At 41.1% G+C, this 72,089-nt stretch overlaps 2 protein-coding genes and 4 long non-coding RNA genes across 9 annotated transcripts; 5 read left to right on the forward strand and 1 right to left on the reverse strand.

Moving 5' to 3' along the window:
* Nucleotides 1-5,317: 5,317 nt before the first annotated feature.
* On the reverse strand, nt 5,318-6,319 carry LOC125907455 (uncharacterized). 2 transcript variants are annotated; one of them, XR_007452663.1, is made up of 3 exons: nt 5,884-6,319; nt 5,715-5,812; nt 5,318-5,628 (listed from the first exon to the last, which is right to left on the reverse strand). It is a non-coding gene; the product is annotated as an uncharacterized LOC125907455 (long non-coding RNA). The 2 variants fall into 2 exon arrangements; XR_007452662.1 differs by having other exon boundaries at nt 5,715-5,818; nt 5,884-6,318.
* Nucleotides 6,320-23,782: 17,463 nt separating this feature from the next.
* Nucleotides 23,783-31,748, forward strand: LOC125907456 (uncharacterized). Of its 2 annotated transcripts, XR_007452665.1 has the most exons (3): nt 23,783-24,093; nt 31,440-31,530; nt 31,596-31,748. It is a non-coding gene; the product is annotated as an uncharacterized LOC125907456 (long non-coding RNA). The 2 variants fall into 2 exon arrangements; XR_007452664.1 differs by lacking the exon at nt 23,783-24,093 and having other exon boundaries at nt 31,342-31,530.
* On the forward strand, nt 28,482-29,043 carry LOC125907454 (uncharacterized). Its single transcript, XM_049609796.1, has 2 exons — nt 28,482-28,760; nt 28,821-29,043. The coding sequence occupies exons 1-2, from the start codon at nt 28,653-28,655 to the stop codon at nt 29,019-29,021; spliced, it is 309 nt and encodes a 102-aa protein (XP_049465753.1). The 5' UTR covers nt 28,482-28,652; the 3' UTR covers nt 29,022-29,043.
* A 1,981-nt stretch (nt 31,749-33,729) lies between the features above and the next one.
* On the forward strand, nt 33,730-42,435 carry LOC120957107 (uncharacterized). Its single transcript, XR_007452667.1, has 3 exons — nt 33,730-36,057; nt 36,125-36,504; nt 36,590-42,435. It is a non-coding gene; the product is annotated as an uncharacterized LOC120957107 (long non-coding RNA).
* A 12,911-nt stretch (nt 42,436-55,346) lies between these two features.
* LOC120957249 (uncharacterized) lies at nt 55,347-56,021 on the forward strand. 2 transcript variants are annotated; one of them, XR_005751914.2, is made up of 3 exons: nt 55,347-55,605; nt 55,713-55,803; nt 55,869-56,021. It is a non-coding gene; the product is annotated as an uncharacterized LOC120957249 (long non-coding RNA). The 2 variants fall into 2 exon arrangements; XR_007452666.1 differs by lacking the exon at nt 55,347-55,605 and having other exon boundaries at nt 55,615-55,803.
* A 2,185-nt stretch (nt 56,022-58,206) lies between these two features.
* On the forward strand, nt 58,207-59,365 carry LOC120958315 (trypsin alpha-like). The gene is made up of 3 exons (XM_040381030.2): nt 58,207-58,526; nt 58,594-58,973; nt 59,059-59,365. Exons 1-3 carry the CDS (start codon nt 58,263-58,265, stop codon nt 59,249-59,251), a joined length of 837 nt encoding a protein of 278 aa, XP_040236964.2. The 5' UTR covers nt 58,207-58,262; the 3' UTR covers nt 59,252-59,365.
* The last annotated feature ends 12,724 nt before the right edge of the window (nt 59,366-72,089 follow it).

The raw sequence follows: 72,089 nt of genomic DNA on the forward strand, positions 1-72,089 counted from the left end.
ATGCCACGGTGCCAGGGATTATTTTTCTTTGTGTTTTATTTTCAAGCAAGCGTCATCGGTGAAATAAAAAACGAAGATTTGTTTCGTTTCAGCACATGTATATATTTTTAAATCCTTTGTATTGATGAATTACACAAAATTTTACACAATTTACTGATAAATCATAATCACTTCACTCAACATTCATTCTTCAATTAACGAATCTAACTTGTGCAGCAGCAATGAGATGATTGACGGCGTCAGTCTTTGACACTTTGACAAGAGCCACCTTGTACCGGTGTCATGCATTAAAAAGCTATGAAGTTCCACCAAGTTCGTTACACGTTCTTAACAAGCCTTAAAGTTCTATCATGAACGATCACGGTGTCCCGATAGCATATAGCACCTTTACACGCTATATTCGTCCCATCAGCTAAGCAAATCTCCGGTTGTCTGGACGAATATTTGATTTTCAAAAAAAAAAAAAAATCATTGTTTATTATATGTAACGTCGCGCCAGAATCCAGATACCACAAGTTTCCTTCACATGCTGATGTGACACATCTCCTTTTTAGGGTGAACTTCTTTAACTAAGTTGGCTCTGGCACCTCTCCGGTTGTTTTTCATACAAAAATCTTTTCGAACGTCAGCCATCAGTGGACAATCTCGAATAAAATGTCCCTCTTCTTGACAAAAATGACAAACGCCACGTTTCTTCATCTTTGGCAAAGCCTTGATGCTGGTTCCAATCTTCAACGCCTTTTCATCACTCGGGCCACTTTGAAAATCGTAACATTCTTGCCTGCGACGCCACTCGTCGCGCAATTTATTCTTTACAAAATCCACCGTGATTTGATCCTTCGGGTAGATTTCGATGACGTTGATGAGTGTTCCGTAGGACATAGGAAGTCTTGAAAGCATTACAGCCACAAACTGTCGAGGCTTTAAGCCCTCATCTGCCACTTCCAAACGATTGTGCATCGCCGTCAACTGCTTAAGATGCTCTGGAAGATTGCCGTCTTCTGGCAGCTTCAAAGAACACATCTTTCGCATTATCGTCATCATCGTATTCATAGATTCTACTTCGTGAATTCCCATGAGAGTGTCCCACATTTCCTTCGCGGTAGTTTTCCGGCAAATGTAGACCAATTGATCGTTTTCCACGGCCAAACCGATCATATGACGCGCCTCTCCGTCTCTTTCAGACCAGGCCGCCATCTCTTTTTCCTCCGTTGGCTTCGGTTCTTTCACGGTTTTAATCAGCTTCTCCTTGGTCAGCTTCAGCTCCATTTTGAACTTCCATATTACAAAATTCTGGTCGTTAAGTTTCTCAATCTTGTCGTTCGCCATTTTTTCTTGCGACAGGGTTCAACCTTTTTCGACCAACCAAGCACTTATGAAACTCCAGAAAAAAATGAAACGATGAACTCCACTGATTCTAATTCAATTTAATACGCGTTACACTGGGCCCATACCCTTTTGAAAGTATGTGTAGTGTTTAACGTTTATTGAATCAGAATGAACATTTAATAAGATATAACAAGCCTACTATGCAACTCTGATATGTTGCTTATTCCAATAAAACAAAGATGCCTCAAAAACTGTGTAAAATATTTATATGAAACTTAGTTTTGCAGCTGTTTTCGTACAAATAGCAAGAATCACATCCATAATATTGATTTCTTACATAATTAGACCGTAAAAAACTTATAAATTTGGGATATAAAAATATTGACTAAAAAACTGTATTAAGACTGCCGTCTACCCAAGCCAGGAAGAGTGTGCTTGATTCGAAATCGATTTTTCACTCATGAGTTTTCACTTTTGGTAAATCTATACACAGTGGAGCGCCGTTTATCCGGGTACCTTTTATCCGGCTTACCGTTTATCCGTGCTGTTGAGAAATGACAGTTCAGTACAAAAGTGACATTGCGTTATGAGGAGGATATTTGAAAAAGCGGTTATAAGAGCACTTTGTCATAACAAAAACACTGTAATGCATGGCAAATTTTAAATATTCTCTTTGGAAAGACATGAAGTTAGTGAAAACTGGGTTATTTTTATCAAAAAATAAGAAAAATTTCCAAAACATAACCAGGAATTGGTGATAAAATATATCATTTGACTCATTATCCGTGTTATTCGCTTTGCACACACCTTATGGTGGTATGAGAATAGGTTTTAAGACTTAAAAATCGTTCAGATGTTACACTAAACTTAATTTAATAATGATTTTCTAACTCCCATACAAAGAGCAGGATTGTTGTTGTTACACCACTTTGACACATGGTGTATGGTGCCTGGCGGTTTACATTCGATGATCGGATCCTGAGGGGATACGGGCACGATATAACTATCCCAAGTAAAAAAGCAATAATGGAATATTTTAGTTTTTTTCGTAATAACTCAGTTTCTTGGGCCAGCTAGTTACTTAGAAGAAACTCATATCTGTTGCTTATTTTTGTAAAGAAAAACAATACAAAGTGTTAACATTATCCCATAAAATATCTAAAATGTCCTGTTTTCACTAATTTCATAACTATGGCCACTATAGGAACATCCCTATTTTGCGTAACTATAATGGCACTATGGCAAAAAAAAACTCATTAAATGTGAAAATATGGTCAAAAGGCAATGAATTTGAGTAAATCAATAAAATTTCATCAAGGCATTGTTAAAACGATAAAAATTGCGCTGTTATGTGGTCATATAAAGCGTTAACAAAAATATGAGTTTCGTTATGAAATCCTAAGGATTTAGGAAAACGTTAACAAACAAACAAATTTCACAAAATATGGGGTGTTTCGATCGCTGTAATGGAATGGCTCAATTTACACCTGTTTCCATCTACGTTCGAATCTCGTGCCATTTGCATCGAATCGCAAACCACCTGCTTTGAATCGCATGCCACTACGATCGAATGCGTGCAACCATGGTTGAATCGCGTGCCAGTACGGTTGAATCGCGTTTCACTATGGTCAAATCATATCCCACCGGTCACCAGCACTCAGATATCAGCTGAGATTGAAGCTGGCTTTGAAGCTGAGTTGGCGAAATTATTCAACCGATCCGTCGGGTCCCGAAGCCGAAGCAAACCCGAAGCCGAAGCAAAACCCGAACGGGGTTCGGTACGACCCTTCGTTAAAATAGCCCCCTCCCCCTTTTTTGCCAGGATTTCTTTCCAAAATGATACAGTGCGGACCATTATATCAACATGATTCGATTTATTGGATATCGAACCAACATAGAATACAGAAAAAAAACACACACAACACATGCACAATAATCACTGCACTTAATTCTAAATTAACGCACATAATTTAAAAAACACTTTTTACACTCGCACAAAGAAAAATTAAAATCAGCACAGCACTTTCTGCTCCACATCGCTGTCGCGCCTAGTTCTTCTCGCTGCACTGTACGGGCCACCATCTCCAACACCACCCCAAGCGAAATTTTTCGGGGATAATGAACACAAACTCATGCCATCTATTTCTATTCATCAGCTCTACTCTCTCACACGCATCGATGAACTTTTACACATCTTTTTGTTCATTGTGCTATATTTGAAGGGTTTAAAACTGATTAACGATTCATGTTCATGAACTAGTAGTGGTCAAATGGTAATGGTGTAATGTTTGCACCATGGTCGACATGAGTTCAATTCCATTTTTATTGTTCGTTAACAATTCGTTAACGAATTATCCCCGAAAAGACCAGCGAAAACCAGCGTGGTCGGGAGCTTGGGACGACACTGCCACAGGTTTTGTTGTCTCCGTTCGCCGTGAAACACACATGAAATGGAAGAAAAATGATATGAATTAGAAGGGGGGATGTTGGTTGATAATTTTAATCACTTTTACTTACCTTAAATTAGAATGATCTCCATTTTTACCCAACAGTCAAAAGCCGAAGAGTTTATATTGACCTTTCACTTTTTCTATCTGTCTCTCGCTCTAATTTGAGCGATTTTCCCCTGATGAGTGTCCCCGAGCCTCCTCGTGTGGTTGTTGTTGTTGGAAGTTGAAGCCGAAACCCCCTCGTGCGCTGCCAAAATCAGCGAAGAACGAAATCGAGTGGCTCAAGCGAAAAAAGAAAAAAAAATGATGAACGAGTGTGCTGTGACAATAACACACACGCACGCACAAGGCGACACCCGAAATCTGGTGCGATACCGGCTTTCAGTGGAGCAAGTACACACATGCACACATTTGACCATACCAGCGCTCTGTTCTAGTGCAGGTAGTTTTCTGCAGTCCACGGTGATACTACACACAGCCACGCACTTGGCGATACACGCTGTGTGGTGCGGTGCGGTGGACGTTCAGAATTCAGTGGTGCAAATACACACATGCACACACTTGGCGACACACGCTCTGCTGTGCGGTGAGGTTTGTGTTCTGTGTCCAGTGGTGCAAATATACACACACACGTACTTGGCTACACACGCAGTACGGCGCGGTTGGCTTGGCAGAAGCGCATACACACATTCACGCAGTAGGCTTTACTTTCAGTCCAGTGAGGTTGGTGCTCGTGTGGTGTTTCAGCGCTTGGCGGATAAACCCCGTAAAAAATGGAGTTTTGTTTAATTTGAGGTAAGTAAAAGTGATTAAAATTATCAACCAACATCTCCCCTTCTAATTAATATCATTTTTCTTCCATTTCATGTGTGTTTCACGGCGAACGGAGACATCAAAAACCTGTGGCTGTGTCGTAGTGTTATAGCAGTGGCCCCTACAGTGCAGCGAGAAAAACCAGGAGCAACAGCGATGAGGAGCAGAAAGTGCTGTGCTGAATTTGTTTTTTTTTCACTGTGCGAGTGTAAAAAGTGTTTTTTTTTATTATGTGCGTTAATGTAGAATTAAGTGCAGTGATTATTGTGCAAGTGTTGTGTTTTTTATATGTTGGTTCGATATTCAATAAATCGAATAATGTTGATATAATGGTTCGCACTGTATTATTTCGGAAAGAAATCCTGGCAAAAAAGGGGGAGGGGTCTAATTAAACGAAGGTTCGTGCAGACCCCCGTTCGGGTTTTGCTTCGGCTTCGGGTTTGCTTCGGCTTCGGGACCCGACGGATCACTTGAATAATTTCGCCAACCCAGTCCGCAAAAGCCGAAGTTTTGTATGGGATCGTGTCGTACACATATGGCCCCACTTACGTACCCACTTGCAGTAGAAGTGTAAATGTGGTTTCACGCACACATAGACACCTTCCACCCGAACGATCGCGTTCACACATACTATAACGCTCTGATTTCTTCTACACCTCACGCATACCAATGTGTTTGCTCCACCCCCTTTTCGGATTGCTTATAGAAATGATGAGGCACACATGTTTACTTTTGCTGTATGCACACATTCGCATGCGGTTTATTCCACACTTTTTCTCTCCCTTCCAACACGTGCTTTGGCATACTCGCACTGTGGAGACGGCAGAACGGTCGCCCCCTTCCAAATTTACCGTTCTTCCTCCTCTCGATCTTTTTTCTTCTTACCGCGTACGGGGTACCATCAGAGCTGCGCGCTGGCTTTAGTTTTTTCTCCTCTCGTTCTTCCTTTCTCCTACCGCTCCCGGGGGCTGCGCGCGTTTCGACAGGTTCTTAGCGCAATCCAGTGCGTTGTTTTGTGGCTGAGTTGTGCTGAACGCTGTCAATAAAAATGAACCAATAATTAATGCATGTAGTACGTATTACTTTGGATAGTTTTACGTATATGATGAGAGCAACACTTACCTTAATATTTTAAAACTGGAAAACAATTTCTTTCCGTCACCTACTATAAAGATTGTTGATGATGCCAACAGGTAGGCGTTGATGAATGGCGCATGCACCTGTAACTTTGAAGACGATAAGCATTAGTTAAATTAGTACATTGAAGCACATATGAGATCAAGAAACTTACCTCAACAATTTGCTAGGATAAATCATTCCACAATGGAAGAAGAAGCAACACTGCGCAAAACGTAAACAAGGAAAGTAGGGGACACAAGAAATCGCACATCACTCCCGCACATCCTTCCACAACGAAAGTTCTGGGCAGACTGAGGATGCCTAACTCCCAGATGAGTGCGATAGCAGAAAAAATCATGGTAGATCGAGAGAGATGGGTAGACTCGATGTAGCGCAATCCAACGGTAGATGCATGTGTGTGTGACCAACGAAAGACTTCGGACCCCGCTCCTCGCGTTTTTCATCCATCGTTGTTCGTCACACGCACACACCTCTACACGCGCAGCGGTTTGCTGTCCAAAATCTAGAGAGAGAAGACAGGGCATCTCGCTTTGGCACACAGAAAAATCTCTGAAAAACTTCGGCTCTGCTACTTGGGAACTCAAGTTCTTTTTCAAGCGCGTATTCAAGCGATCTCTGAGTGCTGGTGCCCGGTGGGCGGTGGGCAACAACCACACGAGGGAGCTCGTGGATACTCACGAATGGAAAATCACTCAAATTAGAGCGAGAGACAGATAGAAAAAACGAAAGGTCAATATAAAATCTTCGGCTTTTGACTGTTGGGTGGGGATGGCTCGAACCTTTCTTCGTGCAAAAAGCCGAAATTAGTTCGGGTTTCGAATGGGAAAGAAGCAACCCACCGGTCACCAGCACTCAGAGATCCGCTGAGATTGAAGCTGACTTTGAAGCTGAGTTGGCGAAATTATTCAAGCGATCCGTCGGGTCCCGAAGCCGAAGCAAACCCGAAGCCGAAGCAAAACCCGAACGGGGTTCGGCACGACCCTTCGTTAAAATAGCCCCCTCCCCCTTTTTGCCAGGATTTCTTTCCGAAATGATACAGTGCGAACCATTATATCAACATGATTCGATTTATTGAATATTTTATATAACATAAATACAAAAAAAACACAACACATGCACAATAACCACTGCACTTAATTCTAACGCACATAATTTAACAAACACTTTTTACACTCGCACAGAGAAAAATTAGCACAACACTTTCTGCTCCTCATCGCTGTCGCGCCTAGTTCTCGCTGCACTGTACGGCCCACCATCTCCAACACCACGACACAGCCACAGGTTTTGTTGTCTCCGTTCGCCGTGAAACACACATGAAATGGAAGAAAAATTATATTAATTAGAAGGGGGATGTTGGTTGATAATTTTAATCACTTTTACTTACCTCAAATTTAACAAATCTTAATTTTTCATGGGGTTTATTCGCTGACAACCAAGCGCTGAAACACCACACAAGCACCAACCTCACTGGACTGAAAGTAAAGCCTACTGCGTGAATGTGTGTATGCGCTTCTGCCAAGCCAACCGCGCCGTACTGCGTGTGTAGCCAAGTGCGTGTGTGTGTATATTTGCACCACTGGACACAGAACACAAATCTCATCGCACAGCAGAGCGTGTGTCGCCAAGTGTATGCATGTGTGTATTTGCACCACTGAATTCTGAATGTCCACCGCACCGCACCACACAGCGTGTATCGCCAAGTGCGTGGCTGTGTGTAGTATCACCGTGGACTGCAGAAAACTACCTGCACTAGAACAGAGCGCTGGTGTGGCCAAATGTGTGCATGTGTGTACTTGCTCCACTGAAAGCCGGTATCGCACCAGATTTCGGGTGTCGCCTTGTGCGTGTGTGTGTGTTATTGTCACAGCACACTCGTTCGTCATTTTTTTTCGTTTTTTCGCTTGAGCCACTCGATTTCGTTCTTCGCTGATTTTGGCAGCGCACGAAGGGGTTTCGGTTTCAACTTCCAACAACAACAACCACACGAGGGAGCTCGTGGATACTCACGAAGGGAAAATCACTCAAATTAGAGCGAGAGACAGATAGAAAAAACGAAAGGTCAATATAAAATCTTCGGCTTTTGACTGTTGGGAAAACAACACACGCACACACACTGTGCAGTTTGATTTTGGGGCGTTCCTTTTTTTTGCGTTCGCCTTGGGGGGGCAAGGGCTAGGTGGGGTGGACGGCGGGTTAAGCCTGGAGCCGCTTGTGCTTTGTGGAATCCTCTTTGCTGCCTGTTTGCCTGTGAACTGATGGAGAGTTGTTTTTGTATATGGATTAAAGGGTACTTACCGCCGGGTCTTGATCCAGCGTTTGTGATGGGAGAAATGTTTGAAACCAGCCGGTCAAACAATTTAACCATTTATTACATCGCGCTTGGCGAGATCATTAATGAAATAAGAATGGATCTTTTCCATCGTTTGATTTTTGTCTAGTATCACAGGCGCTAGCTTCCGCGCAATGAACAGATACCCTCTTACTGCTGAACATTTCAAATATGTGTGTTCGAAGAAAGCAACAGGTTTTTGATAAATATCTTTGAAACTATTCATCGTATCCAAAAACGATCTTCGAGAGCTAGATTAAGCAACTCAAAATATACTTCGAAAAAGTTTTTCGTATTTTTGTTTTTTTTTTTTCATTACGGGTTCAGAAACTTTTTTTTTAAATCGATAATATAATCAATCTTAGCGGCTGCGGCTTTTTAGCGCCGTTCCTATGAAAATATTATCTATAGAAACTTTCACGTGTATTTTAATGAAATATTTGAAAAGTGGTGTGCCTCGTAGTACTGTCGTCAACTTGTCCGACTTAACAACATGCCCGTCATGGGTTCAATCCCCAAAAATAGACCGTGCCGCCATACGTAGGATTGACTATCCTGCTATGGTGGGAAATCAATTAGTCACTGAAAGCCAAGCCCAAAAGTGGTACAGGCAGGCCTTAACCGACAACGGTTGTTGAGCCAAAGAAGAAGAAGAAGATTGGAAAATTGGGGAAAAATTTAGAAAATGGTGAAAACAATAACATAGTAAGCAAATGTTGCAAAGAACAGACAGTTTTTCATAATCATGAGCATGAATCCCACCGCGCGAAAAAATAGCACACCCTTCCCTCAGCAGCGTTGGTATTGGACTGATAAAACCATGGGGAATTGTTCGGGTCCCTCAACTGAACGAGAAAACCCCGCTGCTTCCCATCTTCATCCATACATTCGATCCGCACACACACACATCTACACGCGCTGTTTTCGCAGCTGTAGAACTTGATTCAGAATGCATATTTTCTCGCTCTGGCACAGAGTAAAAGGTTCGAGCGACTTCGGCTTTGTTTGGTGGGTTGGCCCAACCAACCAAACCGAGCTCTTTCGAAGCAAATCCTTCGTGATGAGCGAGAAAGCATGTCACGCATCTCACGTGTTGCCATGCGAACAGCTGCGCGTGTAGATGTGTGAGTGCGCGGAGAAAAATTGATGGATGACGAATGGAGGAAGGGGAGGAACTTCACTCTGTCGAAGCATCTGAAGGGGGCCGAACGCTCTCTTCACATTTTGCGAAGAATCAGTTTAACTCAAACGCTTGGCAAAGAGGATATACTACTTTGAGGCACTAAATATTTCAGGTAATGGAGACGTGGTCTATTAGTATTAGTATAAATTATTTCCCATACCCCATTTATGAATTAATTTAAAGGAATAAACATTAATCTGAGTAAAATTTCAAAAGTCACTTTTAGCAAAAAACTTTTTCCAAATGTGTTTTGAAATTCTGAATCGATCTTGTAAAGATGGTTTTTTCATACAATGCGTACTTTTTAAGATATTTGGAAAAGTACGGTTCATAGGGTGCGCGGATGATATACTAGCAATGCTATTACAATGAAATGCTATTCCGCTCTATAAAATTTTCAGCTGAGCGATTTTGTCTGTTTACGTTAGAACCGCTCCATTATTATTGCGCCTTTTACGTCCTCACGCGCGAATTCACAAATAGTTAAAGTGTTAGGCCCGCTTGTGATGAACAGTAGATTCACCTACTACCATGTTTCAATTCTCTGATTAAATCGCACGTAATAAATAAATCGAATATCTCTCCTTCCAATTTCAATTAAAAACACATAACCACTGCACATAAGGTAGGAAGATAGATGAGAGGAGGAGGAGGAGGAGGGGCTATAAACACGTACGTAAATAAAAGGGGGCAGGGCGCGCGTGTGAGCGAGAACGCGGCAGCATACGAGAGATTTTTTTCTTTCTCTTTTGTAGCATTTCGGCTAAACACCCGAGCCTAACTTCGGTAGGAACTGCCCAACAGTCAAAAGCCGAAGATTTTATATTGACCTTTCACTTTTTCTATCTGTCTCTCGCTCTAATTTGAGCGATTTTCCCCTGATGAGTGTCCCCGAGCCTCCTCGTGTGGTTGTTGTTGTTGGAAGTTGAAGCCGAAACCCCCTCGTGCGCTGCCAAAATCAGCGAAGAACGAAATCGAGTGGCTCAAGCGAAAAAAGAAAAAAAAAATGATGAACGAGTGTGCTGTGACAATAACACACACGCACGCACAAGGCGACACCCGAAATCTGGTGCGATACCGGCTTTCAGTGGAGCAAGTACACACATGCACACATTTGACCATACCAGCGCTCTGTTCTAGTGCAGGTAGTTTTCTGCAGTCCACGGTGATACTACACACAGCCACGCACTTGGCGATACACGCTGTGTGGTGCGGTGCGGTGGACGTTCAGAATTCAGTGGTGCAAATACACACATGCACACACTTGGCGACACACGCTCTGCTGTGCGGTGAGGTTTGTGTTCTGTGTCCAGTGGTGCAAATATACACACACACGCACTTGGCTACACACGCAGTACGGCGCGGTTGGCTTGGCAGAAGCGCATACACACATTCACGCAGTAGGCTTTACTTTCAGTCCAGTGAGGTTGGTGCTCGTGTGGTGTTTCAGCGCTTGGCGGATAAACCCCGTAAAAAATGGAGTTTTGTTTAATTTGAGGTAAGTAAAAGTGATTAAAATTATCAACCAACATCCCCCCTTCTAATTAATATCATTTTTCTTCCATTTCATGTGTGTTTCACGGCGAACGGAGACATCAAAAACCTGTGGCTGTGTCGTAGTGTTATAGCAGTGGCCCGTACAGTGCAGCGAGAAAAACCAGGAGCAACAGCGATGAGGAGCAGAAAGTGCTGTGCTGAATTTGTTTTTTTTTTTCACTGTGCGAGTGTAAAAAGTGTTTTTTTTTTAATTATGTGCGTTGATTTATAATTAAGTGCAGTGATTATTGTGCAAGTGTTGGGTTTTTTTTTGTATTGTTGGTTCGATATTCAATAAATCGATTTACGATAGTTTAATGGTGTGCACTGTATCATTTCGGAAAGAAATCCTGGCAAAAAAGGGGGAGGGGGCTAATTAAACGAAGGTTCGTGCAGACCCCCGTTCGGGTTTTGCTTCGGCTTCGGGTTTTGCTTCGGCTTCGGGTTTGCTTCGGCTTCGGGACCCGACGGATCGGTTGAATAATTTCGCCAACTCAGCTTCAAAGCCAGCTTCAATCTCAGCGGATCTCTGAGTGCTGGTGACCGGTGGGTGCCTATCAAAGTTGATACACCTTCGGTAGAGAACTTCTATCGAAGCTGTATCGAAGCAAATTTACTTCGAAAGGGCACGGTTTGGTTGGTTGGGGGGATGCCACTTCGATCGAATCGTGTGCCGCTACCATTGGATTTCTGAAAGCAAGAGCATAGTAAACTGTTTGTTTACGTTTGAAAGCTGTTTCCTTCTTCGCCGACTGCATTTCGTTTTTAAAATACTGTTATGGGATCTGCATGCTAAGGTTAGCGTAGTGTAACGCATGCTTTAGTTTATAGCAAACCCGAAGTTAGGGAGTGCCCGCGAGAGGCACTCAGTTAGGCTTTATAAGTAGTGGCAATGTGGTAACGAAGCTCTCTCTTTTGTTAACACTGTCCAATACTTTGCGGCACTTACACTTTCACTTCACCACGTTGCACTGATTATTGTGTTATACGTAAACGGCTACCGGCACACAGTACTTTATTAACTATCCAAGCGAACAGCTCCTGGCAGGATCGCCATGTTTTGTGGGTTTACAGGGGTTACAAGTACTTTTTATTATCACCACTTAAGATAACAGGATGGGTGTGTGTGTGTGTCGAACCGATCGCTTCGGTGTCGAGCAAAAGAGAGAGCATCGTTACCACATTGCCACTACTTATAAAGCCTAACTGAGTGCCTCTCGCGGGCACTCCCTAACTTCGGGTTTGCTATAAACTAAAGCATGCGTTACACTACGCTAACCTTAGCATGCAGATCCCATAACAATACTAATAAAAAGGAATTCTCTGATTATAGGTAAATCACGAATATTGGTTCAAACCATGGTCCCTTGTTGATGGTAAAATCCTTGTTTTGAACTAATATTCGGTGTTCGTTGTTGATGGTAAAATCCATGGTTTCAACCAATATTCATCGGGTTTACCTATAATCAGGGAAAAATTCCCTTTTATTAGTATTTTAAACCTGTTTCCATCTACGCTTGAATCTCGTGCCATTTCTATCGAATTGCAAACCGCCTGCTTTGAATTGCATGCCACTACGATTGAATGCGTGCAACCATGGTTGAATCGCGTGCCAGTACGGTTGAATCGCGTTCCACTATGGTCGAATCATATGCCACTACGATCGAATCGTGTGCCGCTACCATTGGATTTCTGAAAGCAAGAGCATAGTAAACTGTTTGTTTACGTTTGAAAGCTGTTTCTTTCTTCACCGACGGCATTTCGTTTTTAAAATACTAATATAAGGGAATTATTCCCTGATTATAGGTAAACCCGACGAATATTGGTTGAAACTATTTTACCATCAACAACGAACACCGAATATTTGTTTGAAAACAAGGATTTTACCATCAACAAGGGACCATGGTTTACATAAATCAATGTTCGTGATTTACCTATAATCAGAGAATTCCTTTTTATTAGTATTTTACTAGCTAAATGCCGTCGGTGAAGAAAGAAACAGTTTTAAAACGTAAACAAACAGTTTACTATGCTCTTGCTTTCAGAAATCCAATGGTAGCGGCACACGATTCGATCGTAGTGGCATATGATTTGTGGATAATTAGTGTCAGCGCAGAACATTTTCGAACGCGTGAGTGTCGTTCAACCGTAGTAGTGGAGTGGGTGTGCGTGAGTGACTATCCTAGCGCCATACTTGGCACCCAAAGCTGCGCGCGTATTAGTTCAGGTGTCGACAACTTCCAGGGGTACGGAACTCATTGCTGTGCGTTTTATTAAAAATTGTGTTAAGAAGTACCTAAAGAACAATTATTGGGAGCAAAATGCCAGCAGCAGATAAACGAGTGAAAATGTTTAATTTAAAGAGGGTAGAAATTATGAACACTTTGCAAGATTTCGAAGAGTTTACGAAATCCTTTGATGCTACCATCGATGCATATCAGATACCAAGTCGGTTGGAACAGTTAGAAGAGTTGGTTGGTGAGTTCACGGAATTACGTAAAGCATTCAACGAAACGGTAGATGATTCGGAAGCGTTCGATATCATGCAAAAAGATCGGCGTGAATTTAACAAACGGTCTCACGAAGTAAGGGCATTTTTATTAAAAAATAGTTCCCATTATGGGGCGTCGAGTGGGTTGAACACTACACAGGTTAACACAACTATTAGTGCAGGAACTCAAAATCATCTGCGCCTTCCTAAGGTTGACCTTCCAAGCTTTGATGGTGAAATAACAAAATGGCTTACGTTCAAAGACAGATTTTCATCTATGGTGCATGACTCGACAGAAATGCCTGAAGTGTTAAAATTGCAATATTTATTATCGGCGCTTAAGGGTGATGCTGCGCATCAATTTGAACACATGCAAATAACGGCCGATAACTATTACGTGACATGGGAAGCGTTGCTAAAACGTTATGATAATTCCAAGGTGTTAAAAAGGGAATATTTCAAGGCATTCTATTCTCTAGAAAAAATGAAAACCGACTCGACGGAAGAATTGGCACGTATCGTGAACGAAGCAAGTAGATTAGTCAGAGGGTTAGAACGTTTGAACGAGCCTGTCGACAAGTGGGACACTCCGTTAACAAGTTTATTGTTTTACAAATTGGACAGTAAAACTTTAGTGGCGTGGGAGCAGTACTCGGTGGATTTCAAAACAGATGAATACAAAAATCTAGTGGAATTTTTGGAACAGCGAGTGAATATTTTAAAGAGCTCTGCGCAAAATATTTGCAATCAATATTCGGCTAATTCGATCATGGTGACCGGCAGGCAGGCGAGAAGAGATGGTAGGAATGTGGCATTACCAGTACAGCAAACGAACAATACATTTAAAGGGTATCTCAAGTGTCCATTGTGCAACGAACAGCATCCTTTGCATGTGTGTGAGAGATTCCAAAGAGCGTCATTGATAAATCGAGAGGAGATAGTAAGAAAACATGGCTTATGTTTTAATTGCTTGCGAAAGGGACACTCAGCACGTGAGTGTAGATCGACGTATGTGTGCCAGCAGTGTAAAAGAAAGCACCATTCGAAACTGTGTAAGATAGGAAGATTATCTGAAGTGGAAGTGGTTCCGTCAACGTCAAGATTAACTGCTACGGCTCAAGCAAATTGTTCGAAGAAAACAGTTATATTGTCTACCGCGCAAATTATAATTCTAGATGTTAACGATCAGCCATACAAGGTGAGAGCATTACTCGATAACGGTTCTCAATTAAATTTCATCACGGAGAGAGTGGCACAAGAACTCAGATTGAAGAGAGCCCGCGTGAGTGAACAGATAGCTGGTGTGGGTGCCCGTCCGGCAAAATGAGTGTATTTTTTGAGTGATTTGAGTACCGTCCCCCGTTAGCAGTTACTCTTAGAGGAATGAGTTACACCCTAGAACGAGCCTTCCCCCTCACCCCACCCGGAACGCACGGTGCGCTCTGCAGTTCTCAATGTGTTGTGTTCTTTCCAATCATGCTACCAACACATCCAAAGATATTTGTTTCTTTCGTTTCTCGTTTTCTTTCATTCATTGCCACGATCGCAAATACGCACTTATTCTAACAACAAACACAAACACGGTCATTTTTGGTTACATTAAATACTTTATTGAAACATAAATTACACTTTCACAACACATTTAGAATCCTTCATACTCACGAATGGCGTCATACTGTAAAGTACCGGGTCGAGCCAGGCTGCGGGAAACTTGTCGACAATCTGCGTTGCCTCTGTTCAGCAAATTCTTACCTGTCGATGCACGCACTGCATGTGCGTCTGTACACACTGTTCACTTCACACTTTATCAAAACACACCAGCGCACGAAATGCGCACCAACGCACAAACACTGCGCGCGGGACTTAGAACGAAACGCGCACAACCATCTCCGGCAAAGCGTCGCGCTGTACTGGTTGTTTTGTACGCGTAGGAGGGGGGACATACGGAGCGATGGTTCGATGCTGTAGTGTAAGCGAGACAACACGATGTGACGAGCAGCTCGAAGTTGTTGAGCTCGCTGAAAGAAGACACACACATTCACAGACGGCTCGTCAAAGCACGGTATTTGTATTGGTGTTAGTGAAGCGCGCGTGTAAAACAGAATGCGAACTCTCATCGCAGCGCGTTTCTCCTTGCTTCCTCAAGCTTCCTCATACCCCGCGGCCTGAATAACTCAACATTTGGGGTCTCATTGTTTGCGTGGTGGAGCTATTATGAGAGTTGCAGGATCAGTTGTGGGTATCATTCGATCACTCACCACTGAGTACACAACATGCTTAGAATTTTTAATTTTGCCAAAAATTGCTACCGATTTACCATCCGAGACAATGGACGTACGAGGTTGGAAGTTACCAAAAGATGTTCGATTAGCGGACCCTACATTCTATGAAAGGGGCTCAAAAGATATGTTGATCGGGGCAGACACCTTTGTTGAAATGATAAAGGCAAAAAAGATAAAGCTTGATCATGAGTTACCAACACTACTTGAAACAGAATTAGGTTGGATTGTGAGTGGTGCATATAAGCATAATAATTTAAATCAATCAATGGCTTGCACAATTGTTAGTCAAGGGGGAGAAAACGACATAGCTTCTTTGATGAACACATTTTTTAATATCGAAGAAGTTCAAGATCAGAATTTGTGGAACGTTGAGGAACGAGAATGCGAAGATCATTTTCTAGCAACAACAAGGCGTGATGAGAATGGAAGATACGTGGTGCGATTACCACTCAAGGCGGAGAGGGAATTGGGAGAGTCCAAGGAAGTAGCCTTACGGCGGCTGATTGGACTTGAGAGAAGATTTGAGAGGGAACCGAAGGTGAAGGAAGCATATGAAGCGTTTATGCATGAATATATCACTTTGGGGCACATGAATGTCAGAGAAAATGAAAATAGTAGTGACGGTTACTATATGCCGCACCACGCTGTTTTCAAGCAAGATAGCACCACGACAAAGTGTCGTGTAGTTTTTGATGGATCGTGCAAAACGTCAAATGGTCGATCTCTCAATGATATATTAAAAGTAGGTCCAACAATACAGCAAGACACTACGGATATTTTATTAAAATGGCGACGTAGAGCCATAGCAGTGGTCGGTGATGTTGAAAAAATGTACCGACAAGTGTGGGTTCATGAGGAGGATCGAAAGTTCCAACGAATACTTTGGAGATCACATTCAAGCGAAAAAATAAAAACATATGAGCTTAATACAATAACGTACGGAACGGCATCAGCGCCATTTCTTGCGATACGAACCCTAAATCAGGTGCTAGAAGACAATAAGAAAAAATACCCACTAGCAGCATCGCGTATAAATGACTTTTACGTGGATGATTTTATTTCTGGTGTGGATTCAGAGAATGAAGCAAAACAATTGTGCGAAGAAACCAAGGCAGCGTTAGCAATGGGTGGGTTTCCTTTACGAAAATGGGCTTCTAATTGTCCCCATATATTACCATCTGAAACCGAAATTGATAATGTATAAAGGGTAATTGAATTGAAGTCAAGAGAGGGTGCAGTATCAACATTAGGACTTGTGTGTAATCCGATCTTAGACACTCTAGGTGTAAAAATTAGTAAACCAGAAACTTGTGAGATATATACAAAAAGATCGATTATAAGAACAATCGCAAAAATCTATGATCCATTGGGGATTGTGGATACAGTTAAAGCAAAAGCAAAACAATTCATGCAACGAGTTTGGTCATTAAAAAGAGAAAATGGTGACTCATACGGGTGGGATGAAGAAATTCCACAGCAAATGAGACAAGAGTGGGAATTGTTTGAGAGGCAGTTAACACATTTACAAGAAGTACAAGTACCGAGCTGCGTAACGATAGTAGGAGCACGTAATATTCAAATACACGGATTTTGTGATGCTTCTGAAGAGGGTTATGGAGCTTGCGTATATGTGAGAAGCACGAATGGAGAGGAAATAGTTTCGCGATTATTTGTATCGAAATCAAAGGTCACTCCATTAGCTACAAAACACACAATAGCTAGATTAGAACTATGCGCAGCTCATTTATTAGAAAAGCTATTGGTGAAACTCAAAAGGGCCACAGGAGATCAATACGAAACATTTTGTTAGACAGACTCTAGCACAGTAATTTATTGGTTGAAATCGTCTCCAAGTCGTTGGAAAACATTCGTGGTGAATAGAGTATCACAAATACAAAATGCAACAAAAGAATTTGAATGGAGGCATGTGCCTGGGATTCATAATCCAGCAGATGCGGTTTCGAGAGGTAGAAATCCTACCCCTAATCCTTCAAGAGGTTGTTGAGGATAAGCTTTGGTGGCATGGACCAGATTGGCTAGTCCAAGACCCAGAACATTGGCCTAAAAATATAGAGTCAGGAAACATTTGTGAGACAGCGAAAGAAGAAAAACAAACGAAAACTACATTAACATGTATGGTGAAAGAGGAAAGTTTTATAAACAAACTATGCGATAGAGTAGGCTCATTCACAAAACTAAAAAGGATTGTCGCATATTGTCATCGTTTCTTCGATCGTAAGCGAATCAATCGCAAATCTTATTTTGAGTTGAGGGAACTAAAACGTGCTGAAAAGACAATCATTCGATTGGTTCAAAATGAAGTCTATGCAACTGAATACGAGTGTATCAAACAAGGGCAACAAGTAGTGCGAAAATCACCATTGAGAGCAATTAGACCAATACTGGACAAAGATAATGTCATGAGAGTAGGAGGTCGGTTGTCAAACGCCGACATAAAAGACGAACAAAAACATCCTGTTATTATTCCAGGAAAGCACAGGATTGCAGAGTTGATTGCCGACAAGTACCATAAGATACTTCGTCATGCTGGGGCTCAACTGATGATAAACACTATGCAGTTAAGGTTTTGGATAGTGGTAGCGCGCAATGTAGCGAAACGTACAGTTTTCAACTGTGTGAAATGTACTCGTTGTAGACCAAAACTGATTCAGCAGCCAATGGCTGATCTTCCAGAGCAGAGGGTGAGACAAGCTAGACCGTTCTCAATTAGTGGTGTGGACTACGCAGGACCGATAATGGTAAAGGGCACACACCGACGGGCGGTGCCCACAAAAGGCTATATTTCAATATTTGTTTGTTTCGTAACAAAAGCAGTTCATATCGAACTTGTATCAAATCTATCCTCTTCTGCATTTTTAGCTGCACTGCGTCGATTCGTTGCGAGGAGAGGGCATGTTACGGAATTGCATTCGGATAACGGCACAAACTTCCGAGGTGCGAACAATAAGTTGCGCGAACTGTATAAATTACTAAATTCTGATACACACCAAGACGAGGTTGTAGGATGGTGCGCCGAACGAGACATGAAGTGGAAGTTTACACCCCAGCTGCACCACATTTTGGAGGTCTGTGGGAGGCCGCGGTGAAATCTATGAAATTTCATTTAAAGCGCGTGTTAGGTACAGGGCATTTAACGTTTGAAGATTTATCAACCTTATTAGCCGAAATAGAAGCATGTCTAAATTCTCGACCAATTACGGCAATATCAGAAGATCCAAATGATATGGAAGCACTTACCCCAGGGCATTTTTTGGTAGGGAATCAATTACAAACGGTCGCGGAGGTAGATATCGCAGATGTATCAACAAACAGATTAAACCATTGGAGACTGATACAAAAACACATGCAACACATTTGGAATCGTTGGCATCGCGAATATTTAAGTACATTGCAGAAGCGAGCAAAGTGGAACAAAAATGCTATATCGATTGAGCCAGGAAGATTAGTAATCCTACAAGAAGACAATGTTGCAGTATGTAAATGGCCGATGGCAAGAGTAGTGGATTTACACCCAGGAAAGGATGATGTTACACGTAGTAACGTTGAAATGCGCAAATGGCAAGGAAATTCGTAGGCCAATTCATAGAATAGCTCCTTTACCTATAGAATCGTAAATTGAAATCAATTATTGGAATTATGTGGAATTAAGATGAGGAATTTTAAGAAATCAAATAGGAATATGAAAAAGAATTCAATCATTACTGAATATTAAAAAACATTCGTTTTTGGTGACCGGGAATGTTGGCGCCTAAATGGCTGCAAATTTATAGATTGTAAGATTATAGGAAAAAGGGTACATAGGATTATGTTAGTATTAGTGTTAGCAGGACTGTCAGGGTTATGACGAAAATATAAAAGGATTAGTAGCAATCAGACAGTCGACTCGGCAACATGCTTTTGGAAACCACAAAAATATCACAGTAGTTTATGAGCTATCGTTCAGTTACTAAATTATCGTATGGAGCGCATTTTAGAGCCATACCACCACTGTTGGTACTACACCACTATAGATACGTTTACCCTATAGGGTCAATATATATATCAGATCTGGTATGGGATTTGGATCAAATTCACGATCGGTATGGATCAAGTTCAGTTAAAGGACCACTAAGGGGTTAGGATCAGTTCCAGGATCAGGTTCTTGACTAATTATATCGCCTATACGGGAATGGAATCAGTTCCAGCACCAGAATAAGTTTAAAATTTCAGATTCAACATGGGTTCGGGATTAATGCATCGCTTCTTAATGCTGTCAATTCAAGTATCGAACTATCCATACGTAAACATAACAACTATGTGTAAACGCGGCCTCATGAACATTGTATATATACACTCTGATTTCAATAAAACTGTGCATGCTAGCTGTTCTCGGTGTCACTTCATTTGATCACATATCACAACAGGTTATGGGCTCAGTCACCATGGAAAAAGTTATTCTTGGAATTCCGCGGTATAGCGGTGAAGGAAACTTCGACAATTGGTGTTTCCGTGTAAAAATGGGGATGGATGCAGAAAGTGTGTTACATACACTGACTGATGATGTTCCTGAAGACGAAAAGAAAAAGGAATTATTCGATGTTGCGGATCGAAAAGCAAAATGCCTGTTAGTGGGGTTTCTAGCTGATCAATGCTTAGAAACAGTGCGTGATGCAAACACTGCGAAGCAAATGTGGACGTGTTTAAATGAAGTGTATGCAAAGAAATCTGTGGTTAATCAGACAATTTTGCGAAAACAGCTTGGGCGACTCAGGATGCATGAAGGAAACTCCATGCGCGCGCATCTTCATGAATTTGAAGATTTGGTACGGCAGCTCCGAACAGCAGGTGCGAATTTGATAGAAGCGGATATCGTTTCGCAGCTCTTTCTCAGCTTGCCGGACTCGTATGATCCATTGATCACAGCCTTGGAAAATCTTCCTGAAAAAGATTTAAGCGTTGATTTTGTGAAGCAACGTTTGTTGGCCGAAGAATGTAAAAGAAGTGAACGTCTTGTGAATAGTGACAGTGGGGCTTCGGCGGCGTTCGTCGGACGAAAGGAACAAAAACGATTTTCTGGAAAGTTTCACAAGTGCGGTAAAATAGGCCATGTGAAAAAGGACTGTAGGGTCTCGAATGCGCGAGGAAATGAACGAAAAAGTGACGTAAAAAATGATGCGTGTTTCATGATTGGGACAATCAGTGATAATGAGATAACCACATGGATTGTGGATTCGGGTGTTTCGGAGCACATTACGAACAATAAAGAAATTTTCATCGAGCTTAACAAAATGGAATTTCCCATGAATATTGCAGTGGCAAAAGAAGGTGCGTGCATTACAGCTACTCACCGGGGAAACATTTCGCGCTTGAAAAATGTGCACAGTAAAATTTCTGGTGCAATTAATTTAGAAAATGTATTATAGGGGAAAGCGGGGCAAAATGGGCATGTTAAGCAGTTTACTGAATATTCCTTTGAATATGCCACAAAACACAATTTTTCTTTCATTATTGTATGCCTCCACCATTTATCTATGGATTAAAATTGCCACATAGAATGAAAACAACTTAAAAACAATAAAATAATGTAAAATAAAAGTTGATGTTTTACGAGAAGCTATTTTGACACACGGGGTAAAATGGGCACAGCCCTGGGGCAAAATGGGCATATGTAAACAAACTGTGAAACGTCAAAACACTGGGGCAATATGGGCCACAACAACTGCGCTTAGGTAATGGTCTATGCTTTTGCGCACGTTTCATGAAATGTATTTTTCGTTCTTTCTTTTGATTTGCTGGTCAGAAAAGCCCTTAAAATTCTTCCAAAAATATGTTATCAAAATTATAACAGTTTTTACACGTTTAAATCTACAAAATCGAATGTTTTGAAGCTGTGCCTGTTATCATTATTGAGGCGACAAATACAACACCATAGCCTCACCAAGCGCCGTATGTCAAAAGCATTTGCCCATTTTGCCCCAAGCGTAACTGCCCATTTTGCCCCACGTGAAGCATTTTTGTATTTTTTGTTATATTAGTAAAAATACGAATTCAATCGCCTTGATTGCTTCAGACAAATTGTAAAGAAATATCATATCTTTAAAAATATATCATTAAAAACTTCAACGCATCCCTGTGACACACGTTTAAGCTTATTTTCGAAGTGGCAAAAATTACATCAATATGCTGCTAAACCTTATTTTGCATTTTTCTTAGTTATTTGTTATGTAAGGGTTATGAAACTTACATGGTGTTCATAGAACACTCTAATGAATACATTTTGAGCATTGGAAAGTATCTTTGTATTCAAATAATGCTTAAATAGAGGGTGCCCATTTTGCCCCACATGCCCATTTTGCCCCGCTTTCCCCTACATTCCGGAAGCAAGAGTAAACTTGTTATCGGTGCGAAAAATGGAAAACGCAGGTTTTAAGGTCGTTTTTATGAAAGGGGAAATAAAAGTGTTCAGAAACTCCGAATTAGTTTTGGCCGGTGAAAATTGTGGAAATCTATATAAAGTAGAGCTGTATCAAGAAAAATCGAATCGTGCTTTGTTCAGTGGTAAAATTCCGGAAGAATACGATTTGTGGCATCGTCGGTATGGACACCTCAATTCGAAAAATTTGCAAGTGCTTATGAAAAATAATATGGTGTTGGGGCTACCGATCAGTGCTGTTCCACGAAAAGAAGACAAAGTGTGTGAAGCGTGTATCACAGCAAAACAAACAAGAGAATCTTTTTCTATGCGGAGTGGACAACAATCGTCAAGAATCCTGGAACTCGTGCACTCGGACGTGTGTGGTCCGATGCAGAACAATGAGGTTAACGGTGAACGATATTTTGTTTCGTTCATCGACGATTGCAGCAAATTCACTGTGGTGTACCTGATGAGAACAAAGGCGGAGGTTTACCAGAAATTCCGTGAGTATGAGGCCATGGTGTGTGCAAAGTTTGGTGTGCGCGTTTCCAAACTTCGATGCGACAACGGTGGCGAATACAAAAGTCGTGAATTTCAATTGTATTGCAAACAAAGAGGCATACAAATGGAATGGACAAACCCGTACACGCCTGAACAAAACGGTACAAGTGAGAGGATGAATAGGACTCTCGCGGAAAAAGCGCGCTCTATGTTGGAAGACAAAAGCCTTGACAAAAAGTTGTGGGGTGTGGCAGTTCAAACTGCAGCTTATTTAGTAAATCGAAGCCCTGCTGCTGCTATTGGAAAAACTCCTTATGAGTTGTGGAATAAGCAGAAACCCAACGTTGCAACCTATAGGTTTTTGGATCGGACGCTTTTGTGCATATACCGAAACAATTTCGTGGAAAGTTTGATGCAAAGTCATGGAAGGGAATATTTGTTGGATATTCCGCAAATGGTTATCGAATTTGGAATCCTCAGAAAAACTGTATTAGTTGCTCGCGTGATGTGATCTTTGTGGAGAATTCTAGTGGGCGCTATCCTGACGAAAGTGAAGTGGTTATTCCAAAAGAAGTTGATCCCGTTGTTGTGTAAGATGATGAACAAGAAGAAGAGTTAGAAGCAGATTCTCTTGAAACTAGTTTCAACAGTGCTGATGAGACATTAGTGAACAACAATGAAGAATCTTTTGATGAAGAAGAGGTTTCTCGTCGTGAAATAAAACCTCCCAAGTGGCATGCAGATTTCGATATGAGTTATGCTGGTTATGCTTTCAATGCGCTGAGCTTCGTCAACAACATCCCAAGCTCGATTTCCGAGCTGAAGAAAAGAGATGACTGGGGAAAATGGCAATCCGCCATGGACAGCGAGATGCAAGCGATGCAGAAAAACGACAGCTGGACACTGGTAAAGCCACCTAAAGGTAGGAAAATTATACCCGCTTGGCAAAGAGTAACTCATTTTGATGCCTCTCGCTACCCCTGGCCTTAGTTTTAAAGGAATCATGCGACACACTCGTACTCCACTACCCCATCCCATGGAAAAACGCTCCCACCATCGAGGTGTTGACCAAAATTTCGCTGTGTGCATGAGACACACACTCGCAATCCTCCAGCCCTCCACAGCTGAACGCTCCCACCGTTGTGAAGTTGCGAGAATTTTTGCTCTGAGCGTGAGACCCTGAAGCGCAAGAGATGACACTATGTGTAAAGACGATCATAATTCGATATGGTCAAAAAGCGTCGATTATCGTTTTATTTATCTGGTAATGATGTTTTCACTTCATCAAAATTTTAAACATTAACAACTAGGCTGAGAACAATAGTTGAAATGTAAATCAGAATAAATTAAATTCATTTGATGTAAAATAAATTCCATTATACTCTATTTTGACCATATGATCAACACTTATACATAGTGCCATTTATTTTGTGTTCTTCACTCTCGCGCTGTGTTGTGATCGTTCGAAACTCATTGCCAGAACGAATGCAAATTTCATTTTGGAAGGATTGGTGCTGGAAGATGCAACGAAAATAATTAAATGTTAATAGAAAAGAGGTTAAGTAAATCGTGAAAGATGTCAACGCAGGCGTAACTGCAGTTTGTTTTGTTACATGATCTACGGGTAAGTGCATGCATAAGAAGAAGAATCTTGCAAATGATGTTTGTGTTCTAACAATCGTACTGCTTTTAATGTTTGTTTATTCTTCTATTATTTTCCATCACACCTAGCTATTTCATTGCCAAAGCTCCTGATAACAGATCAAAGCAGATGGATCGGGCATACAGAGTTGCCATTTAACATTAAATATCTTCTTGATCGGTAAGTTTTAAACAGTACTAGTTTTGTTCACCATTCTAATGCTCGATTAATCTTTCATTCCTCAGGCAAACACATCAAACTATTGTAACGCAGTAAATGTGGACTATTCTCTTCTAGTGATGAAAGCGAACTAAACCTTTATTGAACATTTATATGACTACTATGATGAAGAATCAATCATGCATGCTTGGATTCCTTCACTCCTCCTCAAGCTGCAACGATTGAAGTCCCAACTTCTTACGGCAAGTTTCCAACTTCACTTTTGACAATGGCTTTGTCAACGCGTCAGCAATCATACGTTCGGAAGGGCAGTATTGAACCTGTATAACGTTGTTATTCACCAGGTCCCGGATAAAATTGTACCGGGTGTCGATGTGCTTAGTCCTTCTACATCCCCCTTCGGCTCGCAACATCGCCAGGCAGCTCTGGTTATCTTCACGGATAACGATTGGTCCAGTTGTCTTCTCACCTACATCTTTCATAAGTTTTTGCAACCAGAGCAGCTCTCGTCAGGCCTCCGCTAAAGCGACATATTCCGCTTCGGTCGAGGAAAGGGTCACGCACTGCTGCTTCCGAGCTGACCACGAAATCGGTCCACCTAAATGAAAAATGAATCCCGAGTTCGATTTTCGATCTTGATGGTCGCCCGCCCAATCGGCAGCAACGTATGCTTCAAGCTGCCCATCTTCACCAAGTTTCAATTTCAGATCTGCTGTTGAATTCAGATATCGCAATATTCTCTTGGCTTCCGTCCAATCAGCTTGGCAAGGATTGCTCACCTTGCGCCCGAGGATGGATGCACTGATGGCAATGTCGGGCCGCGTGTTGACCGAAACGTACAGCAAAGCACCCACCAAGCTTTGGAAATCGTCGTTTCGAGGCATTGGTTTCTCCTCCTTTTGCTGTATTTTCGGGTAACCGGGGTCCATTGGGATACGGGATGGTCTTGCATCTTCTTGTCCGAATCTTTTAGCAATCCTACGAATGTACGAGGCTTGATCTAACAAATATTCCCCATTCTGTCCTCGTTCAATTCGTATACCCAGATAATTCCTTACATCGCCCAGGGTGGTTATCTTAAAATGTCGTTTCAAAGTGGTTTCGATGTCTTCATACTCTCTGTCCTCAGAGCAAGCAACAAGCATGTCATCCACATACAACAGTATGAATGACCATCGATCACGCTTGTTCTTCACAAACAGACAAGGATCTGCTTCTGAAGAATGGAACCCCAAACTCCGAAGCACTTTGGTTATAGTTTGGTTCCATACTCTTCCTGCTTGCTTCAAACCATATAGACTCTTTTTCAGCAGACACACGTCATTTTTTGAACCAATTTCAAATCCAGTCGGTTGTTTCATATAGATCGTCTCTGCCAGGTCTCCATACAAGTATGCCGACTTAACGTCCACATGTTTCACAATCAACTTTCTTCTAGCAGCGATTGATAACAAAGTGCGAAAAGTGGTCTGCTTCGCCACGGGGGCAAAAACTTCGTCATAGTCCGCACCATACACTTGGCTGAAACCTTTTGCAACAAGTCTTGCCTTGTATTGGACTATTTTGCCGTCGCCGTCCATCTTTCTTTTAAAAACCCACTTACTGCCCACAGCTTTGCGGTCTTTGGGCAAAGAAGCGATTTCCCATGTGGCATTTTCGTGCAAGGACTTGATCTCCTCCTCCATTGCACGCTTCCACAAGTCTCGATCTGGGCAACTCATGGCTTCTTCAAATGTACGGGGCTCGCAGTACTCCTGGGTGATTAAAATTCTTTCATTTGAGGATATTCTTACCATTCCAGTTGTTTCTCGGAAACGTTCAGGTGGTACACCCTTTGTGCTACGGGATGATCGTCGAACCGTCAGCTCCTCAGCTGCCCTTTCGAGAGTGTATCCATCATCACCGTCATCTTCGTGCATAGAATCGCACATACTGGAATCCGTATCCGTTAGCTCCTCCTCAATTAGAGTTTCATCGGTGCTGTCTTCTTCTTCAGATTCTAGACGATAACCGACATCGTCATCGAAATCAGAATCGTCATCGAAAGGCAAATCATCGTCGAATTCGTACTCAACAATTTGAGGATTCGTCTTTTTCGAACGATTAATCGAGGCATGTTCGAAATCTTCCATTTCGATAAACTTCGCATCACGGCTAAGGGTTATCTTATTGGAGGTAGGATCTACAAAACGAAACGCTTTATGATTGTCAGCATATCCTACAAACATAAGCTTCTTCCCCTTTGGATCGAGTTTACTGCGCTTCTCAGCTGGCACATGAACAATAGCTGAGCAACCAAAGATGTGCAGATTACTGTAGTCCGGTTGCTTCCCATACCATAATTCAAACGGCGTCTTCTCGATAGACCTCGATGACGAAATGTTTTGGAGATATACTGCTGCATTGATTGCTTCGGCCCAAAAACGATACCCTAGTTTCGCATCAATCAACATGCAGCGAGCCATTTCTACCAACGTCCGATTTTTTCGTTCAGCAACTCCATTTTGTTGCGGGGAGTAACCTGCTGTAAACTGCGGAACGATTCCTTTGGCCCGATAGAATTGACCCAAACGTTTGCTTTTGTACTCACCGCCTTGGTCTGAGCGGATGACAATTGGATTCCTTCCAAAACGATTATGGACCATAGTGACATACTCTTCGATCACTTCAGCTGCTTCAGATTTTCGTTTCAAAAAATACACCGTTGTATAGCGACTAAAATCATCGATCATTGTTAAGAAGTAGCGTGATCCACCTGACGTCACTGTATTCATGGGACCACAGATGTCCGTGTGTACCAGGTCCAAAACTCTCGTTGATTGTCGTTCCGTAATCGGCGGGAAGGGTTTTCGAGCAATCTTCCCTTGAACACAACACTCACAGGTCTGGAAAATGTCGCATTTCTTGATAGAAATTCCCTTCGCCAAGCCTTCACGTGCAACTCGCTGAATTGCGTTAGGGTCCCGGTGCCCTAGCTTGCGATGCCATGAATGAATGCAGTCTTTCGTGTGATGAACAACCTTCATGCTTCGTTCCATGCTGCTTTTCAACTGGTACAGTCCATCTTTTTCTATAGAAACCGTTGCTAGGATACCTTCGCATTCCACTATACAACCTCGGGTTTCATCAAACGTTACCTTCGCTCCTTTGTTGACGAGTTTTCCAACAGAAATCAAATTCGACTCTAATTCCGGGACATAATACACGTCGTTCAGAGTAATCTTCCGTCGATCTCCATTTTCGTCATAGTAGTACAAATGACCGGAACCAACACCCTTGACAACCGTCTCATTGCCATCGGCTAGAGTGATGCTCACACCTGTGCTTTGTTTGAGCTCATCAAAGAATGCTCGATCGCAACACATATGTGAGGTGGCTCCAGAGTCAATTATCCAAGACTTCGATTGCTCTCGTTTCTTGGATACCACGCCTACTGTAAACGAAAATTCAGAAGATTTTGCTACTTTACCCTTAGGCTTGGGCTTCAAAGACTCTCTTTGTCCACCGGAAGAAGAACAATTTTCATTTTTCCTCGAATAATCACGCATCGTAGTAGATGTAGGCGTATTATTCGATCCCATCGGACAATCACGTTTCATATGCCCGGGTTTTCGACATCGATGACACGTAATCTTCTTCTCAGGACCAACGCGTAAGATGGATTCGCTTTGATGGGATTTCTCCATCCTTTTCTGCGCTTCATCTAACAGCTTACTTTTCACCAATTCCATGGTCAGGTCGTCGTCCGAACGAGTTTCCAACGTCGTTGTGAGATGATCGTAGGATTCTGGCATACTTTTCAGAACCATGGCCACTTTCAAGCTCGAATCCACCCAAGTAGCCTTAAGAAACTCTATTTGATTATTAACAGTTTCTTAAAGCCGTTAAAAATCAAATAGAGTTTCTTAAGGGAATATGACATTTGCTTGCGTTACAGCATAACGACATGTTCCGTTACCTTGTTATTTTTGACTCAGACCAATATAACTGACAGTGTTATTCAAATTTTGTCAACACTATGTAGTTTCTATGTAGTTTAAGCAGAGTTTAAAAACCATTTTATTTTTAATATTTATTTAATTAAGCACTCTGATTTTAATTGCAAAACATTTCATTATTTTAATCACATGTTTAATATTTGATTTCAGTTTATCTTTATTTGATATGACAATTAAAAAGAAAATAGAATAAATATTTTGTTTAATTTTGATGGAGATTTTCGACGTATTAACACATCGCATACCATTTTCCAAACTAAAAATATATTATATTTAAAATCATTAAATTATTTGATTTAATTAATTTGCTCTTGATGAAGATACTTTTTGAGACATACTGTATGTGCTGCGCCGCCATTCATAATGTCAAAAAGTTCGTCAAGCTTCGTGTGTGATGAAAGGCGACAAGAAAAGCAAGCAGCCGCAAATTTTACAGCTTGTAATTTGTGTATTATCAAGCTTGTACAACAGGTTAGTGTATCTTTATCACCATTATCATCGCATTAACTATATTTTTAATATTTCTCGCAGCATTTAAACTCGGTGGTAGAGTTCCGCCCGCTCCATCAAATACAGAGAATGACGCCGTCCAATATTGTTCCTGCCTCGCGGTCGTGCACTACCGTCAGCACTGCACTAGCCGCAACAAAACATGCGCCCCTTGTCCCACATTTCCATAATCTCGACGGTGGTCAACAGCTGTACGACGGCCGCCTACAGCCACCGGGATAGCCTCCCGGTTAACCTGCGGCGCAAGAGCACGCAAGCGTTTGGTGGCGGCGGCTGTGAAATGATGGTGCACCTCGGTAAATATGGTGCACGAGAAGAATTCTTCCCGCTAAAGGCATCCTTTTGGGCACTGAAATCGTACGACGCCTACGGAGACAGTAACAACAACAACAATCCGGACAGGAGACGGATCTCAGTCGGTTGTATGAAAACAGCAAGGTGCACTAGATCGTGAAACACTGGCCGTCCAGTACGACACAGGCCTTATCAGCAGATGGCATGGAACTGCCGCGTACAATGAGGCCGCACCGTGACGCCCCGCGCTGTAGCCCTCGTTTACGCACCGAAGTTAAGCAGTTCCATCGGGATGTCTTCACCGCGCCGGATCATTTGCGGGACGATAGCGACAAATGTCCCGCCGTAGGATCCAACCAATATGGTGGATAATTAATATTAAAAATACAAATTACATTAATTTAATTCATAAAAAAATGAAAACGATAGCTCAACGAAGAAATAGACACACGATGACTAAAACGGAAAGAAACCTATTGCCATCCTTGTCGATTTTTTCGTTAATTTTGATCCTTTTCGTTAAAAATACCGGTTAAATTTTAAATTTTAACGAAACATTGACGAAGCCAGGAGAGCGTTACGCAGTGTTTTAAGCCCTGGAATTACTGCTGTATGGAAAGCTAAAAGTAATACTTTTAGGCATACTTTTAACGGTTTCTTAACAAGATTGTGCTACTTGGGCAGTTCCTGGCCCGCGTTCATCAGACTTGAGAAAAGTTCATCCATTCGAAACAAATGCGCCTCCATGTCACCGCTCTCGTCGTACTCCGCCTTGCAGAGTTTCTTCAGGAGCGATACCTTGGTAGACATCGTCGTTTTTTGATGATGTTTCTGGAGTGCATCCCACGTACCTTTGGCCGTCTTGCAGTCACGGATCAAAGGGTGCTGGCAGTCATCCACAAGAAGAGCGATCGTAGCCCGGGCTTTAGCGTCACCTTCCTTCCAGGTTTCGGTCAATGGTTCAGGGGCGGCCGTTGACACGAACTTCCACAGGTTTTCCCGGACTAGCAACATTTCGACTTTGAATCGCCATGTTTCATATCCACCGCTACGGAGCTTCTCGATACAAAACTTTCCGCCATCCATTTCAAATATTACTTGCTTCTAAAATAGTTTGTCTGGGCCCATAACCTGTTGTAACGCAGTAAATGTGGACTATTCTCTTCTAGTGATGAAAGCGAACTAAACCTTTATTGAACATTTATATGACTACTATGATGAAGAATCAATCATGCATGCTTGGATTCCTTCACAAACACCAAGTGTTTCTCTTCCAACAGCACGCGCCATTGGTGGAGCAAGCAGCCAACGATTTTATCGCCAGTACGCGCCATCAAGAATTGATATTTTGCCAAACAGTACTGTGAATAAAAAACTGCACACTTACTGTCGGAATTTCCTGGAATTTTTTGATCGGTCCACGCTCGCGGGAATGGTGGGTCCATTGAGGAGAAGGAAAGAAAGGGTGGGAGCGAGGATTAACCAAAAACGCGGCATTGAGAATGAGGGGAGGTGCGCTCAGCGCTCACGCTGGGACACTCACGATGCTTGAAACCCGCTTGGCAAAGAGTAACTCATTTTGATGCCTCTCGCTACCCCTGGCCTTAGTTTTAAAGGAATCATGCGACACACTCGTACTCCACTACCCCATCCCATGGAAAAACGCTCCCACCATCGAGGTGTTGACCAAAATTTCGCTGTGTGCATGAGACACACACTCGCAATCCTCCAGCCCTCCACAGCTGAACGCTCCCACCGTTGCGAAGATAGAAATTTTGCTCTGAGCGTGAGACCCTGAAGCGCAAGAGATGACACTATGTGTAAAGACGATCATAATTCGATATGGTCAAAAAGCGTCGATTATCGTTTTATTTATCTGGTAATGATGTTTTCACTTCATCAAAATTTTAAACATTAACAACTAGGCTGAGAACAATAGTTGAAATGTAAATCAGAATAAATTAAATTCATTTGATGTAAAATAAATTCCATTATACTCTATTTTGACCATATGATCAACACTTATACATAGTGCCATTTATTTTGTGTTCTTCACTCTCGCGCTGTGTTGTGATCGTTCGAAACTCATTGCCAGAACGAATGCAAATTTCATTTTGGAAGGATTGGTGCTGGAAGATGCAACGAAAATAATTAAATGTTAATAGAAAAGTGGTTAAGTAAATCGTGAAAGATGTCAACGCAGGCGTAACTGCAGTTTGTTTTGTTACATGATCTACGGGTAAGTGCATGCATAAGAAGAAGAATCTTGCAAATGATGTTTGTGTTCTAACAATCGTACTGCTTTTAATGTTTGTTTATTCTTCTATTATTTTCCATCACACCTAGCTATTTCATTGCCAAAGCTCCTGATAACAGATCAAAGCAGATGGATCGGGCTTACAGAGTCGCCATTTAACTTAAAATATCTTCGTGATCGGTAAGTTTTAAATAGTCCTAGTTTTGTTCACCATTCTAATGCTCGATTTATCTTTCATTCCTTAGGAAAACGCATCAAACAGCAAGTGTTTTTCTTCCAACAGCACGCGCCATCGGTGGAGCAAGCAGCCAACGTTTTGATCGCCAGTACGCGCCATCAAGAATTGAAATATTCCCGAATAGCTCTGTGAATAAAAAACTGCACACTTACTGTCGGAATTTCCTGGAATTTTTTTATCAGTCTACGCTCGCGGGAATGGTGGGTCCGTTGAGGAGAAGGAAAGAAAGGGTGGGAGCGAGGATTAACCAAAAACGCGGCATTGAGAATGAGGGGAGGTGCGCTCAGCGCTCACGCTGGGACACTCACGATGCTTGAAATAAAATGTTAACAAGCATCGATTTCAAGCATGCATGTCGCGCGACATTTTGCCAAGCGCCCTCTTGGCAGAAATCGCCTGTACACTCTGCCTCTCGCTACCCCCGCTCTACACTTGCGAGCAATCATGCGACACACTCGCACACTTCCATACGTCTCCACCCCTGAACGCTCCCATCGTTGAGGTGTTAAGCAAAAATCGGCTCTGAGCTTGAGAGACACACTTGCACTCCACCAACCCCCCATGACCGATTGCTCCCGTCATTGTGATGATGGGTTATTGTTACATCTGTGTGTGAGATCCTCGCTCTCACTCCGCCATGCCTTACCAACCTACTTCATGCCGCAATGCTTCCACATTTGCGGTGTTGGTAAAATTTTCAATTTGATGAGAGAGCGAAAGAAACTATGGGCGAATCATAGTTCTATTTGTCAAAACAGAAATAAAACAGATAAGCATAATTTAATGATATTTAATACAACACACAATAATTTACAACTAGTTTAAGAGTAATAATGATTCTTTAAATGTGTGTTGTGTTTTATATCTTTTTTTCCTGGCAATTGAAAGTTGTACATAAAACTATTCTAAAAATTTGGACAAGTATTGAAGCTGTCCCATAGTGATAAAAGTTGTTTTCTTCATCTGCGGTTCGCCTCCCTCGTTTGACAGATATCAGTGTTGACAAAAATTGGCTTGGTTTGGTTCGGTGAAATTCTGAAGTGATTTATGCTGTTTAACTAATATTATTTCAATAAAGTACAGTTTAATTTGCTTGTGCTTACCGAGCATATAAGTGCAGTTAACCAATATTTATTTAATTGACTTATAGTGTCAGTGTGCGCAAGCGTAAAGGCGTTAAATTGATTTAAATTAGCAGGTAAGTTGTGTAAAGTGTGATGATTGCTGGTGTTTTTTCTTTTTGAGTTTATAAACTGTATATTGTTATAGGATCCAGATATCCAGTTCGTAACGGCTCGAAGCAACGGGCAATTGTGGATCAGAAAGGAGGAAAGAAAGGGTGAGAGGGGAGAATAGTGAGCGAAAGCACTCACAGCCGGTGAGTGCGTAGCTTAAATGGATAGCGGTAGCTTAAACGATCAAGCCTCTCGTGAGCGGGCACTCAGCGTGGCTTAAACTTTTGAATGCCAATAAGCTTTGTTTAAGCTACGAGTTTAAGCCTACATGTCGCGCGATTTCTGTCAGAAGGGCGGGAATAAAATGTTAACTAGCATCGATTTCAAGCATGCATGTCGCGCGACATTTTGCCAAGCGGGAAGATTGGTTGCTAGGGGTTTCACCCAGAAGCCAGGTATAGATTATACTGAAACCTATTCACCTGTTGCCAAGTTAGATACATTACGTATGGTTCTGGCATTAGCAAACGAAAAACGAATGCATATCCATCAGATGGATGTTAAAACTGCTTTTTTAAATGGTGATTTATCCGAGGAAATTTATATGATGCAGCCTGAAGGCTATGAGAAGGATAAAGGATTGGTTTGTCGATTGAATCGTTCAATCTATGGATTGAAACAGGCTTCTCGTGCGTGGAATGAAAAATTTCATAATTTCTTAACAAGCATAGGGTTTGTGCGTAGTGCTAGTGACATGTGTCTCTACACACAAAAGAAAGGAACCATAAAAATAATACTCGTTTTGTATGTTGACGACATTTTGCTTGTGAGTGATTCATTAGATGCACTTAAAGAAATAAAACAAAAATGTTCAAAGAAATTCGAAATGAAAGATGATAGGGAAGTCAGCACGTTTTTAGGTATTGTATTGTATTGTATTGTACAATAGAAAGAGATATTGGTGCAGGACTAATGAGTATAGTTCAGCAGGAATACTTCGAAAAATTATTAAAACGATTTAATATGACCGAGTGTAAACCAATATCCACGCCTATCGAAAACAGATTGAAATTAAGTAAAGGAAAGGAAAGTGAGAGAACATCTAAACCATATCGTGAACTGATCGGATGTCTCATGTATGCGTCAGTTACGACAAGGCCCGATTTTTCAGCGGCAGTAAATTTCTTTAGCCAATTTCAATCATGTCCTAACGAGGAACATTTGATTCATTTAAAACGCATTTTAAGGTACATAAAAGGTAGTTTGGATGTTAGGATGGTATATAGGGCTGACAGGAATGAACCGATTTTGCAAATTTATTGTGATGCGGATTGGGCAAACAACGTATCCGATCGTCGTTCAATTTCTGGGTACATTGTGAAACTTTTCGGAAATACTGTAGGTTGGTTGACAAGAAAACAGCAAAGTGTTTCATTATCATCAACAGAAGCAGAGTTGAACGCTTTGTGCACTGGAGCATGTCACACCATCTGGGTGTTGCGCGTATTAGAAGATTTATGGTTGTCCATAACATATCCGGTACCCCTTTATGAGGACAATCAATCGACTATGAAAGTAGCGGAAGATTCTAAAGACATAAAGCGGCTCAAGCATGTAGATACAAAATATCATTTTGTTATGGAACTTGTACAACAAAAACGGATTGAAATCATATACATGCCATCATCGATGCAACAAGCCGATATCATGACAAAGGGTCTATCGCCAAACCTCTTCAAAGGTTTCTGTAATAAGTTAGGATTGGAGAGGGAGTAAATCAATCAGATTGTTTGAATTATATTTTGGTATTTGGTTAGGATAGTTAGGATCCTAGAATTGTGTGGGGGTGTTAAGGTATCAATTCAAGTATCGAACTATCCATACGTAAACACAACAACTATGTGTAAACGCGGCCTCATGAACTTTGTATATATACACTCTGATTTCAATAAAACTGTGTAGTCGCATGCTAGCTGTTCTCGGTGTCACTTCATTTGATCACATATCACAACATCTTTCGTAAAGAACCGCGTATAAACCAGCAATATTCAATAAAACCAATGTTCAATGTAGCAATGTTCAATAAAACCAAGTGATATCTTTAAGTAAAACAACACAACTCGGTATAAGGTAAATAAAATAAAATTGGCAAATGAGGCCAACTGGCTCAAAGTCTCAATAAAAGATGACTATATTTGACGCTCTAGTTCGATCCCTCCTTGAATATAATTGCGTAACGTAGTGACCCAATTCGCGTGCCTGCGGATGTATGAGACTAAATATATCTGTTTATTTTGCATGCAATTTCATTTGCGTCATACGAGAGCCAATTTGCACAGGTTTTATTAGTGAGTGCAAAAACACCTGTGGGGAAGGATTTTTTGGGCTTTAAATACGATGAAGTAGTATGGAAGTTGAGTTGCGCGCAAGGATGCTGGCTGCCAACCGGTCATTCTACAGCCTGAAAAAGCAGTTCACCTCAAAGAACCTGTCGCGACGGACGAAGCTGGGACTATATAGTACCTATATAGTACCAGTACTCACATACGCCTCTGAGACATGGACACTGTCCAAATCTGACGAAGCCCTCTTAGCCGCGTTCGAGAGGAAGATGCTCAGAAGGATACTTGGCCCCGTATGTGTGGAAGGACAATGGAGGAGCTGCTATAATGACGAGCTATACGAGATGTACGGCGACCTCACTGTCGTACAGCGTATTAAGCTCGCCAGGCTCCGGTGGGCTGGCCATGTTGTACGCATGGAAACGGACGACCCAGCCCGTAAAGTCTTTTTAGGCCGTCCACAAGGACAGAGGAGGCGTGGTAGGCCCAAATTGAGGTGGCAAGATGGCGTGGAGGCGTCCGCCATTAAGGCCGGGATAACGGACTGGCAGACGAAGGCGCGAGACCGTGAGCGGTTTCGGACACTCCTGAGGCAGGCCAAGACCGCAAAGCGGTTGTAGCGCCGGATAAGTAAGTAAGTAAATACGATGAAGAGTTTGAGGATTGCCATAATCGAACAGGTAGCAAGATGAAACAAGTAATCAGTCTAGTTCTATTCGGATTGTTTTGCGGCAACGCAGTCGTGACCAACGCCAACGGTCAGAACACAACGGAAGGACCCTCCCATTCTGGCCGTATTGTCAATGGCATCCCAGTGAATATTTCAAATTATAAGTATGCACTGAGCATGCGATTTGACGGTGAATTCATCTGTGGAGCTTCCATCATCACTTATTCACATGCCTTGACTGCTGCTCATTGTGTGTATAATTATCAGTTCATGTCATCACGCGTGAGTTATCAGCATATCGCTCTTCCTCTATATACCTAATAATCAATGCGTTAAATGAATGTTTTAGCTAACTTTGTATGGAGGAAGCACATCTGCTTCTTCTGGTGGAGTTGAATTTCCTGTTGTCCGCCTAGTATATCATCCTTCTTACAATTCTTATAAATCGAATCTATCGGATTACGATGTAGCTATCCTAACTGTCCCTGCAAATTCCTTCAGTGGAAAGCCAAATATGGCCCCATTAGCGCTGCAAACTAAAGAACTGCCGGCCGATACAAGGTGCTTCGTGGTTGGATGGGGGAAGAGAGCGGATGGGGAAAATGAACAACCGTCTGTAAATCAATTGCTCTACGCCAACATGAACATTGTGTCACAGAGCGATTGTGCTACAATGTGGGCTAATTCCGAGCATCGTTGTCCAGCATGCAAGCAATCTATTACCTCCAAGTAAGTGAACTGCACTAAGACTTGATCGCCAAATTACATTACCTGATTCCTGATTGATTTTGATCGATTCTTTTTTTTCGATTAGCATGGTTTGTGCCCAGTACGGTAACAGTATGGACACGTGCAGGGGTGACAGCGGTGGCGCATTGGTGTGTGGAGGTAGATTGACCGGAGTTGTGTCGTTTGCTCTTTACTGTTCAGGTATATGGCCATCAGTATTTGCTAAGGTAACTGCACCTACCATTCGAAACTTTATTCGCTATTTCGCTGGAATTTAGATACTGGATATGTTGCAAAGCAGTAATAAACAGATGTGTAATCATATTGTTGCGTAAAATTTCTCAACGTTTATTTGGGGAAGAAAATTGGCAATGTAGTGCATATCACAACCATACAGGCAGTAATTTTTTGAAATAAATGGATCATACAATAGTATTTATGTGATTTGTTATGAAAATAATTGTTGTATCTACACTGAAAACTTTATTTTTGTGATTCACAGTAAAATTTTATCGAATTTGTTGAGCTGAAGATTCAGTAATCCTTTCAGTTAAACATGCCCAGACTCATTCAGACATTCAGACTTAACAACATGCCCATCATGGGTTCAAGCCCTGAAAAGACCGTGCCCCCATACGTAGGACTGACTATCCTGCTATGGTAACAATAAGTCACTGAAAGCCAAGCTCACTTCACTAGTGGGTACAGGCAGGCCTTGACCGACAGCGGTTGTTGTGCCAAAGAAGAAGAAGAAGTCTGTAAGCGCCTACCAAATCAGCTTTTTGCACATCACAAGCAGCAGGACACCTCGTTGTTTTGTTTTGATATTCTGACGGACAGGTCGATTTGACAGAATGATTTGCTGCATTTTCAGTCATTTGTTTTATTGATCCAGTAAAACGACTAATATGACACCGATTATTTTGGAAGCCAAGTGTGCAACGGTTATTTTGATGTGATATTCTATTAGTGTTGGAGCAACTGCTGGAGTCGAACAGTTCGAAGCGGAGCGGAACAAATCCGTTTATTTTTTGAACGTGTTTCCGCTGACATCACTAGCGATATTAATTTAGTGCTGAGATTTAATAAATAGATGACGAAAAGTCGTCCTCTTCTTCTCTGGCAAATCGTCGTTACTAGATTGGTAATTATTGGTAGCTTAGAAAACAGAAAGAAACGCGCAAGACTTTATCCGAAATTCTCCTTCGAGTAAACATTGGTGCCGTGACCAGGGTAGTGTCGAAATACTGATTAGTCGAGAGTTTTTCGATAAAGTAAATATTATCTGCGCGCGCTTACGCTAACCCTTTTGTACACGCTCTCGCATCATTTGGCTGGCTTTACATTACGCTAATACCAAAAACTATTCTTGTAAAATGTCCGTGCAACCGACGATCTTGGCGTCGAGAAGAACGATTTTGCTAACTATCTTGGGACGATAAGAACAATTTAACCAAGATAACCAATCTGAGCGGGACTCGATTGAAGTTGAAACTCAAATTAACAAATTTGAGCAAATGTGTAATGATTTGGAAAGCATTCATCAGCAGCTGGAAGATAATGCAAACAAGATTTTGATCCGCGACTCATAAAACTGCAAGCTGCTTTGAAGGCAAAATATAGGCAAATTCCTCGTAGCGAAGGGTCGCAGCATAGGGCCGGCATTAACTCGCTGCAAGGCTAAAGCTGCCCACCATAGCATTGCCCGAGTTCGATGGCGACTATATGCAATGGCTAAATTTCCACGACACCTTTGAGTGTCTTATTCACGAAAATGATGAGCTTCCCGCCATACAGAAGTTTCACTACTTTCGCGCAGCCGTAAAAGGCGAAGCCGCACAAATAATTGAGTCGATAACGATAAGCTCGAATAACTATACTTCTTCTTCTTCTTCTTTTTGGCCCAACAACCGCTGTCGGTCGATGCCTGCCTGTACCCACTAGTGAAGTGAGCTTGGCTGTCAGTAACTTATTGTTACCATAGCAGGATAGTCAGTCCTACGTATGAAATAACTATACACTGGCTTGAAAAATGCTCACGGAAAGATACTCAAACGAATACCTGCTTAAGAAACGTCACTTGCAGGCTATGTTTCGCATCACACCGGCTAGGAAAGAAAGCTCAGCGGCATTGCATCAGCTGGTCGATGAATTCGAGCGTCATAAAAAAAACGTTGAGCCATTTAGGAGAAAGACAGATGAATAGAGCAACATTTTGGAACATTTGTTGTGTTGGAACAAAACTGCCAACAACAACACTACGCGCTTGGGAAGAGCATGCGCCAAATAATGAAAATCCCAGCTATGAATCACTTATTACATTTTTACAGCGCCGTATGAGAGTTCTAGAAACGTTGTTAGTAAACAAATCTGAGACGTTAAATGATGAAACACAATCCTATGCAAGACGAAATAATTTTACACGCACCTCCAGCTTTGCCACAACTGATCGCGAGAACAACAGATACCACTTATGTAGCGGAATTTGGGGCAAGTGTGCCATACGGGGCAATAGTGCCACCAAGCATTTTTCCTTAAAAACTTTAGTTTTATGATCAATTGTGTATACAGTTGGTTCCTTTCCAATGACTAGGTATACTGAGCCGAATTTCTTATAAACCAATCGATATTCCCCATTGTTTTGAACTGATTTATATTGAGTTTCAAAATTGATCAGAATATTATAATTTTTGAATCCAATCAGATAAGCTCTCAAAAATCAAGCAAACAATCAACCGAGAAAATATTTACACCACCGTATAGCTGAGAAAACGTGAAATTTTTTGTGGGGTTAGTTGAAAAAAACTTTCTTTTTGTCACTGAAAAATTCAATTTCAAAAAAGTTACAACTTTTGGGGCAAGTGTGCCATCTCTGTTTGGTGCAAGTGTGCCACCATCTTTCATAGGCGCGAGCTGTCAAAAATGTAAACATTGTTGTAGCGTGCTGCGGAATGGTGCGCTATTGTGAGCGGATTCCACGCCAGAAAAACAGAACAGTAACAAACCATATTGTGGTACAGTTGGTGGTCAAAAAGGGTTCATTGGTGACTAAATACATGTAGGAATACATACACTAGTGGTACAAACGTAATTATTTCCTATTATCTAAGAAATATGGTTATTTTAACCAGGTGGCCATCTTGCCCCATACGAGTGGCACTCTTGCCCCATAGCCCAAAAAACAACGTCTTTTTGGACCCTTTTTAAAACGCTTCAAAAACTGTTTTATTTGCACTTTTTTCAAGCGAAACTCATTTATAAGTGAGGAAATAGATGTAAAATGGTTATGAGATTGAAATCGGCTTTTGAAAAACACGTTTTAGTGAGTTATAACTTGAAATGCTTAAGGTGGCACACTTGCCCCAAGTTCCGCTAATATGCCGCACACTATCATAAAATGCCAGCGGTTCCTTGCCATGAATCCTGCGCAACGTTACCGAACAGCGCTTGATGCGCGGTTATGTCTAAATTGCCTGCGGGACAATCATAGAGCTCGAGATTGCTCCTCGCAGTATAAATGTCGCCACTGTAATTTAGCACACCACACAATGTTACACTCACAAGACACTCCCGGCACATCCACTACTACACCAGTACAGCTAGCTGCGCGGGATGAACCGGTACACCAAACACACAACACTAACGATCCAACGGCTTACACACAACGTAGTTTTGTAGCTGCAGTTAGACAAGCACCTTCGCAGGTATTGCTCCAGACTGCACTATTGAATGTTGTTGATGCACATGGCATTGTGCATCCTGTTCGAGCACTTTTGGACAGTGCTTCGCAGCCTAATTTAATGATCAGCAGGCTCGCTCAGAGGTTAGCATTGTGAAATGACACTGTAAATATAACCCTCAAGGGGGCAGGTATCTCCACCAGAACGGTGAAAAAATCGGTGCGAGCTACGATCGCCTCGAGAACCGAAGATTTCAAGTTGGGTGTTGAATTTTTGATTGTTGACAAGGTGATAGCTGATTTGCCAGCGCATGATATTTGTACTCGCAGCTGAAACATACCGACTGAAATCGTTTTAGCGGATCCACAATTTTACAAATCATCCCCAATCGACATCATTCTTGGCGCTCGTCATTACGCTTCATTCTTTGTGAACGTAAATCAGCACAAACTTGCTCCGAACCTTCTGACAATGTTGAATAGCGTATTTGGTTGGGTTAGGATTGGGCCCACCACTCCTCAAGATCCTGCACCGCCGAGCGATTGCACCACTGCATCCACAATCATCTGCAAGGCCTCTCTAGGGGATTCTACGGAACGCTTTTGGAAGCTAGAGGAGCTAAGTATGAAATAAGCGTACTCTCCCGATGAGCGGCGATGCGAATCCTTTTATAAAGAAATCACCCAAAGAGACGATTCGGGTCGGTACATTGTGCGTCTACCCAGACAGCCTGATTTTAACCAAAAGCTTGGCCTGTCTAATGCAACTGCACTTCACCGTTTTGAGTTGCTGGAAAGGAGGTTGGAACGGAATCCACAGCTCAAATCCGACTACCACAATTTCATGAAGGAGTATTTGGAGCTTGGCTCAGATAAGAAATGATTCTGACGACGAAAATGCTTACTTCCTGCCGCATCATCCGGTTTTTAAGGCATCCAGTTCTACTACAAAAGTGAGGGTAGTATTCGACGACTCGGCAAAGACAAGCTCAGGCTATTCCATAAACTATGTACTTTGTGTTGGCCCTATTGTGCAGGATGATCTACTGGACATAATTCTGCAATTCCGTATATACAAGGTCGCCTTGGTCGGTGACATAGCAAAAATAACCGGCAAATTGCGCTACACCCAGATGATCGCCGATTAGTTCGAATACTGTTTCGCTTCACGCCAGAAACACCTGTACACATATACGAACTGAACACAGTTACGTACGGACTTTCTCCGTCCTTGTTCCTTGCTACTAGGACACTGCTTCAGCTAGTAGAAGATGAAGGTGCCAATTATCCACCATGGAAGAGACTATTGATCTGCGGCGAGAGTTGTCCGAGTTACTTGCCAATGGAGGATTTGAATTGCGCAAGTGGACGTCTAACTTGCTTGGTGTGCTTTCCGGTCTGAGTGCTGACCATATTGGCACGCATATCATCACTACATTTCGTACCCAATGAAACAGTCCAGGCCCGGAAAGCATCAAGCCCGAAACCGATGATCTATGCTTCGATTCGAATGTCGGCATCGATGACACCTCTTCTACTATGCGATCGATCTTATCCAACATTGCAAAAATGTACGACCCACTCGGACTGATCGCACCTATACTTGTTGGAGCAAAAATGTTAATGCAGGAGCTATGGCTGCTGAAATCCGGCTGGGACGAACCTGTACCGCAACAAGTCTACAAGAAATAAAAAGCAATTCAAGAATTTCACACTTTCACCGATGCCTCCGAAGATGCCTACGGAGCATGCACATACGTACGCTGTGAGACCGCGAAAGTTCCATATGGTCCTTCAAAATAGCGTCTAAGTAGCTTCCTTATGCCACGGTGCCAGGGATTATTTTTCTTTGTGTTTTATTTTCAAGCAAGCGTCATCGGTGAAATAAAAAACGAAGATTTGTTTCGTTTCAGCACATGTAAATATTTTTAAATCCTTTGTATTGATGAATTACACAAAATTTTACACAATTTACTGATAAATCATAATCACTTCACTCAACATTCATTCTTCAATTAACGAATCTAACTTGTGCAGCAGCAATGAGATGATTGACGGCGTCAGTCTTTGACACTTTGACAAGAGCCACCTTGTACCGGTGTCATGCATTAAAAAGCTATGAAGTTCCACCAAGTTCGTTACACGTTCTTAACAAGCCTTAAAGTTCTATCATGAACGATCACGGTGTCCCGATAGCATATAGCACCTTTACACGCTATATTCGTCCCATCAGCTAAGCAAATCTCCGGTTGTCTGGACGAATATTTGATTTTCAAAAAAAAAAAAAATCATTGTTTATTATATGTAACGTCGCGCCAGAATCCAGATACCACAAGTTTCCTTCACATGCTGATGTGACACATCTCCTTTTTAGGGTGAACTTCTTTAACTAAGTTGGCTCTGGCACCTCTCCGGTTGTTTTTCATACAAAAATCTTTTCGAACGTCAGCCATCAGTGGACAATCTCGAATAAAATGTCCCTCTTCTTGACAAAAATGACAAACGCCACGTTTCTTCATCTTTGGCAAAGCCTTGATGCTGGTTCCAATCTTCAACGCCTTTTCATCACTCGGGCCACTTTGAAAATCGTAACATTCTTGCCTGCGACGCCACTCGTCGCGCAATTTATTCTTTACAAAATCCACCGTGATTTGATCCTTCGGGTAGATTTCGATGACGTTGATGAGTGTTCCGTAGGACATAGGAAGTCTTGAAAGCATTACAGCCACAAACTGTCGAGGCTTTAAGCCCTCATCTGCCACTTCCAAACGATTGTGCATCGCCGTCAACTGCTTAAGATGCTCTGGAAGATTGCCGTCTTCTGGCAGCTTCAAAGAACACATTTTTCGCATTACCGTCATCATCGTATTCATAGATTCTACTTCGTGAATTCCCATGAGAGTGTCCCACATTTCCTTCGCGGTAGTTTTCCGGCAAATGTGGACCAATTGATCGTTTTCCACGGCCAAACCGATCATATGACGCGCCTCTCCGTCTCTTTCAGACCAGGCCGCCATCTCTTTTTCCTCCGTTGGCTTCGGTTCTTTCACGGTTTTAATCAGCTTCTCCTTGGTCAGCTTCAGCTCCAATTTGAACTTCCATATTACAAAATTCTGGTCGTTAAGTTTCTCAATCTTGTCGTTCGCCATTTTTTCTTGCGACAGGGTTCAACCTTTTTCGACCAACCAAGCACTTATGAAACTCCGGAAAAAAATGAAACGATGAACTCCACTGATTCTAATTCAATTTAATCCGCGTTACACTGGGCCCATAACCTATTGAAAGTATGTGTAGTGTTTAACGTTTATTGAATCAGAATGAACATTTAATAAGATATAACAAGCCTACTATGCAACTCTGATATGTTGCTTATTCCAATAAAACAAAGATGCCTCAAAAACTGTGTAAAATATTTATATGAAACTTAGTTTTTATTGGAATTATAGTAAGCCGTATTTGGGTTATGAGTAATTTAATCATAGTAACCTATGAATTTGTGTAGTTATAAGTTTTGGTATGAAATACAATTCATTCTGTTTCTAACCGTACACCAAGCTGGTTGACTTCACTACTTCCAATAGTTTTGCAGCTGTTTTCGTACAAATAGCAAGAATCACATCCATAATATTGATTTCTTACATAATTAGACCGTAAAAAACTTATAAATTTGGGATATAAAAATATTGACTAAAAAACTGTATTAAGACTGCCGTCTACCCAAGCCAGGAAGAGTGTGCTTGATTCGAAATCGATTTTTCACTCATGAGTTTTCACTTTTGGTAAATCTATACACAGTGGAGCGCCGTTTATCCGGGTACCTTTTATCCGGCTTGCCGTTTATCCGTGCTGTTGAGAAATGACAGTTCAGTACAAAAGTGACATTGCGTTATGAGGAGGATATTTGAAAAAGCGGTTATAAGAGCACTTTGTCATAACAAAAACACTGTAATGCATGGCAAATTTTAAATATTCTCTTTGGAAAGACATGAAGTTAGTGAAAACTGGGTTATTTTTATCAAAAAATAAGAAAAATTTCAAAAACATAACCAGGAATTGGTGATAAAATATATCATTTGACTCATTATCCGTGTTATTCGCTTTGCACACACCTTATGGTGGTATGAGAATAGGTTTTAAGACTTAAAAATCGTTCAGATGTTACACTAAACTTAATTTAATAATGATTTTCTAACTCCCATACAAAGAGCAGGATTGTTGTTGTTACAGCACTTTGACACATGGTGTATGGTGCCTGGCGGTTTACATTCGATGATCGGATCCTGAGGGGATACGGGCACGATATAACTATTCCAAGTAAAAAAGCAATAATGGAATATTTTAGTTTTTTTCGTAATAACTCAGTTTCTTGGGCCAGCTAGTTACTTAGAAGAAACTCATATCTGTTGCTTATTTTTGTAAAGAAAAACAATACAAAGTGTTAACATTATCCCATAAAATATCTAAAATGTCCTGTTTTCACTAATTTCATAACTATGGCCACTATAGGAACATCCCTATTTTGCGTAACTATAATGGCACTATGGCAAAAAAAACTCATTAAATGTGAAAATATGGTCAAAAGGCAATGAATTTGAGTAAATCAATAAAATTTCATCAAGGCATTGTTAAAACGATAAAAATTGCGCTGTTATGTGGTCATATAAAGCGTTAACAAAAATATGAGTTTCGTTATGAAATCCTAAGGATTTAGGAAAACGTTAACAAACAAACAAATTTCACAAAATATGGGGTGTTTCGATCGCTGTAATGGAATGGCTCAATTTACACCTGTTTCCATCTACGTTCGAATCTCGTGCCATTTGCATCGAATCGCAAACCACCTGCTTTGAATCGCATGCCACTACGATCGAATGCGTGCAACCATGGTTGAATCGCGTGCCAGTACGGTTGAATCGCGTTTCACTATGGTCAAATCATATGCCACTTCGATCGAATCGTGTGCCACTACCATTGGATTTCTGAAAGCAAGAGCATAGTAAACTGTTTGTTTACGTTTGAAAGCTGTTTCCTTCTTCGCCGACTGCATTTCGTTTTTAAAATACTAATAAAAAGGAATTCTCTGATTATAGGTAAATCACGAATATTGGTTCAAACCATGGTCCCTTGTTGATGGTAAAATCCTTGTTTTCAACTAATATTCGGTGTTCGTTGTTGATGGTAAAATCCATGGTTTCAACCAATATTCATCGGGTTTACTTATAATCAGGGAAAAATTCCCTTTTATTAGTATTTTAAACCTGTTTCCATCTACGCTTGAATCTCGTGCCATTTCTATCGAATTGCAAACCGCCTGCTTTGAATTGCATGCCACTACGATTGAATGCGTGCAACCATGGTTGAATCGCGTGCCAGTACGGTTGAATCGCGTTCCACTATGGTCGAATCATATGCCACTACGATCGAATCGTGTGCCGCTACCATTGGATTTCTGAAAGCAAGAGCATAGTAAACTGTTTGTTTACGTTTGAAAGCTGTTTCTTTCTTCACCGACGGCATTTCGTTTTTAAAATACTAATATAAGGGAATTATTCCCTGATTATAGGTAAACCCGACGAATATTGGTTGAAACTATTTTACCATCAACAACGAACACCGAATATTTGTTTGAAAACAAGGATTTTACCATCAACAAGGGACCATGGTTTACATAAATCAATGTTCGTGATTTACCTATAATCAGAGAATTCCTTTTTATTAGTATTTTACTAGCTAAATGCCGTCGGTGAAGAAAGAAACAGTTTTAAAACGTAAACAAACAGTTTACTATGCTCTTGCTTTCAGAAATCCAATGGTAGCGGCACACGATTCGATCGTAGTGGCATATGATTTGTGGATAATTAGTGTCAGCGCAGAACATTTTCGAACGCGTGAGTGTCGTTCAACCGTAGTAGTGGAGTGGGTGTGCGTGAGTGACTATCCTAGCGCCATACTTGGCACCCAAAGCTGCGCGCGTATTAGTTCAGGTGTCGACAACTTCCAGGGGTACGGAACTCATTGCTGTGCGTTTTATTAAAAATTGTGTTAAGAAGTACCTAAAGAACAATTATTGGGAGCAAAATGCCAGCAGCAGATAAACGAGTGAAAATGTTTAATTTAAAGAGGGTAGAAATTATGAACACTTTGCAAGATTTCGAAGAGTTTACGAAATCCTTTGATGCAACCATCGATGCATATCAGATACCAAGTCGGTTGGAACAGTTAGAAGAGTTGGTTGGTGAGTTCACGGAATTACGTAAAGCATTCAACGAAACGGTAGATGATTCGGAAGCGTTCGATATCATGCAAAAAGATCGGCGTGAATTTAACAAACGGTCTCACGAAGTAAGGGCATTTTTATTAAAAAATAGTTCCCATTATGGGGCGTCGAGTGGGTTGAACACTACACAGGTTAACACAACTATTAGTGCAGGAACTCAAAATCATCTGCGCCTTCCTAAGGTTGACCTTCCAAGCTTTGATGGTGAAATAACAAAATGGCTTACGTTCAAAGACAGATTTTCATCTATGGTGCATGACTCGACAGAAATGCCTGAAGTGTTAAAATTGCAATATTTATTATCGGCGCTTAAGGGTGATGCTGCGCATCAATTTGAACACATGCAAATAACGGCCGATAACTATTACGTGACATGGGAAGCGTTGCTAAAACGTTATGATAATTCCAAGGTGTTAAAAAGGGAATATTTCAAGGCATTCTATTCTCTAGAAAAAATGAAAACCGACTCGACGGAAGAATTGGCACGTATCGTGAACGAAGCAAGTAGATTAGTCAGAGGGTTAGAACGTTTGAACGAGCCTGTCGACAAGTGGGACACTCCGTTAACAAGTTTATTGTTTTACAAATTGGACAGTAAAACTTTAGTGGCGTGGGAGCAGTACTCGGTGGATTTCAAAACAGATGAATACAAAAATCTAGTGGAATTTTTGGAACAGCGAGTGAATATTTTAAAGAGCTCTGCGCAAAATATTTGCAATCAATATTCGGCTAATTCGATCATGGTGACCGGCAGGCAGGCGAGAAGAGATGGTAGGAATGTGGCATTACCAGTACAGCAAACGAACAATACATTTAAAGGGTACACTGGTGGACATAAAAATAGGAAAAAAATTTTGGATGTGGAATAAAGGATGTGCAAGTTCTACCGTGGCCTGCGTTGAGTCCTGACCTCAACCCGATTGAAAATCTGTGGTCAACTCGCAAGCATCAGCTAAAGAACCAGCCTGCACGTTCAGCCGATGATCTATGGACACGCTGCAAGGTTATGTGGAAACGCATACCCAGAAGCGAATGCCGTAAGCTCATCGGCGATATGGCCAAACGCTGTCAGGAAGTGATAGCGATTAACGGTCACCACATTGACCGTTAGAATGTGTTTTCGCTCTGTGGAACACCGCAACACCTCCTCCCAACAACCTCTTAAACAGTCCTTTTCAGGGCTACCAAATATTTCTGACAAGAACTATGTCTTTCGGTCACAGAAAAAAGTTCCTATTTTTATGTCCACCAGTGTATCTCAAGTGTCCATTGTGCAACGAACAGCATCCTTTGCATGTGTGTGAGAGATTCCAAAGAGCGTCATTGATAAATCGAGAGGAGATAGTAAGAAAACATGGCTTATGTTTTAATTGCTTGCGAAAGGGACACTCAGCACGTGAGTGTAGATCGACGTATGTGTGCCAGCAGTGTAAAAGAAAGCACCATTCGAAACTGTGTAAGATAGGAAGATTATCTGAAGTGGAAGTGGTTCCGTCAACGTCAAGATTAACTGCTACGGCTCAAGCAAATTGTTCGAAGAAAACAGTTATATTGTCTACCGCGCAAATTATAATTCTAGATGTTAACGATCAGCCATACAAGGTGAGAGCATTACTCGATAACGGTTCTCAATTAAATTTCATCACGGAGAGAGTGGCACAAGAACTCAGATTGAAGAGAGCCCGCGTGAGTGAACAGATAGCTGGTGTGGGTGGAGCTATTATGAGAGTTGCAGGATCAGTTGTGGGTATCATTCGATCACTCACCACTGAGTACACAACATGCTTAGAATTTTTAATTTTGCCAAAAATTGCTACCGATTTACCATCCGAGACAATGGACGTACGAGGTTGGAAGTTACCAAAAGATGTTCGATTAGCGGACCCTACATTCTATGAAAGGGGCTCAAAAGATATGTTGATCGGGGCAGACACCTTTGTTGAAATGATAAAGGCAAAAAAGATAAAGCTTGATCATGAGTTACCAACACTACTTGAAACAGAATTAGGTTGGATTGTGAGTGGTGCATATAAGCATAATAATTTAAATCAATCAATGGCTTGCACAATTGTTAGTCAAGGGGGAGAAAACGACATAGCTTCTTTGATGAACACATTTTTTAATATCGAAGAAGTTCAAGATCAGAATTTGTGGAACGTTGAGGAACGAGAATGCGAAGATCATTTTCTAGCAACAACAAGGCGTGATGAGAATGGAAGATACGTGGTGCGATTACCACTCAAGGCGGAGAGGGAATTGGGAGAGTCCAAGGAAGTAGCCTTACGGCGGCTGATTGGACTTGAGAGAAGATTTGAGAGGGAACCGAAGGTGAAGGAAGCATATGAAGCGTTTATGCAGGAATATATCACTTTGGGGCACATGAATGTCAGAGAAAATGAAAATAGTAGTGACGGTTACTATATGCCGCACCACGCTGTTTTCAAGCAAGATAGCACCACGACAAAGTGTCGTGTAGTTTTTGATGGATCGTGCAAAACGTCAAATGGTCGATCTCTCAATGATATATTAAAAGTAGGTCCAACAATACAGCAAGACACTACGGATATTTTATTAAAATGGCGACGTAGAGCCATAGCAGTGGTCGGTGATGTTGAAAAAATGTACCGACAAGTGTGGGTTCATGAGGAGGATCGAAAGTTCCAACGAATACTTTGGAGATCACATTCAAGCGAAAAAATAAAAACATATGAGCTTAATACAATAACGTACGGAACGGCATCAGCGCCATTTCTTGCGATACGAACCCTAAATCAGGTGCTAGAAGACAATAAGAAAAAATACCCACTAGCAGCATCGCGTATAAATGACTTTTACGTGGATGATTTTATTTCTGGTGTGGATTCAGAGAATGAAGCAAAACAATTGTGCGAAGAAACCAAGGCAGCGTTAGCAATGGGTGGGTTTCCTTTACGAAAATGGGCTTCTAATTGTCCCCATATATTACCATCTGAAACCGAAATTGATAATGTATAAAGGGTAATTGAATTGAAGTCAAGAGAGGGTGCAGTATCAACATTAGGACTTGTGTGGAATCCGATCTTATACACTCTAGGTGTAAAAATTAGTAAACCAGAAACTTGTGAGATATATACAAAAAGATCGATTATAAGAACAATCGCAAAAATCTATGATCCATTGGGGATTGTGGATACAGTTAAAGCAAAAGCAAAACAATTCATGCAACGAGTTTGGTCATTAAAAAGAGAAAATGGTGACTCATACGGGTGGGATGAAGAAATTCCACAGCAAATGAGACAAGAGTGGGAATTGTTTGAGAGGCAGTTAACACATTTACAAGAAGTACAAGTACCGAGCTGCGTAACGATAGTAGGAGCACGTAATATTCAAATACACGGATTTTGTGATGCTTCTGAAGAGGGTTATGGAGCTTGCGTATATGTGAGAAGCACGAATGGAGAGGAAATAGTTTCGCGATTATTTGTATCGAAATCAAAGGTCACTCCATTAGCTACAAAACACACAATAGCTAGATTAGAACTATGCGCAGCTCATTTATTAGGAAAGCTATTGGTGAAACTCAAAAGGGCCACAGAAGATCAATACGAAACATTTTGTTAGACAGACTCTGGCACAGTAATTTATTGGTTGAAATCGTCTCCAAGCTGTTGGAAAACATTCGTGGCGAATAGAGTATCACAAATACAAAATGCAACAAAAGAATTTGAATGGAAGCATGTGCTATGCGATAGAGTAGGCTCATTCACAAAACTAAAAAGGATTGTCGCATATTGTCATCGTTTCTTCGATCGTAAGCGAATCAATCGCAAATCTTATTTTGAGTTGAGGGAACTAAAACGTGCTGAAAAGACAATCATTCGATTGGTTCAAAATGAAGTCTATGCAACTGAATACGAGTGTATCAAACAAGGGCAACAAGTAGTGCGAAAATCACCATTGAGAGCAATTAGACCAATACTGGACAAAGATAATGTCATGAGAGTAGGAGGTCGGTTGTCAAACGCCGACATAAAAGACGAACAAAAACATCCTGTTATTATTCCAGGAAAGCACAGGATTGCAGAGTTGATTGCCGACAAGTACCATAAGATACTTCGTCATGCTGGGGCTCAACTGATGATAAACACTATGCAGTTAAGGTTTTGGATAGTGGTAGCGCGCAATGTAGCGAAACGTACAGTTTTCAACTGTGTGAAATGTACTCGTTGTAGACCAAAACTGATTCAGCAGCCAATGGCTGATCTTCCAGAGCAGAGGGTGAGACAAGCTAGACCGTTCTCAATTAGTGGTGTGGACTACGCAGGACCGATAATGGTAGAGGGCACACACCGACGGGCGGTGCCCACAAAAGGCTATATTTCAATATTTGTTTGTTTCGTAACAAAAGCAGTTCATATCGAACTTGTATCAAATCTATCCTCTTCTGCATTTTTAGCTGCACTGCGTCGATTCGTTGCGAGGAGAGGGCATGTTACGGAATTGCATTCGGATAACGGCACAAACTTCCGAGGTGCGAACAATAAGTTGCGCGAACTGTATAAATTACTAAATTCTGATACACACCAAGACGAGGTTGTAGGATGGTGCGCCGAACGAGACATGAAGTGGAAGTTTACACCCCAGCTGCACCACATTTTGGAGGTCTGCGGGAGGCCGCGGTGAAATCTATGAAATTTCATTTAAAGCGCGTGTTAGGTACAGGGCATTTAACGTTTGAAGATTTATCAACCTTATTAGCCGAAATAGAAGCATGTCTAAATTCTCGACCAATTACGGCAATATCAGAAGATCCAAATGATATGGAAGCACTTACCCCAGGGCATTTTTTGGTAGGGAATCAATTACAAACGGTCGCGGAGGTAGATATCGCAGATGTATCAACAAACAGATTAAACCATTGGAGACTGATACAAAAACACATGCAACACATTTGGAATCGTTGGCATCGCGAATATTTAAGTACATTGCAGAAGCGAGCAAAGTGGAACAAAAATGCTATATCGATTGAGCCAGGAAGATTAGTAATCCTACAAGAAGACAATGTTGCAGTATGTAAATGGCCGATGGCAAGAGTAGTGGATTTACACCCAGGAAAGGATGATGTTACACGTAGTAACGTTGAAATGCGCAAATGGCAAGGAAATTCGTAGGCCAATTCATAGAATAGCTCCTTTACCTATAGAATCGTAAATTGAAATCAATTATTGGAATTATGTGGAATTAAGATGAGGAATTTTAAGAAATCAAATAGGAATATGAAAATGAATTCAATCATTACTGAATATTAAAAAACATTCGTTTTTGGTGACCGGGAATGTTGGCGCCTAAATGGCTGCAAATTTATAGATTGTAAGATTATAGGAAAAAGGGTACATAGGATTATGTTAGTATTAGTGTTAGCAGGACTGTCAGGGTTATGACGAAAATATAAAAGGATTAGTAGCAACCAGACAGTCGACTCGGCAACATGCTTTTGGAAACCACAAAAATATCACAGTAGTTTATGAGCTATCGTTCAGTTACTAAATTATCGTATGGAGCGCATTTTAGAGCCATACCACCACTGTTGGTACTACACCACTATAGATACGTTTACCCTATAGGGTCAATATATATATCAGATCTGGTATGGGATTTGGATCAAATTCACGATCGGTATGGATCAAGTTCAGTTAAAGGACCACTAAGGGGTTAGGATCAGTTCCAGGATCAGGTTCTTGACTAATTATATCGCCTATACGGGAATGGAATCAGTTCCAGCACCAGAATAAGTTTAAAATTTCAGATTCAACATGGGTTCGGGATTAATGCATCGCTTCTTAATGCTGTCAATTCAAGTATCGAACTATCCATACGTAAACATAACAACTATGTGTAAACGCGGCCTCATGAACATTGTATATATACACTCTGATTTCAATAAAACTGTGCATGCTAGCTGTTCTCGGTGTCACTTCATTTGATCACATATCACAGCAGGTTATGGGCTCAGTCACCATGGAAAAAGTTATTCTTGGAATTCCGTGGTATAGCGGTGAAGGAAACTTCGACAATTGGTGTTTCCGTGTAAAAATGGTGATGGATGCAGAAAGTGTGTTACATACACTGACTGATGATGTTCCTGAAGACGAAAAGAAAAAGGAATTATTCGATGTTGCGGATCGAAAAGCAAAATGCCTGTTAGTGGGGTTTCTAGCTGATCAATGCTTAGAAACAGTGCGTGATGCAAACACTGCGAAGCAAATGTGGACGTGTTTAAATGAAGTGTATGCAAAGAAATCTGTGGTTAATCAGACAATTTTGCGAAAACAGCTAGGGCGACTCAGGATGCATGAAGGAAACTCCATGCGCGCGCATCTTCATGAATTTGAAGATTTGGTACGGCAGCTCCGAACAGCAGGTGCGAATTTGATAGAAGCGGATATCGTTTCGCAGCTCTTTCTCAGCTTGCCGGACTCGTATGATCCATTGATCACAGCCTTGGAAAATCTTCCTGAAAAAGATTTTAGCGTTGTTTTTGTGAAGCAACGTTTGTTGGCCGAAGAATGTAAAAGAAGTGAACGTCTTGTGAATAGTGACAGTGGGCCTTCGGCGGCGTTCGTCGGACGAAAGGAACAAAAACGATTTTCTGGAAAGTTTCACAAGTGCGGTAAAATAGGCCATGTGAAAAAGGACTGTAGGGTCTCGAATGCGCGAGGAAATGAACGAAAAAGTGACGTAAAAAATGATGCGTGTTTCATGATTGGGACAATCAGTGATAATGAGATAACCACATGGATTGTGGATTCGGGTGTTTCGGAGCACATTACGAACAATAAAGAAATTTTCACCGAGCTTAACAAAATGGAATTTCCCATGAATATTGCAGTGGCAAAAGAAGGTGCGTGCATTACAGCTACTCACCGGGGAAACATTTCGCGCTTGAAAAATGTGCACAGTAAAATTTCTGGTGCAATTAATTTAGAAAATGTATTATACATTCCGGAAGCAAGAGTAAACTTGTTATCGGTGCGAACAATGGAAAACGCAGGTTTTAAGGTCGTTTTTATGAAAGGGGAAATAAAAGTGTTCAGAAACTCCGAATTAGTTTTGGCCGGTGAAAATTGTGGAAATCTATATAAAGTAGAGCTATATCAAGAAAAATCGAATCGTGCTTTGTTCAGTGGTAAAATTCCGGAAGAATACGATTTGTGGCATCGTCAGTATGGACACCTCAATTCGAAAAATTTGCAAGTGCTCATGAAAAATAATATGGTGTTGGGGCTACCGATCAGTGCTGTTCCACGAAAAGAAGACAAAGTGTGTGAAGCGTGTATCACAGCAAAACAAACAAGAGAATCTTTTTCTATGCGGAGTGGACAACAATCGTCAAGAATCCTGGAACTCGTGCACTCGGACGTGTGTGGTCCGATGCAGAACAATGAGGTTAACGGTGAACGATATTTTGTTTCGTTCATCGACGATTGCAGCAAATTCACTGTGGTGTACCTGATGAGAACAAAGGCGGAGGTTTACCAGAAATTCCGTGAGTATGAGGCCATGGTGTGTGCAAAGTTTGGTGTGCGCGTTTCCAAACTTCGATGCGACAACGGTGGCGAATACAAAAGTCGTGAATTTCAATTGTATTGCAAACAAAGAGGCATACAAATGGAATGGACAAACCCGTACACGCCTGAACAAAACGGTACAAGTGAGAGGATGAATAGGACTCTCGCGGAAAAAGCGCGCTCTATGTTGGAAGACAAAAGCCTTGACAAAAAGTTGTGGGGTGTGGCAGTTCAAACTGCAGCTTATTTAGTAAATCGAAGCCCTGCTGCTGCTATTGGAAAAACTCCTTATGAGTTGTGGAATAAGCAGAAACCCAACGTTGCGAACCTATAGGTTTTTGGATCGGACGCTTTTGTGCATATACCGAAACAATTTCGTGGAAAGTTTGATGCAAAGTCATGGAAGGGAATATTTGTTGGATATTCCGCAAATGGTTATCGAATTTGGAATCCTCAGAAAAACTGTATTAGTTGCTCGCGTGATGTGATCTTTGTGGAGAATTCTAGTGGGCGCTATCCTGACGAAAGTGAAGTGGTTATTCCAAAAGAAGTTGATCCCGTTGTTGTGTAAGATGATGAACAAGAAGAAGAGTTAGAAGCAGATTCTCTTGAAACTAGTTTCAACAGTGCTGATGAGACATTAGTGAACAACAATGAAGAATCTTTTGATGAAGAAGAGGTTTCTCGTCGTGAAATAAAACCTCCCAAGTGGCATGCAGATTTCGATATGAGTTATGCTGGTTATGCTTTCAATGCGCTGAGCTTCGTCAACGACATCCCAAGCTCGATTTCCGAGCTGAAGAAAAGAGATGACTGGGGACAATGGCAATCCGCCATGGACAGCGAGATGCAAGCGATGCAGAAAAACGACAGCTGGACACTGGTAAAGCCACCTAAAGGTAGGAAAATTATACCCGCTTGGCAAAGAGTAACTCATTTTGATGCCTCTCGCTACCCCTGGCCTTAGTTTTAAAGGAATCATGCGACACACTCGTACTCCACTACCCCATCCCATGGAAAAACGCTCCCACCATCGAGGTGTTGACCAAAATTTCGCTGTGTGCATGAGACACACACTCGCAATCCTCCAGCCCTCCACAGCTGAACGCTCCCACCGTTGCGAAGATAGAAATTTTGCTCTGAGCGTGAGACCCTGAAGCGCAAGAGATGACACTATGTGTAAAGACGATCATAATTCGATATGGTCAAAAAGCGTCGATTATCGTTTTATTTATCTGGTAATGATGTTTTCACTTCATCAAAATTTTAAACATTAACAACTAGGCTGAGAACAATAGTTGAAATGTAAATCAGAATAAATTAAATTCATTTGATGTAAAATAAATTCCATTATACTCTATTTTGACCATATGATCAACACTTATACATAGTGCCATTTATTTTGTGTTCTTCACTCTCGCGCTGTGTTGTGATCGTTCGAAACTCATTGCCAGAACGAATGCAAATTTCATTTTGGAAGGATTGGTGCTGGAAGATGCAACGAAAATAATTAAATGTTAATAGAAAAGTGGTTAAGTAAATCGTGAAAGATGTCAACGCAGGCGTAACTGCAGTTTGTTTTGTTACATGATCTACGGGTAAGTGCATGCATAAGAAGAAGAATCTTGCAAATGATGTTTGTGTTCTAACAATCGTACTGCTTTTAATGTTTGTTTATTCTTCTATTATTTTCCATCACACCTAGCTATTTCATTGCCAAAGCTCCTGATAACAGATCAAAGCAGATGGATCGGGCTTACAGAGTCGCCATTTAACTTAAAATATCTTCGTGATCGGTAAGTTTTAAATAGTCCTAGTTTTGTTCACCATTCTAATGCTCGATTTATCTTTCATTCCTTAGGAAAACGCATCAAACAGCAAGTGTTTTTCTTCCAACAGCACGCGCCATCGGTGGAGCAAGCAGCCAACGTTTTGATCGCCAGTACGCGCCATCAAGAATTGAAATATTCCCGAATAGCTCTGTGAATAAAAAACTGCACACTTACTGTCGGAATTTCCTGGAATTTTTTGATCAGTCTACGCTCGCGGGAATGGTGGGTCCGTTGAGGAGAAGGAAAGAAAGGGTGGGAGCGAGGATTAACCAAAAACGCGGCATTGAGAATGAGGGGAGGTGCGCTCAGCGCTCACGCTGGGACACTCACGATGCTTGAAATAAAATGTTAACAAGCATCGATTTCAAGCATGCATGTCGCGCGACATTTTGCCAAGCGGGAAGATTGGTTGCTAGGGGTTTCACCCAGAAGCCAGGTATAGATTATACTGAAACCTATTCACCTGTTGCCAAGTTAGATACATTACGTATGGTTCTGGCATTAGCAAACGAAAAACGAATGCATATCCATCAGATGGATGTTAAAACTGCTTTTTTAAATGGTGATTTATCCGAGGAAATTTATATGATGCAGCCTGAAGGCTATGAGAAGGATAAAGGATTGGTTTGTCGATTGAATCGTTCAATCTATGGATTGAAACAGGCTTCTCGTGCGTGGAATGAAAAATTTCATAATTTCTTAACAAGCATAGGGTTTGTGCTAGGGTAGTGCTAGTGACATGTGTCTTTACACACAAAAGAAAGGAACCATAAAAATAATACTCGTTTTGTATGTTGACGACATTTTGCTTGTGAGTGATTCATTAGATGCACTTAAAGAAATAAAACAAAAATGTTCAAAGAAATTCGAAATGAAAGATGATAGGGAAGTCAGCACGTTTTTAGGTATTGTATTGTATTGTATTGTACAATAGAAAGAGATATTGGTGCAGGACTAATGAGTATAGGTCAGCAGGAATACTTCGAAAAATTATTAAAACGATTTAATATGACCGAGTGTAAACCAATATCCACGCCTATCGAAAACAGATTGAAATTAAGTAAAGGAAAGGAAAGTGAGAGAACATCTAAACCATATCGTGAACTGATCGGATGTCTCACGTATGCGTCAGTTACGACAAGGCCCGATTTTTCAGCGGCAGTAAATTTCTTTAGCCAATTTCAATCATGTCCTAACGAGGAACATTTGATTCATTTAAAACGCGTTTTAAGGTACATAAAAGGTAGTTTGGATGTTAGGATGGTATATAGGGCTGACAGGAATGAACCGATTTTGTAAATTTATTGTGATGCGGATTGGGCAAACAACGTATCCGATCGTCGTTCAATTTCTGGGTACATTGTGAAACTTTTCGGAAATACTGTAGGTTGGTTGACAAGAAAACAGCAAAGTGTTTCATTATCATCAACAGAAGCAGAGTTGAACGCTTTGTGCACTGGAGCATGTCACACCATCTGGGTGTTGCGCGTATTAGAAGATTTATGGTTGTCCATAACATATCCGGTACCCCTTTATGAGGACAATCAATCGACTATGAAAGTAGCGGAAGATTCTAAAGACATAAAGCGGCTCAAGCATGTAGATACAAAATATCATTTTGTTATGGAACTTGTACAACAAAAACGGATTGAAATCATATACATGCCATCATCGATGCAACAAGCCGATATCATGACAAAGGGTCTATCGCCAAACCTCTTCAAAGGTTTCTGTAATAAGTTAGGATTGGAGAGGGAGTAAATCAATCAGATTGTTTGAATTATATTTTGGTATTTGGTTAGGATAGTTAGGATCCTAGAATTGTGTGGGGGTGTTAAGGTATCAATTCAAGTATCGAACTATCCATACGTAAACACAACAACTATGTGTAAACGCGGCCTCATGAACTTTGTATATATACACTCTGATTTCAATAAAACTGTGTAGTCGCATGCTAGCTGTTCTCGGTGTCACTTCATTTGATCACATATCACAACATCTTTCGTAAAGAACCGCGTATAAACCAGCAATATTCAATAAAACCAATGTTCAATGTAGCAATGTTCAATAAAACCAAGTGATATCTTTAAGTAAAACAACACAACTCGGTATAAGGTAAATAAAATAAAATTGGCAAATGAGGCCAACTGGCTCAAAGTCTCCATAAAAGATGACTATATTTGACGCTCTAGTTCGATCCCTCCTTGAATATAATTGTGTAACGTAGTGACCCAATTCGCGTGCCTGCGGATGTATGAGACTAAATATATCTGTTTATTTTGCATGCAATTTCATTTGCGTCATACGAGAGCCAATTTGCACAGGTTTTATTAGTGAGTGGAAAAACACCTGTGGGGAAGGATTTTTTGGGCTTTAAATACGATGAAGAGTTTGAGGATTGCCATAATCGAACAGGTAGCAAGATGAAACAAGTAATCAGTCTAGTTCTATTCGGATTGTTTTGCGGCAACGCAGTCGTGACCAACGCCAACGGTCAGAACACAACGGAAGGACCCTCCCATTCTGGCCGTATTGTCAATGGCATCCCAGTGAATATTTCAAATTATAAGTATGCACTGAGCATGCGATTTGACGGTGAATTCATCTGTGGAGCTTCCATCATCACTTATTCACATGCCTTGACTGCTGCTCATTGTGTGTATAATTATCAGTTCATGTCATCACGCGTGAGTTATCAGCATATCGCTCTTCCTCTATATACCTAATAATCAATGCGTTAAATGAATGTTTTAGCTAACTTTGTATGGAGGAAGCACATCTGCTTCTTCTGGTGGAGTTGAATTTCCTGTTGTCCGCCTAGTATATCATCCTTCTTACAATTCTTATAAATCGAATCTATCGGATTACGATGTAGCTATCCTAACTGTCCCTGCAAATTCCTTCAGTGGAAAGCCAAATATGGCCCCATTAGCGCTGCAAACTAAAGAACTGCCGGCCGATACAAGGTGCTTCGTGGTTGGATGGGGGAAGAGAGCGGATGGGGAAAATGAACAACCGTCTGTAAATCAATTGCTCTACGCCAACATGAACATTGTGTCACAGAGCGATTGTGCTACAATGTGGGCTAATTCCGAGCATCGTTGTCCAGCATGCAAGCAATCTATTACCTCCAAGTAAGTGAACTGCACTAAGACTTGATCGCCAAATTACATTACCTGATTCCTGATTGATTTTGATCGATTCTTTTTTTTCGATTAGCATGGTTTGTGCCCAGTACGGTAACAGTATGGACACGTGCAGGGGTGACAGCGGCGGCGCATTGGTGTGTGGAGGTAGATTGACCGGAGTTGTGTCGTTTGCTCTTTATTGTTCAGGTATATGGCCATCAGTATTTGCTAAGGTAACTGCACCTACCATTCGAAACTTTATTCGCTATTTCGCTGGAATTTAGATACTGGATATGTTGCAAAGCAGTAATAAACAGATGTGTAATCATATTGTTGCGTAAAATTTCTCAACGTTTATTTGGGGAAGAAAATTGGCAATGTAGTGCATATCACAACCATACAGGCAGTAATTTTTTGAAATAAATGGATCATACAATAGTATTTATGTAATTTGTTATGAAAATAATTGTTGTATCTACACTGAAAACTTTATTTTTGTGATTCACAGTAAAATTTTATCGAATTTGTTGAGCTGAAGATTCAGTAATCCTTTCAGTTAAACATGCCCAGACTCATTCAGACATTCAGACTTAACAACATGCCCATCATGGGTTCAAGCCCTGAAAAGACCGTGCCCCCATACGTAGGACTGACTATCCTGCTATGGTAACAATAAGTCACTGAAAGCCAAGCTCACTTCACTAGTGGGTACAGGCAGGCCTTGACCGACAGCGGTTGTTGTGCCAAAGAAGAAGAAGAAGTCTGTAAGCGCCTACCAAATCAGCTTTTTGCACATCACAAGCAGCAGGACACCTCGTTGTTTTGTTTTGATATTCTGACGGACAGGTCGATTTGACAGAATGATTTGCTGCATTTTCAGTCATTTGTTTTATTGATCCAGTAAAACGACTAATATGACACCGATTATTTTGGAAGCCAAGTGTGCAACGGTTATTTTGATGTGATATTCTATTAGTGTTGGAGCAACTGCTGGAGTCGAACAGTTCGAAGCGGAGCGGAACAAATCCGTTTATTTTTTGAACGTGTTTCCGCTGACATCACTAGCGATATTAATTTAGTGCTGAGATTTAATAAATAGATGACGAAAAGTCGTCCTCTTCTTCTCTGGCAAATCGTCGTTACTAGATTGGTAATTATTGGTAGCTTAGAAAACAGAAAGAAACGCGCAAGACTTTATCCGAAATTCTCCTTCGAGTAAACATTGGTGCCGTGACCAGGGTAGTGTCGAAATACTGATTAGTCGAGAGTTTTTCGATAAAGTAAATATTATCTGCGCGCGCTTACGCTAACCCTTTTGTACACGCACTCGCATCATTTGGCTGGCTTTACATTACGCTAATACCAAAAACTATTCTTGTAAAATGTCCCTGCAACCGACGATCTTGGCGTCGAGAAGAACGATTTTGCTAACTATCTTGGGACGATAAGAACAATTTAACCAAGATAACCAATCTGAGCGGGACTCGATTGAAGTTGAAACTCAAATTAACAAATTTGAGCAAATGTGTAATGATTTGGAAAGCATTCATCAGCAGCTGGAAGATAATGCAAACAAGATTTTGAACCGCGACTCATAGTCGCGCAAGCTGCTTTGAAGGCAAAATATAGGCAAATTCCTCGTAGCGAAGGGTCGCAGCATAGGGCTCGCTGCAAGGCTAAAGCTGCCCACCATAGCATTGCCCGAGTTCGATGGCGACTATATGCAATGGCTAAATTTCCACGACACCTTTGAGTGTCTTATTCACGAAAATGATGAGCTTCCCGCCATACAGAAGTTTCACTACTTTCGCGCAGCCGTAAAAGGCGAAGCCGCACAAATAATTGAGTCGATAACAATAAGCTCAAATAACTATACTTCTTCTTCTTCTTCTTTTTGGCCCAACAACCGCTGTCGGTCGATGCCTGCCTGTACCCACTAGTGAAGTGAGCTTGGCTGTCAGTAACTTATTGTTACCATAGCAGGATAGTCAGTCCTACGTATGAAATAACTATACACTGGCTTGAAAAATGCTCACGGAAAGATACTCAAACGAATACCTGCTTAAGAAACGTCACTTGCAGGCTATGTTTCGCATCACACCGGCTAGGAAAGAAAGCTCAGCGGCATTGCATCAGCTGGTCGATGAATTCGAGCGTCATAAAAAAACGTTGAGCCATTTAGGAGAAAGACAGATGAATAGAGCAACATTTTGGAACATTTGTTGTGTTGGAACAAAACTGCCAACAACAACACTACGCGCTTGGGAAGAGCATGCGCCAAATAATGAAAATCCCAGCTATGAATCACTTATTACATTTTTACAGCGCCGTATGAGAGTTCTAGAAACGTTGTTAGTAAACAAATCTGAGACGTTAAATGATGAAACACAATCCTATGCAAGACGAAATAATTTTACACGCACCTCCAGCTTTGCCACAACTGATCGCGAGAACAACAGATACCACTTATGTAGCGGAATTTGGGGCAAGTGTGCCATACGGGGCAATAGTGCCACCAAGCATTTTTCCTTAAAAACTTTAGTTTTATGATCAATTGTGTATACAGTTGGTTCCTTTCCAATGACTAGGTATACTGAGCCGAATTTCTTATAAACCAATCGATATTCCCCATTGTTTTGAACTGATTTATATTGAGTTTCAAAATTGATCAGAATATTATAATTTTTGAATCCAATCAGATAAGCTCTCAAAAATCAAGCAAACAATCAACCGAGAAAATATTTACACCACCGTATAGCTGAGAAAACGTGAAATTTTTTGTGGGGTTAGTTGAAAAAAACTTTCTTTTTGTCACTGAAAAATTCAATTTCAAAAAAGTTACAACTTTTGGGGCAAGTGTGCCATCTCTGTTTGGTGCAAGTGTGCCACCATCTTTCATATAGCGCGTGGCCACGGAACTGAAAAAATGTTGAAAATTTTTTCAACTTTGTCAAAATTGCTTGTCAACTGCAAAAAAGAGCTTTTCTCGTGGCCGCACCAAAAACATACACAAGAGCGACAAAAAGCTCCAACATCTGAATATCATCGATATTTTGTTTAAGAAACACTAACTAGGTACATAAATCAATTAGAATCATGCATTTTAGCATTATTATCATAACAATGGGTCACAACTGCGCCAAATAGCTGTTTGTTTACGCTTTTTCACGAACGTCAAATTTTGTCAACTTTTGTCACCTTTTTTTCTTGGCTGCTCCAGGTCACAAAATTTTGACAAAAGCTCAAAAAAGTGACAAAAGCTCACATTTTGAAAAATTTGTCAGTATTTTGTCACTCCCGTGGCCTTTCACTTATAGGCGCGAGCTGTCAAAAATGTAAACATTGTTGTAGCGTGCTGCGGAATGGTGCGCTATTGTGAGCGGATTCCACGCCAGAAAAACAGAACAGTAACAAACCATATTGTGGTACAGTTGGTGGTCAAAAAGGGTTCATTGGTGACTAAATACATGTAGGAATACATACACTAGTGGTGCAAACGTAATTATTTCCTATTATCTAAGAAATATGGTTATTTTAACCAGGTGGCCGTCTTGCCCCATACGAGTGGCACTCTTGCCCCATAGCCCAAAAAACAACGTCTTTTTGGACCCTTTTTAAAACGCTTCAAAAACTGTTTTATTTGCACTTTTTTCAAGCGAAACTCATTTATAAGTGAGGAAATAGATGTAAAATGGTTATGAGATTGAAATCGGCTTTTGAAAAACACGTTTTAGTGAGTTATAACTTGAAATGCTTAAGGTGGCACACTTGCCCCAAGTTCCGCTAATATGCCGCACACTATCATAAAATGCCAGCGGTTCCTTGCCATGAATCCTGCGCAACGTTACCGAACAGCGCTTGATGCGCGGTTATGTCTAAATTGCCTGCGGGACAATCATAGAGCTCGAGATTGCTCCTCGCAGTATAAATGTCGCCACTGTAATTTAGCACACCACACAATGTTACACTCACAAGGCACTCCCGGCACATCCACTACTACACCAGTACAGCTAGCTGCGCGGGATGAACCGGTACACCAAACACACAACACTAACGATCCAACGGCTTACACACAACGTAGTTTTGTAGCTGCAGTTAGACAAGCACCTTCGCAGGTATTGCTCCAGACTGCACTATTGAATGTTGTTGATGCACATGGCATTGTGCATCCTGTTCGAGCACTTTTGGACAGTGCTTCGCAGCCTAATTTAATGATCAGCAGGCTCGCTCAGAGGTTAGCATTGTGAAATGACACTGTAAATATAACCCTCAAGGGGGCAGGTATCTCCACCAGAACGGTGAAAAAATCGGTGCGAGCTACGATCGCCTCGAGAACCGAAGATTTCAAGTTGGGTGTTGAATTTTTGATTGTTGACAAGGTGATAGCTGATTTGCCAGCGCATGATATTTGTACTCGCAGCTGAAACATACCGACTGAAATCGTTTTAGCGGATCCACAATTTTACAAATCATCCCCAATCGACATCATTCTTGGCGCTCGTCATTACGCTTCATTCTTTGTGAACGTAAATCAGCACAAACTTGCTCCGAACCTTCTGACAATGTTGAATAGCGTATTTGGTTGGGTTAGGATTGGGCCCACCACTCCTCAAGATCCTGCACCGCCGAGCGATTGCACCACTGCATCCACAATCATCTGCAAGGCCTCTCTAGGGGATTCTACGGAACGCTTTTGGAAGCTAGAGGAGCTAAGTATGAAATAAGCGTACTCTCCCGATGAGCGGCGATGCGAATCCTTTTATAAAGAAATCACCCAAAGAGACGATTCGGGTCGGTACATTGTGCGTCTACCCAGACAGCCTGATTTTAACCAAAAGCTTGGCCTGTCTAATGCAACTGCACTTCACCGTTTTGAGTTGCTGGAAAGGAGGTTGGAACGGAATCCACAGCTCAAATCCGACTACCACAATTTCATGAAGGAGTATTTGGAGCTTGGCTCAGATAAGAAATGATTCTGACGACGAAAATGCTTACTTCCTGCCGCATCATCCGGTTTTTAAGGCATCCAGTTCTACTACAAAAGTGAGGGTAGTATTCGACGACTCGCCAAAGACAAGCTCAGGCTATTCCATAAACTATGTACTTTGTGTTGGCCCTATTGTGCAGGATGATCTACTGGACATAATTCTGCAATTCCGTATATACAAGGTCGCCTTGGTCGGTGACATAGCAAAAATAACCGGCAAATTGCGCTACACCCAGATGATCGCCGATTAGTTCGAGTACTGTTTCGCTTCACGCCAGAAACACCTGTACACATATACGAACTGAACACAGTTACGTACGGACTTTCTCCGTCCTTGTTCCTTGCTACTAGGACACTGCTTCAGCTAGTAGAAGATGAAGGTGCCAATTATCCACCATGGAAGAGACTATTGATCTGCGGCGAGAGTTGTCCGAGTTACTTGCCAATGGAGGATTTGAATTGCGCAAGTGGACGTCTAACTTGCTTGGTGTGCTTTCCGGTCTGAGTGCTGACCATATTGGCACGCATATCATCACTACATTTCGTACCCAATGAAACAGTCCAGGCCCGGAAAGCATCAAGCCCGAAACCGATGATCTATGCTTCGATTCGAATGTCGGCATCGATGACACCTCTTCTACTATGCGATCGATCTTATCCAACATTGCAAAAATGTACGACCCACTCGGACTGATCGCACCTATACTTGTTGGAGCAAAAATGTTAATGCAGGAGCTATGGCTGCTGAAATCCGGCTGGGACGAACCTGTACCGCAACAAGTCTACAAGAAATAAAAAGCAATTCAAGAATTTCACACTTTCACCGATGCCTCCGAAGATGCCTACGGAGCATGCACATACGTACGCTGTGAGACCGCGAAAGTTCCATATGGTCCTTCAAAATAGCGTCTAAGTAGCTTCCTTATGCCACGGTGCCAGGGATTATTTTTCTTTGTGTTTTATTTTCAAGCAAGCGTCATCGGTGAAATAAAAAACGAAGATTTGTTTCGTTTGAGCACATGTATATATTTTTAAATCCTTTGTATTGATGAATTACACAAAATTTTACACAATTTACTGATAAATCATAATCACTTCACTCAACATTCATTCTTCAATTAACGAATCTAACTTGTGCAGCAGCAATGAGATGATTGACGGCGTCAGTCTTTGACACTTTGACAAGAGCCACCTTGTACCGGTGTCATGCATTAAAAAGCTATGAAGTTCCACCAAGTTCGTTACACGTTCTTAACAAGCCTTAAAGTTCTATCATGAACGATCACGGTGTCCCGATAGCATATAGCACCTTTACACGCTATATTCGTCCCATCAGCTAAGCAAATCTCCGGTTGTCTGGACGAATATTTGATTTTCAAAAAAAAAAAAATCATTGTTTATTATATGTAACGTCGCGCCAGAATCCAGATACCACAAGTTTCCTTCACATGCTGATGTGACACATCTCCTTTTTAGGGTGAACTTCTTTAACTAAGTTGGCTCTGGCACCTCTCCGGTTGTTTTTCATACAAAAATCTTTTCGAACGTCAGCCATCAGTGGACAATCTCGAATAAAATGTCCCTCTTCTTGACAAAAATGACAAACGCCACGTTTCTTCATCTTTGGCAAAGCCTTGATGCTGGTTCCAATCTTCAACGCCTTTTCATCACTCGGGCCACTTTGAAAATCGTAACATTCTTGCCTGCGACGCCACTCGTCGCCCAATTTATTCTTTACAAAATCCACCGTGATTTGATCCTTCGGGTAGCTTTCGATGACGTTGATGAGTGTTCCGTAGGACATAGGAAGTCTTGAAAGCATTACAGCCACAAACTGTCGAGGCTTTAAGCCCTCATCTGCCACTTCCAAACGATTGTGCATCGCCGTCAACTGCTTAAAATGCTCTGGAAGATTGCCGTCTTCTGGCAGCTTCAAAGAACACATTTTTCGCATTACCGTCATCATCGTATTCATAGATTCTACTTCGTGAATTCCCATGAGAGTGTCCCACATTTCCTTCGCGGTAGTTTTCCGGCAAATGTGGACCAATTGGTCGTTTTCCACGGCCAAACCGATCATATGACGCGCCTCTCCGTCTCTTTCAGACCAGGCCGCCATCTCTTTTTCCTCCGTTGGCTTCGGTTCTTTCACGGTTTTAATCAGCTTCTCCTTGGTCAGCTTCAGCTCCATTTTGAACTTCCATATTACAAAATTCTGGTCGTTAAGTTTCTCAATCTTGTCGTTCGCCATTTTTTCTTGCGACAGGGTTCAACCTTTTTCGACCAACCAAGCACTTATGAAACTCCAGAAAAAAATGAAACGATGAACTCCACTGATTCTAATTCAATTTAATCCGCGTTACACTGGGCCCATAACCTATTGAAAGTATGTGTAGTGTTTAACGTTTATTGAATCAGAATGAACATTTAATAAGATATAACAAGCCTACTATGCAACTCTGATATGTGGCTTATTCCAATAAAACAAAGATGCCTCAAAAACTGTGTAAAATATTTATATGAAACTTAGTTTTGCAGCTGTTTTCGTATAAATAGAAAGAATCACATCCATAATATTGATTTCTTACATAATTAGACCGTAAAAAACTTATAAATTTGGGATATAAAAATATTGACTAAAAAACTGTATTAAGACTGCCGTCTACCCAAGCCAGGAAGAGTGTGCTTGATTCGAAATCGATTTTTCACTCATGAGTTTTCACTTTTGGTAAATCTATATACAGTGGAGCGCCGTTTATCCGGGTACCTTTTATCCGGCTTTCCGTTTATCCGTGCTGTTGAGAAATGACAGTTCAGTACAAAAGTGACATTGCGTTATGAGGAGGATATTTGAAAAAGCGGTTATAAGAGCACTTTGTCATAACAAAAACACTGTAATGCATGGCAAATTTTAAATATTCTCTTTGGAAAGACATGAAGTTAGTAAAAACTGGGTTATTTTTATCAAAAAATAAGAAAAATTTCCAAAACATAACCAGGAATTGGTGATAAAATAAATCATTTGACTCATTATCCGTGTTAATCGCTTATCCGGGCGAGGCCAAGTCCCGAGAAGCCCGGATAAACGGCGCTCCACTGTATATAAAAATCTCGTGTCACGGTGTTTGTTGCGAGCAAACTCCGAAACGGCTGGATCATTTTCAACGAAACTTTGCACACACCTTATGGTGGTATGAGAATAGGTTTTAAGACTTAAAAATCGTTCAGATGTTACACTAAACTTAATTTAATAATGATTTTCTAACTCCCATACAAAGAGCAGGATTGTTGTTGTTACAGCACTTTGACACATGGTGTATGGTGCCTGGCGGTTTACATTCGATGATCGGATCCTGAGGGGATACGGGCACGATATAACTATCCCAAGCAAGGTGTTATAAATGACAAGGTGAAGTTGTTCAGAACAAAATGACATTTCTCGACTTGACATTTCTCTTCCGGGGGCTCCGGTATAAAAATCGGGGAGGACTGGTGCGGGGTAATGAAATGTGTATGCAGAGAGTGAAAGATGTCCCCCACAATGTCGCCCAGCAAAAGCGATAAAAATCAACCTTCTAAATACATTATCCTTGATCCCAAGTAAAAAAGCAATAATGGAATTGTAAACATTGAATTTAGCTCGCTAGTTATATAAACCTCGCTACACACGTCACACTTTAATAACCTTAGTTTGTGTGTCACTTTTGACACTGGTGAAAACGTCAGACGGGCAGATAGACGATGTTTAGAAGTCGGCAAGATAGGACTTGTGCGGTATGCTGTAGCTTTGTGCAGAAAATAAAATATAATGTCTTACAACCTCAGAAGTGGGATATCGAACGAGAAAACAATGGAGCTATCTATTTCGAAGGATAAAATGATGGGTGTTCTTAAAGAAGTTGGCGAAACCGAGCCTGAATCAGCTTCCATCACCCAAGTCAGGCGGCTATTTGATGCAACACACACCGAAAGCAAAATGGCGACTATCCAGACCACGCCATCTTCTCTGGAATTTGAAACATGTGCCGAAGCAGCGTCAGGCAATACAGAAGCTTCGGCGAGTACAATTGAGACATTGACTGCAAAATTAAAACAATTGAAGCTGGAAAAAGAAGTTTCGCTTCTTAGACAAGAAATGGCCAACATGAAGCAAATACAACAACCACTGCCGTTGGACACAATCAAATGCATCGAAGGGCTAGTTGATAGTTTTAGTGGCGAAAAGAATGAGAATGCCGAATGTTGGATTAAGCAACTTGAACAAACTTTTCAATTGTTCAATGTTAATGAACTAGAAAAAATTATTATCACGCGCCGACTTTTGAATGGTACCGCTGCAATGCTGACAAAATATATAGTGTTTACAAGCTACGACGAGTTAAAACAACAAATTCTGGAAAATTTCTCAACTAAACCTTCACCGGAGAGTGTATATCATCAGCTTCGCCGTAGACAGCTTCTTCCTCAAGAAAGCACCATAAGATATGTGCTAGAAATGGAAAATATTGCTAAAAACGCCACAATATCAGAACAAGAACTAGTTTCAATAATAATCGATGGAATTGGAGATCCTGTGAATGCTGCTGCGATTCGTTTTTCTGCAAACTCTTTGACCGAACTTAAGACAGCCCTGCAAAAATACGAATCGATACGTTTACAACCGGTGTCAGTTTCATTCAAACCAAGGATAATGACCAGACCTGACAATGTTGGAGGTATAAAATGCTACAATTGTTCGGCAAAAATTGCCAGATGGTCTCTATTTTTGGAGGACTACGATTACTCAATGCAATATCGCCCCGGCAATGTAATGAGTCATGCTGATGCCCTCAGCCGTAGCAATGTAGCTGCAGCAGTCGACGACATTGACATCAACTTCCAGTTACAAATTGCCCAGTCACAGGATCCCGAAATACAAACACTAAAAACTAGGCTTGAAAATAATACAGTACAAGGATATTTATTAATGAATGGGACTGTGTACCGTCAACCTTCCCAAGGAAAATTGCAACTGCTTGTTCCTAAAGGCATGATAACCAACTTAATTCGTAACATTCACGAAAAAATTGGCCATCTTGGAGTTGATAAATGTTGTGCCCAACTGAGTAAGTTCTATTGGTTTGCTGGAATGAAAAACTATGTGCAGAATTACATAAAAAATTGCCTCAAATGCATAATTTACTCCGCACCACCACGGAAAGATCAGCGTAATTTACACAATATATACAAAGCTCCAATTCCTTTTGATACAGTTCATATAGATCATCTAGGACCACTACCTTCCCTGCAATCAAAGAAAAAGTTTCTACTTGTAGTCATCGATTCATTTACAAAATTCACAAAACTATACTCAGCCACGTCCACAAGTAGTAAAGAAGTATGTAATGCATTAAAACAATATTTTGCCTATTACAGTCGGCCAAAACGACTAGTGAGTGATCGTGCTACGTGTTTTACGTCGAATGAATTTAAAAAATTTCTCGAAAATAATAATATTTCTCACATTCTTACTGCTGTTTCTTCTCCTCAAGCAAATGGTCAAGTGGAAAGAGTAAATAGAGTAATAAGACCAATTTTAAGCAAAATTTCTGATCCTTTAGATCATGCTGATTGGAGCTCAAAATTACAAATGGTAGAATATTCATTGAATAACACTGTGCACTCGTCAACAAAAAATGTTCCATCCATTCTTTTGTTTGGTGTTGAACAGCGCGGCACCGTCATTGATGAGTTGACAGAATATCTTGATGGAAGTATTGAATACCCTAGAAATTTTGAAAAAATACGTTCTGAGGCCTCAGAAAACATAATCAAGTCACAACAAGTAAACATGAACCAGTTTTGTAAGAAACATCGCCCTGCTCTAGAGTTTGAAGAAGGAGACTTAGTAGCCATCCGTAACATAGATAATACTCCCAATACAAATAAAAAACTTGTAGCTAAATTTAAAGAACCATATGTTATACATAAACGATTGCCACATGATCGCTACGTAATCCGTGATGTCGATGGTTTTAAACAAAGTCAGGTACCATATGATAGCGTTTTAGAGTCAGACAGGTTGAGGTCGTGGATTGCGGTGAATTGTGACCCTTTAACTGAAACCCCCAGCAACACTATAGAAACAAATTGAAGACAATTTACTGTCAGGAACGGCCGAGCTGTAAACATTGAATTTAGCTCGCTAGTTATATAAACCTCGCTACACACGTCACACTTTAATAACCTTAGTTTGTGTGTCACTTTTGACACTGGTGAAAACGTCAGACGGGCAGATAGACGATGTTTAGAAGTCGGCAAGATAGGACTTGTGCGGTATGCTGTAGCTTTGTGCAGAAAATAAAATATAATGTCTTACAGAATATTTTAGTTTTTTTCGTAATAACTCAGTTTCTTGGGCCAGCTAGTTACTTAGAAGAAACTCATATCTGTTGCTTATTTTTGTAAAGAAAAACAATACAAAGTGTTAACATTATCCCATAAAATATCTAAAATGTCCTGTTTTCACTAATTTCATAACTATGGCCACTATAGGAACATCCCTATTTTGCGTAACTATAATGGCACTATGGCAAAAAAAAACTCATTAAATGTGAAAATATGGTCAAAAGGCAATGAATTTGAGTAAATCAATAAAATTTCATCAAGGCATTGTTAAAACGATAAAAATTGCGCTGTTATATGGTCATATAAAGCGTTAACAAAAATATGAGTTTCGTTATGAAATCCTAAGGATTTAGGAAAACGTTAACAAACAAACAAATTACACAAAATATGGGGTGTTTCGATCGCTGTAATGGAATGGCTCAATTTACACCTGTTTCCATCTACGTTCGAATCTCGTGCCATTTGCATCGAATCGCAAAGCACCTGCTTTGAATCGCATGCCACTACGATCGAATGCGTGCAACCATGGTTGAATCGCGTGCCAGTACGGTTGAATCGCGTTTCACTATGGTCAAATCATATGCCACTTCGATCGAATCGTGTGCCGCTACCATTGGATTTCTGAAAGCAAGAGCATAGTAAACTGTTTGTTTACGTTTGAAAGCTGTTTCTTTCTTCGCCGACTGCATTTCGTTTTTAAAATACTAATAAAAAGGAATTCTCTGATTATAGGAAAATCACGAATATTGGTTCAAACCATGGTCCCTTGTTGATGGTAAAATCCTTGTTTTCAACTAATATTCGGTGTTCGTTGTTGATGGTAAAATCCAAGGTTTCAACCAATATTCATCGGGTTTACCTATAATCAGGGAAAAATTCCCTTTTATTAGTATTTTAAACCTGTTTCCATCTACGTTTGAATCTCGTGCCATTTCTATCGAATCGCAAACCGCCTGCTTTGAATTGCATGCCACTACGATTGAATGCGTGCAACCATGGTTGAATCGCGTGCCAGTACGGTTGAATCGCGTTCCACTATGGTCGAATCATATGCCACTACGATCGAATCGTGTGCCGCTACCATTGGATTTCTGAAAGCAAGAGCATAGTAAACTGTTTGTTTACGTTTGAAAGCTGTTTCTTTCTTCACCGACGGCATTTCGTTTTTAAAATACTAATATAAGGGAATTATTCCCTGATTATAGGTAAACCCGACGAATATTGGTTGAAACTATTTTACCATCAACAACGAACACCGAATATTTGTTTGAAAACAAGGATTTTACCATCAACAAGGGACCATGGTTTACATAAATCAATGTTCGTGATTTACCTATAATCAGAGAATTCCTTTTTATTAGTATTTTACTAGCTAAATGCCGTCGGTGAAGAAAGAAACAGTTTTAAAACGTAAACAAACAGTTTACTATGCTCTTGCTTTCAGAAATCCAATGGTAGCGGCACACGATTCGATCGTAGTGGCATATGATTTGTGGATAATTAGTGTCAGCGCAGAACATTTTCGAACGCGTGAGTGTCGTTCAACCGTAGTAGTGGAGTGGGTGTGCGTGAGTGACTATCCTAGCGCCATACTTGGCACCCAAAGCTGCGCGCGTATTAGTTCAGGTGTCGACAACTTCCAGGGGTACGGAACTCATTGCTGTGCGTTTTATTAAAAATTGTGTTAAGAAGTACCTAAAGAACAATTATTGGGAGCAAAATGCCAGCAGCAGATAAACGAGTGAAAA

The sequence above is a fragment of the Anopheles coluzzii genome, chromosome 3 (assembly GCF_943734685.1).
Source record: "Anopheles coluzzii chromosome 3, AcolN3, whole genome shotgun sequence".
Taxonomy (NCBI): Eukaryota; Metazoa; Arthropoda; class Insecta; order Diptera; family Culicidae; genus Anopheles; species Anopheles coluzzii.

Coding starts and splice junctions, on each gene's coding strand:
- LOC125907454 (XM_049609796.1), top strand. CDS start 28,653: ATGTCAAAAAGTTCGTCAAGCTTCGTGTGTGATGAAAGGCGACAAGAA. Junction 28,761..28,820: donor TTATCAAGCTTGTACAACAG/GTTAGTGTATCT, acceptor TATTTCTCGCAG/CATTTAAACTCGGTGGTAGA.
- LOC120958315 (XM_040381030.2), top strand. CDS start 58,263: ATGAAACAAGTAATCAGTCTAGTTCTATTCGGATTGTTTTGCGGCAAC. Junction 58,527..58,593: donor ATCAGTTCATGTCATCACGC/GTGAGTTATCAG, acceptor TGAATGTTTTAG/CTAACTTTGTATGGAGGAAG. Junction 58,974..59,058: donor AAGCAATCTATTACCTCCAA/GTAAGTGAACTG, acceptor TTTTTCGATTAG/CATGGTTTGTGCCCAGTACG.